Here is a 56,982-nt window from a genome sequence, read left to right as displayed (position 1 = left end):
GCAGGAGGAAAGGAAATACTTTCTGAATCCTGAATGATTGACTTGACAGAACAACACATTTTCTTTAAATTTCTTTGTAAAATTGTTCTAGAGATAATGAAGCTATCCACTTCAAGACAAACAAACAAAAAAAATCCCGCAATTAAATAATAAGGGTAAAGTTTTGGACTTATTTTCCCTCTGTACTTGGTATTTAAAGCAGTACAAAATGAGAGGGATGTAAGTAAACTGCATCAATCACATTAAGAATGTATACTTTCTATAGTGAAAATAGCTTAGTACAGTCATTAGAAAGGGGGTTTATGCTGGAGAAGGTCTGTAACAACACAGTACTGTCAGAATTCAAGTAGGATGAATGCCTGTATGAAATCTCTTCAATTTCCTGACTTCACTGAAAGAATGCCATGTCATCTTTTTTCATTTTCCCTTCCCAAAATTCTATTTCTAAAAAGGTAATTACGTCTTGTACTAAACATAAATGTAGATGAGATAATCCAGCATTTTGCTAATAAGTGAAGCGACACTACATTGCATTATTTTAAAACTAAAAGCTTCAATTTCTTTTTTTCTATTAGTCTCGTATACATGCACACATTCTACTTCTTGTTGATCCCTCAGCCCAGCCAAAATCAGAGGAACGTGTCGGAGGTTGTCGGGTGACTCTGCATTTAAAAGCAGCGAACCCTCCTTGTAGCGTGGTCACTGCCTGGCTTCCCTTGGCTGTGCAACAGTAGTGTTCTTTTCTGCCTGTTTGTGTTTTGAGTAGTTCTGGATAGCAACTTGTTTGGTGGCCTTAATAAAGCATGTATGATAAAGAATTGTTCTTCTGTGGTGTGATTAAAATATCAACTGTAAGGTCATGTTCTGCTTTGTTTAGTATATTTCAAAGCTAATGATTATGAAAACTGCAGACTGTGGCTAATGTGATAAAAGCCGCATGAGTTATCTGCATCCTTTTTGGTCTTTCAGAGTCATTGCAAAGCAGCTGTCGCTACGAGATGGGAAAAGAGAAAATTTCTTATTGATACAAGCTAATGAGTTAAATATGTGTCTGGCTTTTGGGTTAAATAAGATTTCACCTCCTGTGTTGTAAAGGATTTTTTGTTTAGTTGAGTGTTTAAATATTATGCTAATTCTTGAGAAATATTTTTTCAGACCTTGAGACTATTCTTTTGGGAAGAATCAATAATGTCAAGTAATATTCTGTCTAGAAGAAGAAAGTTAAACAATGTGGTTGTATTCAGTTTTAAGCAAATAGCCAGCCTATTAATTGGAAGACATCTTTCCACTTATTTATGTACATCAGCCCCGCAGTCTTTCACCATTACTGTTACATCTAAACAAATAATTGCTCAATAACGTAAACTATTTCTAATCTGCTATGTATGTCTGACAATTCTAAACCCATGATGACTTGATGGGGCTAATGGACAATTGGCTGCTTCTAGAAAGATCAATTCTGTCAGAATTGAAACTGAAACTGTACCATGTGTGCAGAGGGATTTCTTAAATATACAAAACCAAACACTTTTTAGCTAGGAATGATCTCTCCAAACCTTGGAAAAACTTCAGTTCCTGTGCTCTTCTGTTTTCATCTATCTTTATCATCCATGTTTCTGTATGCACAGTGGGTTTGGGGGACTTCCTCATCGGAGAAGAGAGAACTATCATTTCCTTTCTAACTTTTTTGAACAACATATTTAAGGCTTTGTTTTGCTTTTGGAATTCTGACTGAATTCCGAGAATTTTGCTCAGACACTACAGGAAAGCAAACACTTTAATTACCTTTGTAATAAGATAATATGCCCAAACACTTTCTAACTAGTTGCTTTTTGCATCTGGTGCTTTTTGAGCAGCGATGCCATTCCAGCCCTTGATTCTCCTGTAGAAGTTTGGAGTAAGCTGGAGAACTTGGACATCTACTTTTCAACATGATTCTTTTAAGTGACCTTGGCATGTCAAGGTAATGTTAGGAGCATGAGTACTTTGCTAAAGACAGCCTGTCTGAACTCCTCACAATCACTTAGCCACTGGAGATTGCCTCCTTCCTTGACAGTATAGAAAAAATTTATTTTTCAGTAACTGTTTCTATGTCTGAGGTAATGTTCACTGCCCCAGTTTTCCCCATACATCTCAGTTACGTAAGTTGTAGTTAGAAAGAAAATAGGTTTAGAGATTTAAGACATCTTTTTTAATTGGTACACTAAAACTGCCCTTTTCAAATGCTTTTCTTTCCACATTTAAATTAAAGCAGTTCTGGGAGCATTTAATGATTGTGTACTTCACATAGCAATTCGAGTTCACTGAAGCAACTCATGTTTTCTTTCTCGGATATTTTTTTTCAAAAGAAAGCATTTGCTCTAGTTTCTAAACTATTTAAAGCTATTCATCAAAACCTGAGACAACACGAACAGCTTACTGTTCAAGTCTTCAACTTGAGATGCTGTTGATGTAAAGGAAAGATGCCTAGGTCCCTACCCAAATTGCTCTAAGTATATGTAAAGCCTGTAGGTGAACGATAACCTTTTCATCTGCAAAGAGAAATGTAAGAAGTGGGAGGAAGAAGCGAGGGAAGCCAGGTTATTTTTACTGTAAATATGTTGGTTTATTGACTTGTTAATTTCAGATTTATTCAAAAAAGCAGGAGAACGAAATGGTAATGTCTGCCAAAACCAAAGTAATTAGTGGGAGTTGAAAGATGTCTAATGATTCTTACAAGTACTAAAGAGGAATAAACTAGTCTCTTATTAAACTGGATATGGACTTTTAAAACACTGTAGTAATTCTATATTGTCTTTAAAAGCATGTGCACTTACATATGGTGAATAAAAACCTCTTTATTAAAGTAACATTGTTTTTTCACAGTAATGTTACAGGCAGCAGGTGTTTTTGTTATTAAAAAAAGTAACAAACCAAAGCTGACTCCACACTTCTAAAATAAAGGTTCAGTAGTATTTGACAAAACTGATGTTTGAGTTGAAGATGACAGAAGAGACTTTTAGTTTAATGCTTCATGTGCCTGCTACACCTCCATGGTCTAGCGTGAAAAATAAGATCTTGTTTCACGACTGTGTGCCCTATGGACCATCTTTTTTTCCTTGTTCTGTGACTCTGGCTGTGATTAGTCCAGTCACAGAACTCATGAACACATCTGTTCTCCCAGTTCTCTCTACCCAAAGAAGCTATTAGTGGGAAGTCTGCAAATTGAGGATCTGGGAAGAAGGCAGCAGTGTCTGAGACTCTCTTAAGAGAAGTAAGGCAAGGTGTTGAAAAGAACGACCATCTAGCGCTTGTGATGTAAACATAGGAGATGCAGAGCTGAACCCTTTTGCTTCAACACTGTTTTGGTCTTTGGTTGCTATGATCTCAATTTCATCCTGCAGTAATGGTGACGTAAGTATCACAGGATAGGGATTATGTGTGTCCGTAACTGATAGTAGTGAAAGTCTGGAAGGGATGTTTTGCCTTTGCCTTGGGTCATTCCTCTGCATCAGAATTGGGCCTTACCTCCTCATCTGCTTGCCTGTTTTATCAGTCTCCCTCAGTGCCCAGGTGTAACTGTAGAGATCTCCCTCCGCGTGCTCTAGCATTTCCTCTGCTATGCCCGTGGTGCTCTGTGCTCCTGCAGTGTGTCCATACAAATCTTTGTTCCTTCTAATCTCCAAGCTCCTTACTTCTGCTATCTGAAAATGCCATTGCAAGGAAGCAGAACTGTGAGAAGTACTGGCTGTGGCTTTCTTCTTAGAGTAAGTAGGAGTAGTTTTATTACTACCAGTTCAAACAGAAAATAAGAGTTGTCTGTGAAATATCCCACCCCCATGTGAACTTGTCCAGAAGTGTTTTTTTTAAAAAAGATTTTTTTTTAAGCCAGAAAGAAGAGAATGGCTGATGAATAACTTCTTCCCACATCTCTGCCTGCTCCTTATCTGACAAACTCAAATGTGTAAAGAGCATCTCTAAATACCTATTGGGAATTCAGCAAGACATGAGGTAACATTCTTAATAGAAGGATGATGCCTGATAGGACTAAGCAGCCTGAAACAACGTTTGTGGTGCTTTGTTAGCAGTAAATGTTCTCCTCCTTCTTCCTGGGGACAGGTTCTGAAGTCTCGCGTGCCATGCATGCCTGAATGCAGCTTCTCAATTCACTGTCACCTGTGTGGTGTAGCACTGGAGGCTACAGCCATGCTTGTTCTCAGTTTCCTGTAGGAGAGTGCCTTTAGTTAGACCTCCCCAGCATCTCTGTGCTACCGTGCCATGAAAATGGCACGGTAGCACACAGACCCATGGGGACTTTAGAGCTTTTGGAGTCTCCACTTGCACAGAAGCTACTTGGCGTCATGTGTAGCTGGCAGTTTCCATCTGCTCTCCCTACCGTGTGTGTGTTGAAGTACTAAAGAAAGTAGGATATTAGATCTACGAGGAGATACCGAGAAAAACAAATATCAGAAAAACAAGCAAGCAGAAATGTCTAATTATGGGGAATATGGAGCAGCAGAGCATACAGAGAAGATATCCATGAAAGTGAGTAAGAAACAAATTGACTGTAAGTAGATTTATTTTGAGCGGAAGATATGCATGAAGCGAAAAATGCCATTGGTAATTTTTCATATATGAATGTGAGGGAGGAGAATGTACGTACAATATCAAAACACAGTACACTTGTGAATTTGACATAACTGATACCAGGTTTTCATATACGAAGTGACAGCAAAATACCCTTTAGCTTCAAGAGGACAAGCTTCCACTCAGTCACAATGAAAATAAATTCTTGAAGTGATGGAAGCGCATTGCTCAACGAGAACACTAGCATATCTTGTATTTGGAAGGAGAGGAAAGCAACATGAATTCAAATCTGCACATAAGAATAGTTACAAGAAGCTGGGTCTAATATGGTATCATCTTTACCTGTAGTGAAAGCCCTATGGAGGCAGATGTATGATAATATGTGTTCCCACTATTTGTCATTTCAGGATTGGTAGAGGCTAACTGAATTGATATTCACCATCTTTTCCTAATCCTTATCTATGTAACTATCCTATCTTTGAGTTATTACTTAATTCCTTAAGAATTGTAGGGCTTTAGAAGAATCCCCAGAAATACTGCTGAGGCACCAAAAGAGCAAGGACAAAATTAAATTTTTGCTTTCAAAGGCTCTAGGGTTGTCCTGGGAGCTCAGAGAAGGTAACACCAATAGATAGGATAGTTTTAAAAGAAGAAGAAAAAAAGCTTGCTTGTTTTTAGATCCTTTGGTAGTAGACAAGTCATTTAATCTATATTTAACCTCCAGTATGAAATGAAAACAGACTCTTCCTACCCATAAAATAAAATCCAGTAACGGGTGCGAGGCATCTGGGTATTAGTTCGTTGACAGGTAAATGTCTATTTGAATGTGATTAATACTTTTAACAACCTTAACGTATTGTATATAAGCCACGTAACCAACTAGGTGGTCATATAATTCATCAGGCATGGCGGTCTTTGCTATCCTGGAGCAGCTTGGTATAGATTTTTAGAGTTACTAGATCATTCATATTACTTACTCTAAGGATAAATGGTAACATTTATCATAGACTTCCCATTTTTATTTTGTAAATCTTTCAATATGATTGAATAACACTTTGAAAGCTAACAATTGCAAATCCTAGGTATAGTTTGAATTGTAGAGGTATTTTGCACTGCCCTGATCAAAGTAACAAATATCATCAGTAGGCTTACACAACACGTAAATGTGATGTATGTTCAAGGAGGCTGTTAGAATACAGCATTCCTTTAGAAAATATTTGAGATGATAATGTATCATTTACTCATAGAAAAATTCAGTGTTGAGTTGAATTTCAGTCAAGGCTGTGAAAATACTTGATATCTGTTTGAAACAAGAAATTGTGCCATCACTGAAGTCTTGCAAGGTTGTGCATAGACAGGAAACAGCGTATTAACATGAAATTTCCATCTTTTTTTCACGCTTAAATGGAGTAGATCTGAAGTCAGTTTGTTCAAAAAACAGCAATTTGGAACTACTTTACAGAGCTCACTTGAGGCAACGTGCTCTTGCTAGTTCACTTTAAATATGGATTGTGGAGACAACTGAAGATTTTTTCATATTTAAATTACCATTAGTTTTATTTTCTTACATTTTACCTGGTTTACTAGAGAAATAAAATTTTTCTCACTGTCTTCTGGCTTATACAAAATATAGTTAATTAAGACATGCTATACTTTCTCCCCAGAGTCAAAGTATAATGTTCAGCTGGCCGACTTGCATGAATAATCCATCACTGTGAATCATTAATTTAGAAGACAAGCTATGGTAATTGATGTCTTTATGCAAGCTATGGAAAAGCTTAGGGAAATCACTTATTTTTCTTGTTGGTACATTTTTTAATTTGTTTTAGAATATTTCTAGGCTTAAGTAGTGTTGGGCTGTAGCCTCTGAAACAAGTTCACCTGAGATTAACTGTTTCTGTGGGAATGTGATCTTTTTCTTGTTTTTGAGTAAAGATCTGAATATTTTTATTCTAAAAAATTATTAAAATCGTAAGACTTAACCTTGGGATAATCTTGTGTGCATATACTGGATGAACCACTGTTTAAGTTTTGAAAGTTTCTAGTAAAAAGGCCTAGCACAGTGATATTAGCAGTAGCTGTTATGTGGTAAAAATGCCTTTCAAAAATCATGACATTATTATATCTGGTAATGCAAACAGGGATTGCAAGCACTGGTACATACTATGTAAGTTGGTATTTAGACCTTCCTGTATTCTGGTATGTTGGAAGTGATTACCTGATGAGTTGATAGCATGTTTCCGCATCAAACTAAGCATATCAAAGGGTGATGATATGTATATTTTATTGGAAGACTTGAAGATGATTTAGCACTCAATTCATAAAGTTTGCTTATATGTTAAATTATACTGTAACCATCACGTATGTATGGCAAGAAAAGTTACCAATTTTGTTTTCTTTTCACTCATAATTGAAATACTAGGGTTTGCTAGTCTACAGCAATACATACCAATTTACAATTATTTTATCTGTCTTCAAAACAAGAAAGAAGCAGCTAGGCCAGTATTTAAATGGGAGCCGACAGCTTGGTGGTATTTCGGTATCAGTTCAGAAGCGGAATGTCAATAACCTGTAACAGGCATGAGGTTGCTGAGGTAAAAACACCAAGTGGCAATGGTTTTTGTGTTATTACAGATCAAGGTAGTTTCAGCATTTTTTCCTTTTATTGCTAGTCTCTCATATTTGAAACTAAAATGTCTATTCTATCTCTAAATTCCTCCTGTATCAGCAACCAAAGATGTTTGTCTTCAGTTTGAGTCTTTCAACTTTGTACATTGTATTGCAGTTGCAGAAAGGTTATGTACTCCTCAAATAGACTTTACATTTTTCTTTACATGAAAAGAATATTATGAACTTACAAAAGGTTTTTAGTGTGTGCATGCAGATTTCCTATATGCAAAATATGATAGAATTGAGGTCTTTCAATTTACTTTAATGGGTCTTAGACTATAAGTACATAGTACTGTGATGTTTTCTGTTCTATACAGGAAACTTCTTAAATACTTTTCGTGTGTTCAGTAACTGAAATGCAAAGTGGACCATTTCTACATATAGTCTTCAAGGTGTAATGATTCTGGTTTTTTGTGTTCTTTTTTTTACCCTGGAATATTTACCTCCCATTTTGGCACGAAAATAGAGGCTTGTTGTCTCATGTGCTTGGCTCCACCTGTTTGTTCTCAGCTGAGCCCTGGTGTGCTGCACTCTCAGAAGTCCACCCCTGAATTTTGACATTATATATAAGAACAAAAAGAGAACATGTTCCCAATAAACTGGCATTTGAGCTAAATTCAAGTAGGCTTTGCCATTTTGGTTCAATGTCATAAAATATAGAGAAGTATCATATTGCTGATAGCTTCAGTTATTGAAAAATGGTAATCACAATTTTTAAAGTGAGATAAATCATGTTTATTAATGCTTCCTGTGGACATACAGTGACTTGGCCCTGGGACATTAAATGCATAATTGGGTTGTGTAATTAACTTTTTTCCCCCTATGGATTGAGTAGCTAAACATGCAAAATTTTCTGAGTAGCTCCAAAATATTTTGGTAATATTAGTTCCAAGCCAAGGGGAAAAATTTGTAATTTTTCAGGCCTTTTAAATAAAAGCAAAGATGCATAGTGAGCAGAACTTGGTTCTTAATGGGCTTCATGTGCCAGCCATAAAACTCACAAAACAGTGACTACTTCTGTGTTTCCATACCTAATGCAGAACAGAGATTTGAACCTTACTTGCCTGCTTTGCCAAATAATTCCAAAATTATTGAACCAAAAGAGATCTTGAGCTGGACCTTTCTTGGTTTTCCCTTAACAGTTGCTTCATTTTGCGTAGAACATATATCGCGAGCAGGTTTATATAGTCTTTTTCTCTTGCTTTCCCTCTCATGCATCTTCCATATGAGATCACTATTCCTTAGGTAGATAAAGTCCTTTTCAGCACTGTTTTTCAGCATTTAAGAGGTACGTGGTTTTATGGTTCTTAAAATGGCGTCATAGAATGTATATGGGTGGGGATGTACGTGCGTATGTATACATCTATGGGCCTTGTATATGTATCTTTTTCAGAACATGGAGGATGGAGAAAATGTATGCTGTATACGAGGAACTTTGAAGCTCACTCCTCTAGTTCTACTTTCCCAAGTCACAGTCAACTGTGTCTTGATTCCTGGTGTGCTTGTCTAACCTTCTTAAAGGGATCCAGTGGATATGGGTAGATCTAGAGACCTCCCCAGGCAACCTGTTCCAGAGCTTCATTGTCTTTGCCAGCAAAATGCTATTGTTGCAGAAATGCTAATGCAAAATGCTAAGTCCAGCCTGACGTTTTGCTACTACAATTTGAGACGACTCTTCTCCCATCCACTATGTGCACACAATTGGAATAGTATTTTAATTCTTTTTTTTTCTTCTCCCTCCATGATTGATATCAAAGCTAGAGACTGGAATAAAACATCCTGAAACTGGCAAAATTTGAGCTTTTAAATACCACATTACTTTCATACTTGGCTACCTCAGCTGGCATCATTGTTAGTCCAATTAAAAAATAAGCACCTGCCTTAAAGAATTCATAGCTGGACTGGTGTCACAGTCAAGCTTAGGAGAAAATTACTTAGGCATAGAAAATACTTCTGGTTTTTGAAAGGCACTGCTTGAGAATATAAGCTTTTATTTCACAGTAACCAGCTTGACCTCTTTAACAATTCATTAGCAATATCATAAACCAAATACGCTATCTGAGACATCCGCAGTTTGATCAGAACATTACAGGGAAAAATTTCTAGTATGCATTCCTGGATAAAGTAATCTCAGCGATTGTTAGAGGGAGTGGCGAGTTGTCGATGTCAAATAGCAGATGAATATGTTTGCAGTTCCCTCCCTGAAACAACTCAGCAAAAAGACAGTGGTGAGACCTATGAAGATCTGAACAGCTTGAGGACTTTGAGGTAGTTAGTGCTCTAATTTTGTAATGTCATGGTCTGACTCTATATAAACAGGTTAAACTAGTAGAACCTTTAAAACCAAGTACAAGGAAATGTTTGTTTAATAAGGCCACAGTAAAGATTTTTTCCTAATGCAGACTCACTGAATGGGAGCGTAAGCAGTGTTTGAGGTTAGAGATCAGCTATGGCCATTCAGGCTTGTAATTACAGCTGTGGTAAGTGTGTTTTCAAGTCTTGCTGTACTGAGAGTTTTCTTAATCCATTATTTTACTAGGCCTTTCATTGCCCCTCCTAGTACATCATAACAATTCCTGAAACCCCGTGAATCATGGGAAAACAAATGTTAGGCTATTAATGTCTGGCTGTATAGAGACATAAATGTAAGTCTTACCTAGGCAAGTGCGTGGTCATGTTTGACATCATTATTATTGTATTTAGTAGCCGCAGTAAGCATGCAAATATTACAACTCTATATGCAGTGAAGACTGGGTTGTTTATAGTCTAGCTTTTTAATTTAGCATTGGGGAAGAAAATGTGTGGTGAACTTTTATTCCTTTATTATTAATAGGCTCGGCTACTGCAGACTTTGGGAGCTAGAAAAGACATGTGTCCTGTTTAAGGTTTGATGTTTGCTGCAATTGGCTTCCGTATATTTTTATGAAAACGAGCACGAAGCTGATATCTCAGCTGATTACTGTTTGCTCTTTAAGCTGTGCAGAAATCCGTGCCATTGAATGTCAAACAAGATTGGACACTTGATGTAGCTGAGCTGCTTTCACCTGTATACAGGCAGTTTACTGCTTAAAACAACAGATCTTTGAGCATTGTTCTTCACTTGGAGAGCCTTTGTCTTCTGCCTTGGATGACTTTGAACAAAGAAGAAATAAACTTAAAAAGAACTTTAGGTGGATAATTTCATACTGTAAGTAATGTTACTCCTTTAAATTCTATCACCATGCCTGCTTTTCTCCCTCTAAGAGGTGGGCTAGCCATAATTTTAAACAGTATCTCACGTATCACAGTGATAAACTTTATCTGATGATGAGACAAAGGTGGCTGAGGTATACAATCTAGGTTCCACAAGGGGTACAGTTGATCTTCGTGCACTTCTTCAAGAATTAACAGATGAGCTTTTGCCCATTTACACATTGGGGTGTATTTGGATCCAATAGAATAACTGTTCTGTGGTGAATAACTAAAAAAATGTGCATGCTTTGGGCAACAGTTCGCGTACAGCTGCACCGACTCCAGGAGGTCTGTATGAGTCAATGGATTCTGGTTGATGGTTGGCTAATGAGTTTGCTGCTGAGATATATTGATTGAAAATTAAAATATCTTTTTTGCTGTAGCTGTGTTAATGGAACTGGTTGGCATAAACTGAGTCTAAATTCCCTGCTTTGAGGTACAGCTGTCCACCTTGCCTATTTAACAACTTAATTTAGACGTAACAATCGTAAACTGTGGAAAGCTTGAAAATTGGGATCTTATATACAGGCACAAGAATTCAGGTTAGCCTATTTAGTTTTCAAAGCCACGCTAATTAAAAAGATTAACCTAATTTTTAATAAGAATGTGTATATTACCCACCAATGTAAAATGTTAGACGCGCATGAATCATAGCATATAATACAAAAAATGGGAGTAGTATTATAGTCTCTCTAACAAAAGGTAGAATTAATATTAACTTGCCATAGGAAATCCTAGAGGAAACACCTGAGACTTGCTGGAAAACAGGTAGTATGTTTTTGGGAGGGGGAGACAATGAGGTTTCAACCCTCATTTTTCATTCTGGGTGTTGGGAATGACTTGATTAGTTTCTGTAAGGTGTTAGAGTTTTCAAATTATAAAAACCCATTTAAAATCTTAAAAAAAACCACAAACCAAAACAAAAAAAAACCCAAAACCAACCAACCAAAAAAACCGCAAACATGCTCTGTAGAACATACCATGAACATGTTTATAGAGCCACAGGGAGATGGTGCAGGTGTGAGACAGTGAACGACAGAAGTGGACTGTTTCTTCAGCGCTTCATGATTGCTCTTGTTCGTGTGAATTGCTTTAGCATTTAGAATCAGATCTAACATGATACAAACTTCTCTGTGTGGGAGAATAAGCAAGATTAAGACAAATTCAGCTCCCTGCATGTGGTGTTTAAATGGCTCATCATCGAGAGGATACTTGGAACAGCATCAGTTCTCATAAACACAAACCAATGAGGCTTGAATAGTGATCTGCAGAAGTGCGCTTAAAGGCCAGATTCCACCTTCCAGGCGCAGCTTGAATACTGGACTCTAAACTGAGCTGTTTTGTCCCTGGTGAGCCAAGAGGGATATATCACCAGCTATAGGTCTCCAAGGCCAGGATAAGCAAAACTATTAGAACAAAAATGTGAATATTTTCTTCTTTCCCCACCTCACCCCCCTCCAAGTAAAACGAGCCTTGTTTTTTGCCTCTTGACTGAAGAAGCTGTATTTCTTTGGTTGTTGCATATCTTCTGTTGTGGATAAGATACCTGCACAGCAGGGATTGCTTTTTTTTCCTCTCTGTCTTTCTCTTTCCGTTTCCAATGTTCCCATTTATCCCTTGAAACTGCTGCTGTTCCAAATATTCTCTCTGAACAATTTCACTAACACATGCAGGACGCTGAATTTGCTTCTTGTCTTCGTACCCTGCCAGCTCACCCAGATTGAACAGTATGAGGCTACTACTGTTTCCTTTTTTTCTTTTTTTTTTTTTTTTATTTTTCTTAAGCTGGTAAGTTTATGGATGCTTATGAAGAACAAGAGGGGGAAGGACTTCAATGATGATATGGAGAAAAAAATGAGGATTTTAGTCACAATTCTGTCCACTATGCCACGCTAGCTGGTTTTTCTTCCTGTACAGATACTATGTGAGTTGATCAGTTGCCTGTATTGATGTCTGTAATTGGGCAGATGCCCTGGTTGCTTTCCTTTTTTTTTTTTTTTTTTTTTTTTTTTTTTTGTTGGTTGGTTGGTTTTGTGTGGGTGGTTTTTTTTTGCGTTGTTGTTATTTTTAGATATTTGCAGAGCTGCTCTCAAGTGGAAGCAATATCAAATTGGACTTCTGGATAAGAGAGACAAATGAAAAGATTCAAAAATTTGTGAAAACTACTAGCAGAGCAGATAGCAATGATGCTGAAGCCTAAGAGACAAGGAGTGGAATTGGCCTTAAGGCACAAGGAAGGAGTTTAATTTTCTTCTCCACATGGTCTTCTTCCTTTGGGAAGATCAGTGATCAGCATCCTTCACATCAAAAAGAAATCCTTATCATATGCCTTGTTTGGAGTTTTCAACTGTGTGAAATACAGAGTGAACAATCCTGCTGCTAGCTGAATTTTGCATCCAGATTATTCCATAGTTTTTAGGAAAAAGTCTTTATTTTGTAACAGATGTCATGCTGTTATCTCAGAGAAATATTTGAAGTGGTGAAGCTTAGATAGTGCTAAATTTTCCTCTCAGTGTTACTGATTTTGATGAAATGTACTTGTTGCTGGCTCAGAAGTAAACACCCTCTGAGTGACTCTTCTTTCTTGTCCTTTTGTCTCTGAAGTTTTTGTGCAAGACCAGCTTTACAGGCTGTTTTCATTTCGATTTTTGTATCAACTGTGGCTCTGTTGGTCAGGCTCAGCACACTTGCCAAAACAGCTCTTTCAACTCGTTTTAAAAACAGTCTTTCATAGGTCCTGCCCAGCTTCGGCTGCTGTGCCAGGACAGCTCAATTAACTGGATGGTAATGGCCCGGCCACCTCTGCCAGCATGGTCCCCTGGCTGGCTCCAGAGCCGCTGCCAGCACGGAAGGTGCCAGGGCTGCCGGGGTGGCTGGGGGAGCTCTGCTGGCATGCTGCTGCGCTCCAGAGATAGCGTGGGCCAGCGTTTAATACCGGTCTGTTGCTGGCTGTCAGGACTGCGGCTGTCATGACAGTCTGTCTGATATATGCGGTTGCTTCTAAGAGTAATTGTAGCTGGCTGGAAGCTCACCAGTGGCTGCGGCTGCTGCGGACTTGCATCTTCCGTACAGAAGCGGACTATGAAGCTGAGAAGCGTTTGAGAAACAATGTCTGTGCATTATAAATAACAATCCTCGTCATGATGAATTGCCATTTGTAATTAATCAGGGTATAACATCTACTTTTAATGCTAGGGTTAATTGTTTTGGTTTTTTTTTTTTTCCTGGAGCAATCTGTATATCTTATTACTGTACTATAAGAAACTAATTCTGATCTGAGTAGTGTTATCATAAGTGAATAATAACTCTCCTGGCAATAGTGACATTACCTACATGTAAATGGAGCCCAATGTTGATTGCAGGTCTGAAGCCAATATTGTTTTGTAGGAAAGCAAGCTGTTTTGGATGTCACACTTGCATTCAGTTTATGAAGTGATAGACTCATTTTCTGAAATCCTGATACATTTCAATTAACTTTCTTCATCTTCTTGACAGTTACATCCATAGCCTGATCTTTTTTTTTCTGAAGTCCTTGTGAAGGAAGCTGAACAATGTATCAAAGAAGTTACTTCTGCTTTGAACTTTTGAAACACTGTTTCCCAGCTAATATATACCTTGTCTATTTAGTTATTTTGGGGTGATTTGAAGACTATCATTCCTCATTGCATTTTGTTAAAATATTTAAAAATTTTCCTGAGTTGGTTGGTAGGCTTTTGAAATGCATTCAGCAAGTCTCCTCCAAAGAGACACAATTTTAAGGTACTTCTGTTGCAGTATTCCTTATTAATCACTGAATAGTGAAGGGCTCCTGTTCTGTTTTTGTTTATCCCTAATTAGTTGTGCCCTTCAGTCCTTCAACTTTTGAAGGTTTAAAATTGGCTGTGAGAGCTTGAATAATGCCAGGCAAAGTAATGTGACATATCTCAAGTGACTTTATGCATAAATACGGAGTTGCAAGAAAAAGTGTATGGCACTTGAAACATTGTATTCCAAACTCACTTGCTGTAAATGCTTTCACAAAATGTATTATTAATATTTTTTGGTTCTGCTGAAACTGTAATATCGTAATGCATTACAGCAATGTCTGTGACATAAGTGACAGCTTTCATCACTTATAAAACTACACTCCAGTACATGCAGTAACGTCGCCTTTAGACTTAAACTGCAATGATTGCATCTGGCAGTTGCATATGGTGAAACTTAGCTACTGCCCTTTTAATTAAATTATAGTTGGGAGCTTGCTTCTGGGAGCTTGCTGATCAACTGAATTTCACAGTAAAATAGCAGAAATGTGACTTATTGTAAGTAAGGGAATTTGCAATACATGCAAGAACAGGCAAGAAGTTGTTCTTGTATCTAAAATAACTAATTGCAGTGTGCCATCTCTGCTGCTTCTGATAGAAAACAACTACTACAGAATCAGATCACACCCTTCCTCTCCCTTCCTTTCCCAAACGACCTTAAGGAAATCGGAGGAAGGAAAAATAATGCTACTGTCTCTTTTGGGGTATCTTCCCTAGATGGTTGCACTGCAAGTGGAGTACTACATTGGCCTTTGCATTCTGTATTGGGTTTGCATGGCAGGGTTTTGGTAGCAGGGGGGGGCTACAGGGGTGGCTCCGGTGAGAAGCTGCTAGAACTTTCCCCTGTGTCCAATAGAGCCAATGCCAGCCGGCTCCAAGACGGACCTGCTGCTGGCTAAGGCCAAGCCCATCAGCGACAGTGGTTGCGCTCCGTGATAACGTATTTAAGGAGGGGGGAAAAAAACCTGTGCAACTGCAGCTGAAGAGAGGAGTGAGGATATGAGAGAAACAACCCTGCAGACTCCAAGGTCAGTGAAGAAGGAGGGGCAGGAGGTGCTCCAGGTGCCAGAGCAGAGATTCCCCTGCAGCCCGTGGTGAAGACCATGGTGAGGTGGCTGTCCTGCTGTAGCCCACGGAGGTCCACGGCGGAACAGATATCCACCTGCAGTCCGTGGAGGACCCCATGCTGGAGCAGGTGGATGCCCGAAGGAGGCTGTGATCCCGTGGGAAGCCTGCACTGGAGCAGGCTCCTTGTAGGACCTGTGGCCCGGTGGAGAGAGGAGCCCACGCTAGAGGAGGTTTGCTGGCAGGACTTGTGACCCTGCGGGGGACCCACACTGGAGCAATCTGTTCCTGAAGGACTGCTCCCCGTGGAAGGGACCCATGCTGGAGTAGTTCGCGAAGAACTGCAGCCCGTGGGAAGGACTCAAGTTGGAGAAGTTTGTGGAGGACTGTCTCCCGTGGGAGGGACCCCATGCTGCAGCAGGGGAAGAGTGTGAGGAGTCCTCCCCCTGAGAAAGAAGGAGCAGCAGAGACAACGTGTGATGAATTGACCGCAACTCCCATTCCCCATCCCCCTGTGCCACTCGGGGGGAGAAGGTAGAGAAATCGGGAGTGAAGTTAAGCCTGGGAAGAAGGGAGAGGTAGGAGGAAGGTGTTTTAAGATTTGGTTTTATTTCTCACTACCCTACTCTGATTTGATTGGTAATAAATTAAACTAATTTCCCCAAGTCTAGTCTGTTTTGCCTGTGCCAGTAATTGGTGAATGATGTCTCGCTGCCCTTATCTCAACCCACAAACCTTTCATTATATTTTCTCTCCCCTGTCCAGCTGAGGAGGGGGAGTGACGGAGCGGCTTTGGTGGGCACCTGACGTCTAGCCAGGGTCAACCCACCACACATTCAAAAGAAAAAAAATTCCAAAAGTAGAACTTGTCAAAATTGGTTCTTGAGAGCCTCTGACTAAGACCAACTTCACCTCCTGTGTCTAGGCATTGTCCCTCCTTCCATAGAAAAATCAGTCCTAAGAGGAGGTTCCCACTGCTGGGCTCTCGGGTCTAAGCTAAGGCAACTTTGAGGCACCCTTATGGACCTTTCTGCTTGTGTCTTGCTCTGTTCTTGTGGGAAATCCAGCCATTTCACTTTTGAATAGAAGAAGATGCCCCAAATTTTAAACTTACTGCAAAATGTAAAACAAAGAAGTTGTTGAGATCCAGTCACTCTTTTGATGGCATATTAAGTTTTAATTTGTTAGTCAAATAGTATACACAGAAAGCTGTCTAATATCAAAACAAGCATAACTGATGCTTCTGAAGTGAAACACACTGATCTTTTCAGCCAGTTCTACTCCTGTCAATAGTGAATCGAGTTCAGCATCTTCACCACAAGACCAACGTGCATGGGAGTGACCTCATTCAGAGGTGTACAGGACTGACAACCCTCACTGAAACATAAATATAATATATGTAAAAAAAAAAAATCAATCTGTGCCTGATTAAGCTGCTTCTATGGGACTTGACAGGTAGACCCTGCCCTTTTCATCTATTGAAAGCAGATCCAATGTCATATTTCAATCTCTAGCCTTGAAGCTCCCCCCAGTCAGGGTTTGTTGACTTTCTGAGAAGGGCTGCATGCATACTCCCAATTCTGAGCCTTTAGAATTCCCAAATTCTCTAATACTTCAAATTTTCTCCTTCACAGAGCTTGTTTGTTTTGTGTTTTCTTACTTAAACCTTTTACTTTGTGGGGCACATAGTCGCTGTCACAAATAAAAGCACTCTGCCAAACAATTTCTAAAATTTTTTTTCTTCTAGACAGAAGAAATAAATAGAGAAATTGTGTATGGATCCTCACAGTTGCAGGCCTTATAGCAGTAGTTTTTGAAATAAGACCACCTTTTCTTAATTGTCTAGACATGGATTTAGATGTTTGCTTTAGGCTATTCAAATTTAAGTATTTTGGACATGGCTTCTCAGCATCTCTCTTTATTTTTTAATTGGAGCTGAGGGATTATGCTTGAGGAAGCTCAATTAAGACAACTTTGGCTTGCATAATTGCCTCAGCAGGTTAGTGACTCAGTGCCAAGCTCCATGAAAGTTTAAAAACGTTTGGGGTATAATGGTAGAAATTGTCAATATGAAAGTTTCCAGTGTACTATTTTCCTTTCAGGTTTTCTAGAAACTGCTGGTATTATGGGATCACTTAAAAAATAGAAATAAAGAATCCTGAGGGGCATGCCTTGCTGTTTGTTGGAGAGCAAGGATTTAGTATGGTCCTAACACTTCTTATAGAATGACTCCTCTTTCTCTTAGTCACTATATACTAGAGGTTTAAATACCCCAGTATTTGATATATTGTTATTGTGCTGCTTTCTGATGAAATTAACCTCAAGGTTTCCTGCTCCAGAAGGCAGTGACTCCATAATTGACAGATGGTGATAAAATCCAGTAACTTTATTACTAATGTTTGTGCAGATTGAAATATGGATGTCGTTGCACATCTCTGAAATAAACAGATTCAAACAAGCTTAATGATTCTAGACGTGTCTGTAGAATCTCTGTTTGACAAGGTCATATGCTCACCTGAGCTAAGGATAAACATTTTTTAGGGATAAACATTTTTTGCAACACAGAAAATGTAAGTACATACCCTAATATGAAGGAGTTGACTTGCTGGCTAAATGTAACACGCCATAGCTAGCATTTATGTGCCTGCCTGGTACCAAGAGACAAGTATAATTTCACATGATTGTTACCCCTTCCAATAACCAAACTACTTCTAATAACCAAAGTACTTTGTCGATACCTTCATGACCTGCTTGCATTGTCCGTGATAGCCGTAACTTAAAACATTTTACGGACATCTAGTTATTCTCCCATTTCCTTGGGTATGTTGGGCTATAAGCAATAATACCTCATGAACTGCATATCTGTTGCTCTGAGAATTGGTACTTTTGTTTACCTCCCATCATCTTCAGGCAGGCTCTCCTGTATCTCAACTCCACATATAAGCATGCCCTACATGGATTCTGTAAGTAGACCTTTACAGCAGTTGGTAGGATGTAGACTTCCCGTTTAGATGCTTGATTACAACGGTTAGCCTTTGCACCGCTGTCCCCTGTATACCTGCCTGCTTTCACTCGTTATGTAAAAGAAATTATTTTTCAGGTTGAGTCAACTCAGGTTATAGCCTTGTTTCACAGTACACTGTCTGTCGGTCCCCGTGCTGGAGGGAGAGAGCAGCTGAATGAAGGGGAGGAAGGGGACAATGAATAAAGTAAGCAACCGATGGGAGGAAGTGCCACGTTATTTCCGTGGGATTTTCTAGAGGTAAAACCACAACGTTCCAGGTGTGAGAACAGCAATGCTAGCTGGAGATGCAATTTTTTGCCCAATCTTTAAATAAATAAAAGTTTGAAAGGTTGGATTCCTGGACAAAGCAGAAGGGATTGAAGAAACGATTCTTACATTGTTCTGCAGTACAAACTGAACGAGTGGATTTGTAAGAATCTTGAGATTTGCGGTAGCAGCCACGTTCCCTGTTGCTGCAGGGCGGCATGCCCGAGGCAAGCCTGAACCAGTCCAGGAGCTCTTCCTTACAGCTATGTACCTCCTTTGCACATCCTTCAGGGTAGCCATGACAACCACTGCCTGGTCCTGGTGAACAGCTAATGATCTTGTTAACTGTTCAGTGCATCTCCTCCACTCAACTGGTGTTCACTGGTTTCTTTTTGGAGGGAGAGTTGTGTTGATTTTCTAAATTGTTATTACTAGTTATGCAGTCCCTCCCTCTTTGATACTGTATTGTTTGATAAGATTGCCAACAAGAAATCATCCGGAGTAAAGGTGCCTGTGGCAATGGTCATGTTTACTAACTGACAAAGCAGTAGTGGCTGAATTTCTCCGAACTTGTATACTTTCATAATTAATCTGTCACAAACATGGTACAGTTTTGGTTGGGTTTGAGGGGAAGGAGGAAGCACCCAGCTCCTACCTAGATACATAGATAGTGGTTTTTTCCCTCTGACCAGCAGGGCTTGTTCCCTTAGTAAATTCATCTCTTGCTTTATAAAATTGTTCTGCCAGACTTCTGTCTGTTCCTGCAGATACTCTTCTTTACAGGAGAGAATGTAATCAATCCTGTTACCACACTTGCTTTTCTTTTATACGCTGATCAGAAGGACTCAGCAGTTTTTCTCGTTTGTGCTTCCCACACCTTTGGTGTTTAGCTTGCATGTAGCCAAGAGTAATCTTTAAGGCAACTAATCTTAGTCTCTGTGTGCTGAGGAACTAAAGCAATATATCACAGTTTTATTTTGTAGGTTTTTAAAGCTGTAAATGAGTTTCTTTGTAAAACCCACAGTCTGTAAAGGTGTAAAAGACAAGGAAATTATAATCCCTTTTTTCAACCTGTCTGGCATGCAGAAGGTACTAGAATTCAACCCTTAATTGAATTTTTGGCACCTTCTTACATTGCATCCAATTCTTACTGTTTCAAAATTCATGGTACTTCATGTCTGTGAACTCAGTTTGAGTTTGTTGATATGATATCTCTCAAAATATCTTGGCTTACAGAGGATGCTTGCCCCTTTTGCGTTTTTCTGAAAGCATATGTAATGAACTGAATAGTTCGGAGTTTGTGGGTGTGAGGGGGCGATGTTGTTCTACTTCCTCTTAGTCATTCCAGCCTTATGCTTGGGGAAAGGCAAGAGCTGTAGTTAATCAGTGCTGTATTCTAGCCTATGAATCTCTTTCTTCAAACATTTTTAAAACTGGTGTTGCTTCTGCCCATGTACAGGGGTACATCTGTGCTGGCCACAGGGCACATGAACAGGAATGCTGCCTATGACCTGTTGTGGAAATGTGGTAGGCTGAATTTTGGGACTGATGAAATCTTTACAGAAGGTGTCGGAAATTTTGAATGAAAAAGTTAGGAATTGAACTAGGTGTGACCTCAATGCAAGTAACCACTGAACGACATATATCTGGAATCCCTCTTTTATTATTTTAAGTAATTCGTGAGGGAAGTGACAAAAAATAAGAAAAATCAGAAACAGAGGAGTGCCTTCATTTAAGATGGCTCCAAGAAACTTAAACCCTGTATAGTGTCCAAAAGCAAAAGAAGCCCCCAGACAAAAAAGGCATGTCTCTGTACCCAGAGCAGAAACACCAGAAGAATCATGTACGAATGTCAAACTGAGTGGAGTTGGTGGTCAAGTAAAGAAGTATACGTATGTTAGGGAAGCCCGTTTACATTGAAGTTGTGATAAAAGTCGCCAAATAACACCGCACAGGTACAACTGTGCAATCATGTCTTATCTGGAGGTACAGGTGTTTCACAGGTTTTTGAAGCGATACTGCATTGTTTTATGTTCTGTTGCTGCTTTTTTTCCTGAGAACAGTTGCAAGCAAGAACAAAACTAATACTCTGACAAACCTCTGTAGCTAGCGGTGATTTGTGATACACAATTGTTTTTCAAGAAGAGGCTAGTGCAAGGAGAGTATTTGTCTATTTGCACTGATTCTTTGATTGCCTGGTAGGAGAGAGTGGTGTTCATCCATCAATTAAGATAAAATAAAACAAAACTTAGATTCTGTCTGAGACTGGCCCTCAAATGAGACATTCGTATCTTTGGTCTTAACATCTGTGTGATTGAGGAGCAAAAGTGATTTTAACTGCTTTTTTTCATTCATATAGGTAGCCAATAAATGCAAAATGCGTGCAGTAACGTTTGAAACTGATGGTTCTTGATTTTTAAACACTGTTCAATGTGGACTTTGACTCCTTTTCAGCTGATGCAGTATTACTTAACTAGATTTCATTGATGCAGAACAGCAATGACAGGCTGTACTGCTGATGACTCTGAGGAAGAGTCTAAAAAGACTGACTAGAAAGTTTGATGATACTCGTGGGAATTGTTTAACTTCCTCGACATACATTACATAATGTTCAACTTCATTTCCTTCACTTAAAGTATGTTTGTGAGTAGGGTACAGTCAATTTAAAAAATGCTCTCCGTACTGCTGCGGAAACAAAACAGAGTGCCCTCAACTCTTACTGAAGAGAGATGCTGAGAACATGCTGCATCATAATAAGTGCTCTGCTGTTCGTTGGATCAAGACCTGCTGCATGAAGAGGCATGACGAAGCATAAAACCAAAAGTAATATAGCCTAAAGTAAGGCAGGATCAGAGAAGCAGTAACTGTTATGACTAGAATGATAATTAAGAGCTGGATTCACAGTTGTCAATAGAACAGTGTAGGCTTGTACCAGAAGTGCAAGAAGAATTGAACTGAAGAATTTACCGCAGACACCTCAGAGTAGACCGATAAGATTAGACCACTGTCATATTGGCTGGCAAGGCTTGATCAGATGTCGTCTTTTACAGCCTTCTTCCCACTGACCATCTCCCACAGATCTTCAGTTTGCTTCAAAACATCTTCCCTTATGTTGTAGTCTTATTCATACACTGTGAGAAATTATATTTTCACAAATATCTTAAGCAAGCACTGCCAGCAAAAGAGCCGGTTGCATCCTCTGCCTATACCTGGGTGCTCATTCCCACCTCCCTGGCTCTCTTCCCTGGACGTGTGTATGGGGAACTTCACTGTGAACTCTCTTAGAAAACCTCTCTAGACTAAAAGTGATATGGAAGAGGAAGAGGGGGGGGAAATCTAAATTGTTTGGCTTTAGTTCATTCCTACTGGGAAACCTAATTCTGCACAGCTTAACCTCTTGCATTGCCATCAACGGGATGTAAGCATGTATTCAAAAACTAAGTTTAAGTTTGGTACTTTGTCTTGCAGGAGCATTTCAGTATAAATCTTATTTGTCTCCATCTATGTACTTTATTTTCTGTCCAACTAAATAATTAAAAATATTATAACTTGATTATTTCACATGAGGAGCTTTTCAGGAGTGGTCAGGAAGAAAGATGACTTTGATTTGTATATAATTTTTTTTAGCATTGTCTGATATCAGGTATTTTATTAGCATTCAAATAGTGTAGCATGTTAAGCATTTCATTCGGATGTATAAATTTCCCCTCTACCTCCCCCCTGCAATTATTTAAGCCTGTCTGGCAATAGCACATATGACAAAGATCAGTGATGGAGTGCTGAATAGCTGCCTCTGCGACTAAAAGACTGGTGAAATTTCCTTTTTTAAAATTGAAGATTATCGTATGTCTATTGTAACCTTGTCAGGTCTCAAAGTGAGCGCAAACAGTTCTTGATACGGGGCGGGGAAAAGCTTAGCTGTCTGTATAATCGCATCTGCATTGAGCAACACAACTTGTTTGCTTAGATTAGGATATGAGACTCTCCAAATTTGCAGGCCAGTTTAAAAGCCACGATGATGCTTTGGGTTCATCCTCAACAAAAGAAAGATGAGCTTCTGCTTATCTATTTTTTTGAGTACCATTTTTGACACTGCTATAGACCTCCTGCGTGACCTAAGCTTATAAGCCTTTCTTGCCCTGTACAGCTTTTAGGATGGGAGACTAATAACTGGGCTCAGTCTATCAGTGATGTGCTGAATGAAGTCTTATATTATGTAGCATTAGGAGAGATGCGTGCTCTTGTTTTTTTTAAACAAAGAAATCTAGAATGCCCAGAATCACAAAGAAAACAGAAATCCAGTTATTTTCTATAAGAGAAACCTTAATATCCTTAAGTCTATAATTAATAAATGGACAGGCTAAACAAAAAAAATTAGCTGCTATTAAGGAAAGCAGTTACTGGGGAAGTTTGTGGTATGTTGGTAATGTTTTGGACAATAAGAAGATTGTCTCAGTCTTTATGAAATAAATAGCGATGGTCATGGCTCAGACTGAAGTGTGTTCCGTTGGGAGGCAGTGAAGTGCTGGGTGGTTTTGTAAGTGTACTGAAATATGTAGTCGTCAAGTAATAAGCACAATATGAAGCTGGTGCTTTAGGATTATATGACTGTGCCCTTCTTAAATAGAATAAGAGCCTTCAGTGGAGAATTTTGCTATCTTGCTAAGAAACAGAGAAAGATTGATCAGGTAGTCCAGAGAGATGAAGTGATGCCAGCATAGAGGAGGGCTTATTAGAAACTGAGAAAAGGGGCATATTTCGTACATGTATGGAAGCAATCATGAGAAAAGAGATGTGGGGCAGGGGAGAAACAAGGCTCTAGCTACTGTGTCACACTAAGAGCTCATCCTTTTCCCCTGAAGCATGTATGATTGCTGCACCGGTTCATCTATTTAATGTTCTCAGTGAAAAAATAAACAAAAGGCTGATCCGCGACTAGGGGTCAAGAAGAATCTTAACTAGTGACTGCATCGGTTGCTGCCAAGGCACGTATGTGTACCCTATTGCTTTTTATATTTTCTCAGCTATAAAATGTGAGTAATAATGCTTAAATTATGTATCATTCAGTGTTGTGCGAGTTAATTAGATAATGCTACATAGGCTTTTGAAGATGAAATGTGTAATATAAATGTTGTATAAAGCTTACTAAGGGTCTCTGTGTCAGGTATATAGAAACCCATGGTAACTGCAGACACAGGATTGCTGGGAAGCATAAGGCAGAGGCACTTGGGCTGGCTGCATGCAAATTGACTTCAGTCGAGCAACAGAATAGCACATTCACAGAAATTTGTCCCATGCTGACAAGCCCTGCAGACTGGCACAACAACATGCAAACACTTCTGGACTGAAGCTTTTAGTCTTGTACTGTCTAACCTACTGCTTCAGGAATCTTTGCTTCATTATGTGTTAGAGATACCGTAGGTGGCAAAGAGAAGGAACTGAAATGCAAGCTCTGTTGGCTTGATATTTCTGACCCAAGACACTTGGCAGTAGTGGGTCATATGCCAAGGTAGCATGAAGTTTAAAGGGAAAATGGAAGGATGGAGACATACGTACACTGCTCCAGGAGCTGGAATTTTAATATCTGTAGTTGTGTGATGGGCTAAACTGGGATAGAGTGAGAACTGCTGCTTACTGAAGCAGTTTAGCAAAGCTTGGAGGATGGATTAGTCAAAAGCACTAGTGCTAACCCTTTTTTCTATTTAGTTTACTTTCTTGTTTCCTCTGTTGAATCTTTCTCACTGGTGTATACAATAACTTTGTCCTCTAAAGATCTCTGAACAGGTGGTGTCTCTTAGCTAGCATAACTACCTAACTTCACCATTATTTACTAACAAAAGGGATTTCATTTGGTAACTAAGGCATGATTTATTTTTCTTTCAAAGAATTTTTGGCTGCTGGCCATGTGTTTTGTAACTGAGCAACATCATGGTACATTTCGTTTGTCACCGGTGTCAGCAAGCTCTCTCGCAGTGCTTGAAATAGTTTTAACCAGTTTGGGGCTTAGAGTGACTTAGATGAATAAGTTGCATCTTACTGGAAGGTCAAACGAAAGAAACGTGGATTTGTAGGTCTCCTTGGTGAAAAAGTACAGAAATACATAGTAGTTCCAGATCAGCATTGCTTAACAATGACAACAGCAGAATTAAAAAGTAGAAGTAGGAAATGCGTTACTATGTCTTTGAGGTGTTTTTCTGTAGAAGCTGTGTTTTGTTAATCTATTGCCACATAATGAAGTAGGTTATTTTTTTGAAAATAGATCATTGCTTCAGTTTGAACAGTATATGTATTAGTTTCTCCTCCAAATAACTGAATTGTGCGTTGAACTCCGTAACTAGGTTTTTTTTCCACACAGATTTAAGACTAAAAGTTTACTATTATTTTTTCTCTCAAGTTGAATCTTTAATTACTTAAACAAGGTTAACTTTTTTCCTCTAAAATTTTCTTGCAGATCTTAGAATCTCAAGACATGTATTTCCTTGGACTGTTGTCGTTGCTTGTTTTGCAAAGCAAAGCCTTCAAGACAAATTTTCCTGATGAAACCATTGCTGAGCTTTCTGTGAATGTTTACAATCAGCTGCGAGCTACAAGAGAAGATGAGAATATTCTTTTCTCTCCTCTGAGCATTGCAATAGCCATGGGAATGGTAGAGCTTGGAGCCCATGGAACCACTTTGAAAGAAATTCGACATTCCTTGGGTTTTGACAGCTTAAAAAATGGTAAGGCCTTTTAGTCATGTTTTACTATGGGGCTTTTTATCTTAAAGAAACAGATGGCAGTGCCTGAACAATGATGGAAGGGGCTGGGTCATGTCCATGGGTTATTAATCAGTAGGCTTCTTGGCATCATGTTTGATGGCCTGAGCATGCTGAAGCATGCTTCAGTGGATTCTGCATAAGCTGAGAGATGCTAACGTACAATCCTGGCTTGAGCACCTGAATCTTAAGCAATTGCAGTTAACTGTTGATCTTGGTTTCCATCTGCAAAATAAGCCTCTAGAATTACAAGATGATTTTTTAGGAACATCCTTTTTAGGGATTATAATGAAACCTGAAAAGGAAAGCAGTAGTTTTAGCAATATTGCTTATAAGGAAGTAGGAAAATCTTAGTAATTTAACTGGAAATGTCTCTTACTTTGACACAACTTGTTCGGTTCTTGTAGGTAGAACCTGTAGATTCTTTACCCTACTTCTATGTTGCTGGTGTTCTGTCTGCATTGCATGTCGCATACAGATATACAAGCTAATTTAGAAAATAGAAGCATCTTGGCTGTTTCAGCATGATACGCCATGTGTTCCCATCAGCCTTTCTGAGAAACAGGATTCATTTCTTTAGAAGAGAACAATACTACCACACCATACCATTTCTAGTATGGGAAGAGCCAAGTCACGCGTCTAGATGTAGTGCTGTGCTGTGGAGTGCAAGCACACTCTATTAGCGCAAGTAACTGTAAGATGACTGCAAATGCAGAGGATGAGCGAATGGCAAAAAATGACTTTGAAAAAGCAATTTCTATGAATTTTGATATCAAAGTAATTGGTTTGAAACCTGAATGAAATTTCTTATTCATACAACGTACTTTAAGTCTTCGGTGAAAGGATCTCGGGGAGGAATTGCTGACTACAGTGTTCAAGATGTGTTCAACAGTACCACTGCACAGATGATGCCCCTCTGTGGAAACTACAGCACATATTTAGTTCTACAGTTTGTCTCTAAAACATTGATAAATTATCCCTTAGCTATAATTGAAGAAGTTATGCAGTTGATTTCAGCTAGGCCATTCACTGTTCTTGCATATGAGTGGTATTCGGTGAAAGTACTCCAATGGTTTCTGCTTGGAATATATCATTGCATTCAATCTTCAAGTTGTTTGTTTTTTTTTTTTTTTAAATTAGAAATTTCAGCTTCAGGTAGACGACGCAACAGTACAAGCTTCCTATCTTAAAGCAGACTACTTTAATCCTACTCAGGATTCCTTATGACACAAGCAAATGATTCTGTACTACCCCATGCAGGATCCTGGGAAATTCTAGACCTGTTTTTTTTCAGAGAGAAGTCTATGGGGAAGTCCTTAGCTTCAAAACTTGAAGTTCATTTTTCCTTAAATAACTGTTTTTTAGGATGTAACGAAAAATCTGTTAAGGATTTATGGTGGCAAGACATAAAAGTGTGACTTATAAAAATAAATTTTTTTAATTACTCTCTTGGTGTTGAAAGGATTACCATTGATAGCTTTGTCTGTGATGGGATCCAAATATCTCATTAATTACGCTAATTATAAGTAGTAGAAAAAATAAGCTGTAAATAGTATGTTCTGCATTGTAGATTGTTCTTTCAGATCTGAAGGTGTGTGTAGGTTTAGAAACAAGTTTATTAAGAAAAAAGACTTTTTTTTTCTTTTTTTTTCATAAAATGTCTTTGTGAATTTCCAGCAGAAAAAATATGGAATAACTTTCCTTTGTGAAACACTGAATCTGTTTTTCTTTCATCAGGTGAAGAGTTTACCTTCTTGAAGGACCTTTCTGATATGGCAACTACTGAAGAAAGTCATTATGTTCTGAATATTGCTAACTCTCTCTATGTGCAGAATGGATTTCATATCAGTGACAAATTTCTGCAGTTGGTGAAAAAATACTTTAAAGCTGAAGTAGAGAATATAGATTTCAGCCAAAGTGCAGCTGTAGCTACCCACATCAATAAGTGGGTGGAGAATCATACAAATAGTAAGTCCACGTGATTCTTTTATATACTTCCTGCAGTAAGTGTTTGTGTTTCCAAAGTTATCCAGTGTTGTTGAATTGTTGCCTTGGCTTTTATCTGTTCTGTTTGAGACTAAAGTATCTCCTCCCATGAAAAGAATTCAAGTATCAGGTCTTCATGAAATTGTTTTTTTTTTCCTGTGCAGGGATAATCTGTCTTAAGTAATATTAGCCATTGCTAATCATATAGTAGTATCTGTCTGAATATTTTTTCCCCTGTCTTACTATCTTAAAGTATCTGTAACATTTATTGAAGGAGAATATTTTAGTGGTAGGCATTTTAATAGTATTTTAATACTGATTTCAGTATTAAATTACAAAAAAAATAGATAAGTACTATTGCTAACTGCAGAAAAGTTGCCTACAAAGGGGTTATTGGCCTATGCTTTGAATGTGTGGAGAATCACTAGTTCTCTGAGGAACTCATAGTTACAAGGTACTGAGAAATAGAATACTAAGGAATACAAAAGATAATTTTGAACCACAAAATCAGAACCTGTAATTTGATCTTTTCCAATGTGAGGAAACTAGATAGCATATTGAGAGAGTAGTTGCTTTTAGGAAGACTGTCAACAGAGTTTTACAACAAAAATTTGCAGCAGGGGAGTAAGCACAAAATTACCGATGTAAATATGCATATTCAGATCTGCATGATGTAGTGCTTGCTTCGCTTGTGGAATCCCAAAGATGTGACACTTTCTGACTACATGCAGAGTCTCAAGGTATGGAAGTGAAGTTAGTCCTCCGTTGTAGGGATCAAAGCATAATCTCGTTCTAGTTCATGTGGCACGCTGTGGAGGTTGATATTTTAAGAGTAGTTCAACAGGGATCTGGCTCTAACATCCATCGTACCATTGTAAATTTGAAGGTATCGGAATCCCCTGTAAGGAATTAACACATCTCCCTGTAGTCTGAGCATTTAAGAATCCATAATGCTTTATGGAAATGTATGGCACCAAAGTGGAAAAATACTTCATATAATGCTTTTATTCCATTTTGGAAATGATCTGTTTCTTCCAAGGGAAAATGGCAGCTATTATATTCATAATAAATTCTGCCCTTTATCTCAAGCAACAGAAATAGAGGGAACGTAAGTGATGCACCAGATTGCAGAGTGTTTTCAGAGAAATGCAGTGTCTGTCTGAAGAAAAAGTAAAATTCTCTTTTAGAAAGAACAAGTTCTCCTGCTTAATACCCACCACATGTGCTGACCGAGCTCGTAACCATTGCCCTGGAAAGAGCTGTGCAGAGCTGACAAAGGCAGCTGTGGGTCTCTTAGCATTAGGTTGCGATAGTAACAGTCCCTCAGCCTAGTCCCTGACCACTAGATCTCACTCTCTCCTGCCTGCCAGCTCTGACAAGAGGAGGCTCATTTTCTCATTAGGAAAGGGGTACAAGACAGGCAGGTTTCCAATTCCAGCATGTTAAGCATGATGGGAGGCTCAGAGCAGAAAACATAATTGTCAAAGGTTTCTCTGGACAGAAAAACTCTTAACGTACATTAGGGTATTAACAAGATGTGGCTGAAAAATATAAGGGGATATAATGTACCAAATAGAAATGGAAAAATTGGAAGTGTATTCATTCTTCATTTTTACTTTTTTTCCCAACCACAGAGAGCGAGTATGGCAGTATGGTCACATCTCATTTCTAAGAATGTTCTAGATAAAATGAAATACAAACAGCAACCCAGAAAAAATACTGCCCTTTGATACACAAATTTCACACCAGTTAGTCAGTGTCATATGCTCCAGAAAGCAAAATTAATCTGTATTTTAAACCATGGATTAAGAAGTAATAATCAGACTGAGGAATGTGTTTATTTTAACACCTTGCATTGCAATGTCAGTTAAAAATAGAAGTGAGCAAGAAAGCTTTCTGAAGTAGGCTGTAATTTTTCAAGAATAGTAACAAATCTGGTCAGTGCACCAAATTTAACAAACTCAAAATTATTTTGCCGAGAAGCAAGCCATTTAAGATGAGCTAAAGCAGGTAACAGACTGTTTTCTGATGTAAATGACTTATTGAGGAGTAGGAGCAAAGCAGCTGCCATGCTCAGCTGACATACCTCCCATGAATAGAGCAGATGCTAGATGGTTTTTTCTCTTTTGCTTTTCAAGAGCTAATGTCAGTGGAGCAAATGCTAGGAATTTACGGGTTTTTTTATGATTAGTCCTTACTTCGAAGTCTGTTGGATATTACTTGATTAGAAACGGAATGCTTCCTTCAAAATTGGCCCAGGTGAAGTTCCAATGGGTATACTTACACACTTTAAATTAAGCACCCATTTAAGTGCTTCTTTGGATTGGAGCCAAAGTTTGTAGAAGTTCTGACCTTAAGAGGATAGTGCTGAACGGTATTATAGCACCAGTGTAAACATTCCTCATGTGACCCCTTTTCCACTTGGTTTCACTGTGCGGTATATTTAAGTAGTGGTCAAGAAACAGTTGACTATCGTGTACTCAATGGAAGGGTTTAGGCACCTACACTGTGATTTAGGTTTACAAAACACTGGCAGTTTAATTTGAGATTTAATGGAACAGCTGAATTGGAATTTACATGTTAGCACAGCTTTTTATTTTCTTGCATTTTTCAAGCTGTCTTAAGTTTTGATTTAATGCTCAATTTGACATGCAACTGACAGTTGGTTTTCTTCTTAGATATGATCAAAGATTTTGTGTCTTCAAGAGATTTTGGTGCTCTAACTCATTTGGCTCTCATCAACGCAATCTACTTTAAAGGCAATTGGAAATCACAGTTCAGACCTGAAAATACAAGAACTTTCTCTTTCACTAAAGATGATGAAAGTGAAGTGCAGATTCCAATGATGTACCAGCAGGGAGAGTTTTACTATGGTAAGTTCGAGCTTTAGCAATTTAAAGCTAATAAGTCTTCCCTTAATAGGTTTGTGGTGGTAATACTCATTTGTATTGTTGTCTGTTCTTTCACCTAGAATTTTAAATGTGGTGTTTGCCCAATGAAGGGACTCTGATTGTGATGTCTTTTCATAATGTGTGTGTTTGTGTATTATAGCAAGGTAGCAACGCTTATAATGACCTCTTTCCTGATTACTTTTTTAGGTACGTTTGGTGCCACATGATGGATTTCAGAATGTTTATCCATTATATCTAACTTCTTTACAATTATTGAGTTAGTCCTGCTTCTCACTAAAATATTTTTTTTGTGCTGTCCTAAATATTAAAATGAATAATGTTTGCACATGACTGTTGTAATATCCTTAGAAAGGTAAAACAGGGATTCTTTGAACAGCAGAACTAATGATCGTTTCTATCTTGAGTTTGAACTCCAAGTAGGTTCTATGGTGTCTAGCATTGGCAGTATTTCACTCAGCCTCATCACTGAAAAATTGTCTCTCCTGAATAAAAAAACCTCTGCCCTTTTCCATGAAAGTCTTGGCAGCCTTAACAACTTCTAGATTTCTCTCTGTCTAACCAATGGAAGTTAGGTAATAGGTTCAGAAGTATGATTATCCACAAGCTGTGTGATTGCATAAGCTTGTTTTCTTTAAGAAAGCAGATGTAAGCCTCAAATCCTATGATGAAGAAACTAATACAAGTTTTATACAGAGTAGAATACAGAGGGTCAAAAAAAAACCCAAAAACCCCACCAAAAAAAACCCCCAAAAAAACCCCAAAAGAAAATACTTCTAATAGCTTTTTTGTTGTTGTTTTTCTTCTGTAGGAGAGTTCAGCGATGGCTCCAATGAAGCAGGTGGTATCTATCAAGTTCTGGAAATACCATATGAGGGAGATGAGATTAGTATGATGATCGTTCTTTCCAGACAGGAAGTTCCACTGGTCACATTGGAACCACTGGTCAAAGCCTCGTTGATTAATGAATGGGCTAATTCTGTAAAGAAGCAAAAAGTGGAAGTGTATTTACCAAGGTGAGAATATGCTCCCATGTCAATAGAAGGGGAAAGGCTGCATTCAAATTGATTGGAGTAGCAGAGTAGGTAAAACTTGAACATCTTGATCAAGTCTGCAGTTATGCAGCATCCACGTGAAGGTTGCTTTTACCAGAAAGCCCAGGGGCGTGCAGTGCGGAATGATGGTTGTTTGCGCAACAGGTGAGCACTGCATTTGCATCCCTTTCATATGTAAGCTTCAGAAAGGAGAATTTCATCATCAGGAATATATCCACTCTGAATGATGTTCAGAGTATTGCAGAACTCATTATGGGTAAGTTCCACTTAGACAGGAGCCATAGAAATATTGCAAGTCTGAATTAACAAAAGCTAAAACGTTTCATTTAGGTCCTAATTAGATTTCTATGCGCTGCTAATTAAAAAAATTCTAATGGTGTGTAGATACAAATGGTTGAGTGTTGAGAGGTAATTCCAGTCAATTTGTGTCTTTTGTCTTTTTTCTTAGTTGTGATAAGCACTGGTTTCTTTTTCTGTAGAGGAGCAGTAGAATAACAAGATGTTACTACCAGAAGGGATGAAACTTCTGTCAGTTCATTTGTAGACATAAGTTCTGTGTGCTCAGTGGCATATTTGCTCACAGATACCGCTTAGTTATCTTTCCTAGAATTCTATTTCATCTACTTTCAAGTATTTTTCGTGCTTGCCCTACACTTGACTTAGTAATGCAGTTGTTTACTACTAAATATCACTAATAATGTCCTTCAGTGATTCATAATGATTTCATTGAAGTGTTTATATAACAATATGGCACAAGTTTGATGTGGATCACTTCTACTTATTCTACTTTTGTGGCACAGTGCAGCGGGTGCATGGCAGCAGAAAAAATAAACTATAGTGAATCCTTTTAATCATTAAAATAGTTATTTGTTTTCATGTGACTTGGAGATTTGAGTTTATTGTATTTCACATATAAAGAGCAGGGCAAGAATCCCTGCAGTTTTATCAGCTTCCTTTCCAAGCAAAGACCACTTTCAAGAAGCTAACTGCAGCTGAGCACAATAAAACAAGGCTAGCCAGGATAAATTAGGTTGAGATGGACTGGTGCTGTCAGCATGCCCTGATTCCAACTTGAGATGGAATTCCACTTCTCTTTAAAGCTGTTACGCTTGGAGTCAGAGTGGTGAGGGAACAGCAGCATTTTGGGGCTATTTTTCTCTGCCCCATAGTAAAAGTTCCTTTCTTTTTTAAGTAGCATTTCCTTTAAAGAAGCAGGGAGACCAGCAAAGAGCTGCATTGCAGGTTTTATACAAACTGAACCTACTGTACACTATTCCTGTGATTTTTGTTTGTTTTTCTCTTGGAGCTTCAGGTCCCAGGAGCTTTAGTATTAACAGTCCACTAAGATGCAGGGGAGGGGCATTTCTCCTAGGCTTTTTCTCCTGCTGGCTTGGGCAAACCGTACCTAGATGGTAAAGAAAAGTAAAATATGAGGATTCGTCCATCCCTTAAGCTTTCCTTTTATAAGGAGCGTTTCACAGCCTATGCATCAGGTGCTGAAGTTGGACATCTTCTCTCAAAGAATTTCTTGAGTGCAAGATCCACAACAGAAGTCTGTCTCCATTGATTATATAGGGAATCTGTGAAAACTAGCTTCGAAATTTAAGCAGCTTAGGTATCTAAAGTTAAATACATGAATGTCATTGAAAACATATTAATTATGTTTATGACTTGAATTAAGTTTATGGAGGTAGTTTTGGGGTTTGTTTGCTTTTAACCAAAAGCAGAGACTCCAGGATTTTCTGTAGCCGGGTTCTCAGACATGAGTTTGAAGTGTAGGTTTTCTGTGGTCATATAACGTCCTTATTTATTCCATACTCAGGTTAGTCGTCATGCCTGTTGATCTTATCTAAGAACCTCAGAGAACTTGGTAAACATTTGTGAATTAAGGCTATAGAAAGGCAAAAGAGGTACAACCAGGTGCTGATTTGCCATCAGTATTTTCAGATTATAAAAGGTAACTGTCATGAGCTCGAACTTCCATATAGTAATATGTTTTCTTACAAAAATTCCAAGATTAATTACATGCTGCCAAGGTGTTGGATTGCCGTTAGGGATTCAGAGGTGGTCTGCAGGATTTTATCAGTGCTCTAAATAAACACTTTATAAATATTTCATGCTCTGACTCAGAAAGGCATGTTATGAAATGTGGCCTGCAGGCTCTGTCCACTGAGAAATTGAAAGCAGCAGTAGAATAAAATTAAATTTTTATATCCTGAAAGATGCTACCCAATATAAAGTGAACATTTTTAAAACTTATACATTTGTAATAGGACCTGAATGACTAGCCAAAGCAGAGTTAATCACAACTTTCCAATTTCTGTCTGCATTATCTGTGTGCAAATGAAATTGTGTATTATTCCTCTTAATAGCAAAGGAGAAATTTGTACAGAATTGTTAAATTATACTTTCTCATTTTCATTTTCAAATCATTGTTTCCAGCTTAACCCAGACTAAAGTGATCAACATTTTAATCCACTTTTTGCATAGGAGTGAAACAGACCATGAATCTAATTTACAAAGCTGTCTCTCTAACATAAATTATTTCAAGAGCATAGGAGGAACTAGTACCTAATAACAGTGCTACAGTCTGCAGATCTACTCTTAAGGATTGTTCCAGTATGCCAGGCTCTCTATAATGACCTTCTTGCTTTTTTGTACATTTAAAGTACCTTAAAAATGCCTTAGGTGGTGTTGAAATAAGTTTCTTTAGCTGAAGGTTGTTTTCACTCAAAAAGAACAAAACCAAAAAACAACCCCAAACCAAAAAAAACAGTCTGTTTTTTTTAACACACTCTCTTGAGTCCTCTTTTCACGAGGAATAGTCCCGTGCTGATTGTTCTTGAGATACAGTCACGGAAGAGGCATAAAACCGTCCCACTGAAATACACACTTAGCCAACTTCTGCAGCCCATATTTAGCCCTGGATAGAAGGACCTTGCCAGAGAAAGAACCATAACCTGCCTTGCTTCACCTGGTCAGAGCAGCTGTATGGGTTCTTTTGTTTGTTTGTTTTTGCTGTTAGTGGGGTTTTGTTGCTTGCTTGTTTGTTTTCAGGCTATTAAATCATGCAGGCTAGTTCTAGCACCTCAGGACAACCTAGCTGAAATTCCAGCCGAAATGCTGGAATTGATATCAGCTGGCAGTTTTGTATTGTAGGCTGTTTGCTAGGTTAAAATAGTGATTCAGATCCTGAGGGCGTGTCCTCCAAGCAAGAATATTGTTGATCTCAAGCAATGGAGCCATTTCTTTGTTTGCTTTTTGTTCTGCAGAATGTAATGTATTAGAACCAATCTGAAAACCGGGAATTTCTAGCTTTTGCTTGTTCAGAACTCTTAGTAATTTGTGAAATTATAGCCTTTTGGATGAATCATACTAGGCTCTAGTTCACTTCTGATGTATAACTAGAAAGTGTACCCCAATCCTTGATTCTGTGGATCCTGAGCGTCTAAGGACTTCATGAAAAATTCAGCATTTCAGAAGGGTTGGACAGCATCATACAAGATGAAGCCATCTGTTTTTCTATCTTGAAAGTCTGTAAAATAGAAGAAAGATGGCCTGATATGGTATGTTAAAGTTAATGCTCTATCCAAAACCTAAAGGTTCAGATACATAACTAAGGAGACTGTCGATGACATAAATGCATCGTTTTAGTCTAATGCTTGTGTAAGTTTTAAATTTCATGAAAAATCATCATTCTCTACCAAACTCTCCAGAGAACTGTTTGTTAGTTTCTCAATCTAATTCTGCTTTCTAAGTGTCTCATTCTGTTCTTCATTTCATGTGGGAGAGAGATCCAAAGACGGTGGAAACCAAGGGAAGTATTTTTATTCAGCTATTTGGACTGCTTTTGACATGTAGGAAGTAGAGGGACTTTACAAATGAACATTGTAAAAATAAATCTAGAGCTAAATCACATCTTCACTTCTCCTTGACTTTGGCTAACAGCTGATAGGCAGAACCTCTATCCCTTATTGATACCGTTCTGCTCAGTGCTTTCTAAGGTGATCTGTAGAAGCAAATATCCATGAACATGTGTGTTGGTGAACATTCTAGAACTGCTTAAGTAGAGAAGCTCTTCTCTTGACTCAACAGACCAGTCTTTCTGTTCCTGTTCTGGTCCTATGGTGAAAATGCCTCATCTTTTCTTCAGTGTCTGAGCTTTCTCAGACTTCTATTTATGGTTTTTAATGCTCCCAGTTGCAACTATTCCGTGACTTCTGATACTGAAGTATAGAAACTGATTTTTCATAGTATTTTTAGCGTCAGAAGTACCTAAAAGATTGTGGAAAAAAGTATGACCATCTGGTTCATTATATGCAACAAACACTGCAAATAACCACGTGTCAGGGCTAGGATCATGTAGCTCGGCATTTCTGAAGTCTGGAGGTAGAGCAGATGCCCAGCTTGGGAAATGAGATTGAACGTCTCTTCCGCATTCCAGGTTGTCGGCTTTGATTTTGAATGCCTACATCACTGCCTATAAGGAACGCAAAGAAATCCAAATATGACTGGAGGATAACTCATACTGAATGTTTACATTGGTTTGCCTAGCCTGAAATTATATTTCAAAGTATAAAGCAGTCCTGTTATTTTGCAAAAGCGGCTAGTTCTGATGTCAGCTAAAATATATGAAATATCATTAATAGTAGCTTATCTGTAACTCTCGCCGCTCTTCAGAGCATGTGAGAAAGGAGGGGAGATGCCATTTTGAACAGCGGTCCAGAGTGGGTTTTTACCATGTGACAAAACTAAAAGGGGAGAAGGGAAAGTAATTAGTTTTATTTTCATAAAGGGATAGTTTGGTATTTATACAGCTGATGTGATATTTTTGTTCTACTTTATTTGTCATAAAAAGCAGGAACTCACTCTTATAGATACTGTAGAGACCTTCACTCATCCACCTGCTCAGCATTTGCCTTTCCAGAGGTTTCAGTCAGGGGTATAGCCTCTATCCAGTAATTAAGTGACTGCTACTATTGTTCATGTAGGTATTCTTTAGCAATATAACCAATCAACTTGTTTGCATTTCCTTTTTTCAGATGCATATTCAGCTGGGGCTTTATGGGGGTGGTTTTGTGGGGGTTTTTGTTTGGGTTTTTTTGTTGTTGTTTTGGGGTTTTTTGTTTGGTTTGATCAGGGGTATAGCCTCTATCCAGTAATTAAGTGACTGCTACTATTGTTCATGTAGGTATTCTTTAGCAATATAACCAATCAACTTGTTTGCATTTCCTTTTTTCAGATGCATATTCAGCTGGGGCTTTATGGGGGTGGTTTTGTGGGGGTTTTTGTTTGGGTTTTTTTGTTGTTGTTTTGGGTTTTTTTGTTTGGTTTGATTTGGGGGTTTTTTTGGTTTTTTTTTTTTTTTCAAAAACATCTCCCAAACCTCTTCCTTGATTAGTATGCAAAAGCATCTTTTGTCATGCTTTCTTTCTGGGTCACAGTTCATCGCTTAGCAGGTAAGTGTGTTTTCTGTCTAGTGGTCCAGAGACTTAAACCCACCTGATTTCCATTTATATCTTATAGTGATTCTCTGCAGTTGGAAAAAATGATTTTTTGCAGTTATTTTTCTTATTTGTGACCTCAAATTTTGCTTTTCATGCAGACTTTTCTTGCTAATATCCTATCCTGTTACTCTTTACTAGTTTGACGTTACTGCTTAATAGTAAAAAAAACTACTAAATTATCTTGAAAGCTTGATACATTTAATACTAATTATGGTGAAATAAAAGCCAAAAAAAGGAAAAGTACACCACTCTGACATCTTTATAAAATGCATTTTAATGCTAATTTGCCTTTTCTGCATGTTTGTAAGGTAGGTACAGTTGGATGTGTTTTTTTCAAAATGTTATAGTTTAGTTTTAACATAGAAGGAAATATTTATTCAATGTGCACAGACAGAACCTCTGTACTGTTTAACTCTAGTTAACTCTGGCATCAGGAATCAAGTCTTAAGTCATCTTTCTTAGGGTTTTTACTGAAGTCTCTAAAATAGATCTGGACTTACCTTACAAGTGTGTAGTGAGAGTAAACTAGTGTTGGAGTCTGTGAGCCAGTGGGAAATTTGAATGAATGAGCAACTTGCAGATTTGTCTCTCAGCTTAAAGCTAAAATTGTGCAGAAGGTCTTGTGAGCTCCCTGCCTGTAGTTTTTGACCAGTGTGAGTGTCCACAGCTTTCTAAGAGGAAAGTGAGTCATGATTCCTCTTGAAGAAAAAACAGGACACATTTCCCCTTCCTACAATCCTATTGGCAGTTTTTAGGTCATCTCGTCTGTGTACCTACATCTCATTCATCAAAATAATGACATCTTTTTTTTTTTTTAAATGCTGCCACACTGACTGATGTAGAATATGCCAGAACACCGTAAGCTTCCTCCAGTACATAAATCTTTGTTGGTCTCTTCTGATTCTTTTGAGAACTGCCAAAACAATAAAATCACAAAAATCAGTTTTTGAGGTTTTATTCCAGGCATATCCTGGAGTTCATCTGGACTTGCGGTGCCACCGGTGATTTATCGATCCTGGACTATCTCCAGATCTTATTTTAACTTGCATAAAATTCTACTCTGTGTAATGACTAACATCTATTCTATCATAGATTTTTGGCTTCTTATGGCATTTCTAAGCTCATTATGAATGTACATTGTGTATTGGATTTTTCTCATTTTGTGTAAATGTTGTAAGTGAGGAAGATCCACTTGACTCTTATCCAGGTGTCTTTTGATATCCAGATTATTCTTTTTCAAGCTGCCAAGACTTAAAACCTACGTGCCAAGGTATCATACATCTCAGCTCTTCATCAGCTGTTCTCTGCTCAGAGTTCTGGCCTATACTTTCTTCTGAAAAGAACATGTTCCTCCATGTAGTCGAGGAAGTTTAGTCCTGAAAAAGAATTATTACAAGAAATTGCACAGAAGCACATTTTATTTTATTTTTGGTTCTAGCACAGGTAAGACCCTTCACTACGGACTGCAATGTAATTGCAGAGTTATTTCTGACTGAATGGCTTGCTGGAGAAACTGTAACAACACCTGATAGACTATATATTTTGTGTTGTACAGTTACAACCAGTCACTGTCAGCATAACTTGAATCACTAATAATTTGTTTGGTCATTTTACAGAGAACCCATAACTCACCCATAACAAATATTTATAATTTGTCTCTTGTGTTTGTAGACTTCTGGTATTTTCTGGTTGCGGCTGCCATTCTTATTATTATTATGACATATTTCTCTGTTTCTCCAGCTTTCCAGTCTGTTTCTGGTCATACATTAAGGACTTGAGTCTTTTTTGTCTTATTGACACCAGGCATAACTTTTATAATGTTTGAAAAGAAGTCTTTGTAAATGGAAAAAGCTTTTGCTCAAAATCTTGCCCTCAGGATTAATCTCAATTTGTCCTTCCAGCATAGCAACATAGCCTAGAACATGGCTTTGCAAGTGAACCCTGAAATCCTGCCAGGTTGTACTCACATGTGCATTTGCGCTAACAACATTTTCCCTGTTCTTTTCTCACAGTCAAAACCCAATTAAAATTTTGCCACCAGAGTAATTAGAAGTTGAGGCAGAAATGCATTATATTCGTGTTCATAACTGCTGGTTTTTGCTTTTACTGTCTAAATAAAAATGGAGTATCTTTCTTACTTTCCTATTCCTTCTTTGCCAACAGCTATCAAGCTTGTGCTGTCCTTTGTCTTATTTGATATTCTGTTCTAGTATGTGTAAAATTAAATTCAGTTTTTATAGTAAACCTTTTGTATAAAAAGTAAGCATTTACATTAGTCACTACATCATTTTGCACTGAGGTTTTATGGTCAGGGACTGTACATTCCAGCAGCATCTTTTTGCTTGCTTCTGCATTTAAAAAAAAAAAATCTACCTGTGAAAGTAAACTAATTTATTTGTAAGCATTTTTGTAGAAGGTGTCACTATGCTATACTACCAGTGCCAAATCACCTACTTTACCTCTCCTGCTTTATTTACCTTGGTGTTTCAATTGTCATTACCTAGAAATTTTAACTTTCTAATAACAGTAAGTATTGCTTACATTCTGGGCTTTTTGTAATTTTCTATTATGTTCTCCAGGTTCACAGTAGAACAGGAAATTGATCTGAAAGATGTCTGGAGAGGTCTCGGAGTTACGGAGCTGTTCAGCAGCAGCGCTGACCTCACCGCAATGTCTGGTAAGAGGTCCTTGCGTTGTTTCTTGAGGTATATGAGGAAGTACTAAAATCACCTAAAGATAACCAACAAGCTCTTCAAAGTGGTTTTATGGAAAAAAAAAAAAAAAAACAACCCACTAGCAATTTTTTGATCCTTTGGGATTTTTGCATCATGTAAGAATGTGCTCACTGTAGGAGCAGTTGGGGCAGGGAAGAAATCCATTAGTGTATGTGTGTAGGGTGGGGGATTTTGACCTGGGGAAGTTCGCTCCGAGTATTTCAGAATGCGATGTCATTAGAAATGTAGAGAAAGTGTAATACTATGCAAGAGGCAGATCCACATTAGAGCAATATATGGCTTCAGTGCCTTGATGGCAAATGAGATTCACACAACAAGGGGGTTGTCATCTTTTATCTCCAGAGGCTATTTGTTCACAGCATTAAGAGCGTTAAACTGTTGTACAATTAGTCATCTCCCCAGATACCTGCTGTATAGAAGCAGCACAGGAAAGAAAGAGTTCTGAGATAAAAGCTGCTTGCCTATTTCAACACATTGTCAACACTTCATTTTCAGAAGTTGAAATATCCAATACATTTAGAAATTCACATGGAAATGACATATTTATGCTTTTATTACCTCCTAAAAGGTATTGAACTGGCACAAAAGGTAGCTGAGTCATCTTTGCCTGAGAAGTTGTTTCATTTTTGTGTAGCAAAAGTAGCCATGCAAGCAGTGTATTTAGCATGGTCTGTCTAGACCTGAATTTTTGCAAACCCAGTTGTTCTCTATCTAGAAGCACGCACTAGTGTGAGATTGCTGTCATTGTTCTTGTAATTCATGCTTATATACTGTTCCCTGTATGTGTTTCTGCTCTATGGATTACTGCCTAATTAGCCAGATAGATCCTTAGCTGATGGGAAATACCTGTTCTTAATTGTCTGTCTCTGGAAACAATCACACCTGTGTGGCTTGTTCAAAATAGTGGTAATGGATGTGAACCTTCCTCTAAAATTTACAGCAGAAATATTTGTGATTTTCATATCCTTTTCACTTCTGCTAAGTTTGAAATATTCTTTATAGTATATCATGTAGCTTATTCCACTGTTTTGCTGCTTTCACTCTTCCAGTGAAATTGTGGGAAGAGCTGGAGTTAGCTAATGTGAAAAGAATTTGAATAAATGAAAAATCCTTCTTAAAAAAATATAATTTTTCTGAAGAAAAACACCTTCAATTTGTCTGCCACCCCAAACAAAAGTAAGCTTTCCAGTAATTTCTGGTCTGTACACAGAAAAGTATTTACTTGAGGAGAAGTACTAAAGAGAATAGAAAATACATAGGGGAGATTGAACCACAAAGGCAGTGCTTGGCTCTTACTTCATTTCATGTAAAATTCACCTATATATCAGGGACTAATTCTGTAGTTGAAAGGTTAGCAGTAAGATTGGAACTTGTTTGTGTTTTAATCCATGTGACTAATGACTTGTTAAAAGTTTTATATTTTTGACAATTGTACTGTACAAAATCAAAATACCATGTTTTGCATGACTGACAACTCCTCTGCCATTTAAAGATTAACTTGTTTATTAAGTAATGTAGAGCAGCGTGCAGAGAGAATTCATGAGTTTTACTATAACATTCTTGCTTTTCACCTAAGAGGGCGTGTGCCACCACGTGATGAAAAGGTCACTTATAAATTAAGAAAATGTTTTTGCAGTAATGTTTTTAATGAAAAACCTGCTGTTGATGCTATGGAGGTGAAATTTTAAGTAATTAAAATACAAAATATGTTTCCTATTTCTAATTTTCACAATGTAAAATGAAGAGGGAGGAGGAAGGGGAAGAAAAAAATCATGAAGAAAAATGTTGAAAGCTTGCTTTTGCAAATACCTGAATAGTATGTCAGGTAACAGGGAAGTTGAAGCCAGAAGTTTACATGCATCTCAGTGTCAGCCCTCTAGAAAATTTGGCACTTCACGAAACCTTAAATGCAAATATTCGAACAAAATGTTTGTCTGGACACTTTTAATTTAGGAAGATACAAATCATAAATCTAAGGAGATTTTTGAGAAATTCTGTTGCGTTTAAAAATACTCTCCTCCCCCTCTCCTGTTGCTCTTGCCTTTGGATTATTGTCAAGGAAAGCCTTCTGCAATTTCAATAACGGCCCTAATCCTGTAATCAGATCCAGGCACAGATTGTTGAGTTCAGTGAAATTCTATGTGGGTTTGGTGGATGTAAACCAAATTGCAGGATTACAGACTTACTTTTCAATATTTAGAATTTTTTGCTTTTTGCACTCAATCTGAAAAATGGAAATAGACGAGTCAGCTTTACCTTCTGGGATGTCTAGATTGTGAGCAACCAAAGAGAAAGTATTAATCCGGATGCACATTTTAAATGTTACTCTCTCACAATTGACACAGGTGAGTAGGAGGACATTCCTATTTGGCTGTCTAGTTGCATGTATTCTGACTCTCACTTTCAGCAAAAGACTTTGACAGGTTTTACTTGCATCTCTCATTCCATCAGGTATTCAAAATAATCTTGAAACAACTTCTGGTATTTGGGATTTTATAATTTACACAGCACGTAAACTTGCCACTTGAGTATTTTGACACCACTTAGGACTTACCCTTGAACTAATTTCAATATTAAAATTCTCCTTCCCTTTCAAATGATTATAATATTTCTTACTATTGTATAATGCCTTAAGTGGCAACTGCTTTTAACCTCAGGGTGACCTGCTTTTCAGGAAGCAGTGAAGTAATCTTAATGACTTACTTTCACAATATAAAGTAGTTAGAAGAGCACCAGTCCAGTAAATAGTTCTTCGAAGTCTTGACTGAGGTAGGTATAACTTTTCTGGGTCAACCTAAGCTAGAAAAGCCAATAAACCTGCATGCTTTTTTAAAATGAGACTTGCAGAGCAACCAGTTGGCAGCTATGAGTAGGAGTTTGCAAGCATATGGAGTGTAATGACAAATGAAATGTGATGCTAACGGAGTCATGTACGTTAGAAGTAAGCCTCAGATTACTCCCACACATTAATGGGTATGTAGGCTAGGGTCCTGCAGAAAGCTTAAACCTAAACCAAATCTCCATGGGACTCTTCTGAGACGCTAACAATCAAATCATGTTGGTTCTTGTGAAAAATCCAGATTCAAAGAAACTGCTAGAGAAAAATGACATGATAGTAGGTACTCAGGTAAGCCCCACCTTATCCACAGTGAAAGCCATAAAGGAAAGATGTATGGTAATGACAAGATGTGTATGATATTGAAGTATTGCAGTCAGTGATTTGACAATCATAGAATAGAACAAAGAGAAGAATGCTTGAACACTAGGTTACAACATTATGCTTCAATATGAAAATAGATTCATTCACTTCAGGGAGAGATGAATGAGAGGGATGTGATAGTAGCAATATAAAGAGAAGAGTCTAGAGAAAGTAAATTGAGATGTGGAATTGCTCTTTTCACCATCCAAGGACAATGATATCCAACGAAGTGAAAGGCAACAAGTTGAAACCAAATAGAAAGTACTTCTCTTATGGAAAACTTAACCACAGAGATCTTTGCTAGGTATTCCTTGAGGTCATGAGATTGGTAGGATTAAAAAAAAATTGCTTCAGAGCAATCAAAACTGTCTATACTACATTGAATAAAGGCATTCTATATATTCTGTGGATTAGAAGCTTGGTTTGGGATGTAAGGCACATCCTGAAAAAGAGGATCTTTTTCTTTTATAAGTTGTGCTGTAGCTTTCATCTGTAAGGCTGGTTATATCTTGTTCTGAAGCAACAATAATACTATAGCTGGAGCAGTGTGCTAGACTAATTGGACATACTGGTCTCATCTGCAGTGGCACTTGTATTCCTGTCAATTTAACAAAATATTGTTGGGTTTTTTTAATACTCAGATCCTGAATAGATTTACAAGTAGGCCTACTATTCTACCTGATGGTAAACGTTAGCAATGTTTATGCTATCTGTATGAGGGTCTATAAGCTCACCAGATGGAGACCAATCTTCTGAGGTGCTAAGTGTTCTGACCAGAAATATACCTCAGTGTACTGTAAGCACCACCACGCTATGCAAAATAAAGCATTCAGGATGAAAATATAGAGTATTACTGTAAATATTACAGGTCACAGGAGCAGGGTTAAGTGTTGTAATAAAAAAAAAAAAGGTATTCAAAATACATGATTAGGATAAGTGGGTATTTCTTTGTTATTAAACATAAAAATTTATTTGGCTTTAAGATAAGGAACCCCAAACCAGCATTTTTCTATAAAGGCTGCAAAGTTATTGATTTCTTTTGGTATGTGCCATATACCTCAAAAGCTCAATAGAGCTTTGAAATGGTCTCAGGCAAGGATAGCAAAATACAGCTGCCTGGAAGGTAGAATTTGCAGAACTGACCAATAAACTTACCAAGAATCCTGTTAACTGACATGTTTACAAAGGCAGCACACACATAACGTGAGACATGCACAATAGGAATTACTGATGTGCATGGATCTGTGACCCTTTTTGCCTTAGGTATCTGTCCATTATCAACTATGTAAATGTTCTTGCACATCCAGTGTTTGTTCCAAAACATTTTTTGAGAACTTGAGTCTTAATGGATCCATAATGGAATGGAAGCTTTAGGGGATGACTATTTAACACGGTTGTAGTATTTAGTTAGCTTGTGATTTATTTTTTACAGGTAATGCTTGAGGCTTAAAGGTGATGTTAGTGTTGGAATGCAACCACATTGTGTTTTCAGGTGGCCTTTCTGTTAACAGCTAAGGAGACAAAAGCTATGAGAGTTGTGCTTAGTGTTCAAGATAAGTAGATGCTGGATGGTCCCGTGTTTTAAAGTAACATAGTGGAAACTTTATCCTAGCTTTCAAGATAGCATCCCTGAAGGCTTGGAACTGAAGCCTAGAACTAATACAACAGTTAGCAATCTAGTATATGTTTTACTACACACAATCCCAAAGGGAATGATTTGGGGCTTTTGTTGGTGAGATTTAAGTTAAGCAGCTGAACTAGGAGGTTTGCTTCAGTTCTGAGTGTATGCAGCAGTAATGAGATCTGCTGGGGAGAGACGTTTGAAACTGCCGTCTCTTGTGGTTTTGGCTTGCATTAGTATTAGAACTAGTGGCTGGCATTGTGAGATCCAAAATAAATGGGTAGTAATTAGATGAACAGTCTCAAGCTTTCCCTCCTTAGTCAGCTAGAGTTTTGGTGTTGAACACTTTGTGAAGGATCAGAAATGCAAAGTGGTATAACTGTCTCACTGGGGTGGTTAGATTTTCATGGTTGTGTATCTCCCTGTTGAGAAAGCTTTTATTCCTTTCTTAACTGCCGGTTGTGCTCTGTCATTACTGTGGATTTTATGCAGGTACAATAAATGTATATCTAATCCTTATTATGTCTTTCTGATGAAACTTAGTCAAACAGATTAAATGGTGTTACGTGTCTTGCTTCCTGCAGGATGCTGAATATTCCAATAGGTCTGATCATTTAGCCACTGAAGAAAGGTAATGAAACATCCACTGACTTAAGCAGGAGTAGGCTTGGACCGAAATTAAAATGCTGACAAAGAAGGATGGAAAACAAACAAGACAAAAAAAATAGTTCTGTGGTGGTTTTTGCAATAAATATTTGTCTTCAGCTTCTTTTAAATATAATGACAAGAAGAAAGAAAATACCTAATTTTCCTGGAGGAAGTCTGTATTGCACCTAATGCAGAAATAAAATTCTTTATGTATAAGTATTTGCCATGTAATGTCATTATCCTTTTTCCTAATGATTGTGTTTAAAATCTCGTGTTCAAGGACTGTCTTTTACTGTCTGGTATACTGGTGCTCTAGCCAGTGCTGAGCTATTTTAATAGCCATAGTGAAGGAGAGCACTGCAAATTTAAGCGAGGTAAATGGTGCTATATTAAAGATATTGGTGGAAGGTATTTTAATGCAACTCCTATGCACAAAGCTCTTATCCTTCCCTACTTGGTATAGAAGGTGGGTAATAGTGTTGGGGGTTTTGGGAGTGTTTGTTTTGGGGTTTTTTGGGTTTGTTTGGTTTTTTTTAAATACTTCAATCTTACTGTTGAGCCACTTGAAGTATGTTTCCTTTTCCTCTCCAGATAACAAAGAACTTTACCTTGCAAAGGCATTTCACAAGGCATTTCTAGAAGTTAATGAGGAAGGATCAGAAGCTGCTGCTGCCTCAGGTACCTGCCTGAAAAGCAGAACTAAAAACTAAATCAAATGTCTGCTTATTCTGTGTTAATTAATTTTTTAAAACTGACTTGCTGTACAGCCAGGAAAGCTAAATAGCATGTAGCATGAAGACAGCATGGCAAGTATACTGCTTTTCAGAAGAAAATTCTGGAAATGAAAAGTGTTAGCATTTTTTTAACATGGTGTGTTTCACAAAGAATTTTGAGCATCCTGTGGAAAACCTTGGTGTGTTTCACAAAGAATTTTGAGCATCTTGTGGAAAACTTCTTCCTTATTTTGCTTCTGATTGTCACGAGGGTACAGACTGCAACTTGTATTTTCTTTATGGAACTTAAGCATTTGTGATTTTTGATCTGTTAATTGAGTTAGTCAGAGGCATTTGATCCAGAATAGTTAGAAGGAGTTGAGAGTTGTTGCAATTGCATTTTAATAAGATTGTATACAGAGATGCAAGATGGGAAGTGCTAAAGCAAAAACATAGCTGGCCCTTATTAATGCTAGGAGGCCAGGTGGTTGGTTTACTTGGTTGTCACATGCTTTTCCTGAAAATAAGTTACATTAGTTGCCAATATGTATCATTAGGTGATTTCTACTTGCCTCTATTTGTACCAGTCCTTGAGGTAAGGAAGAATGACTTCCTGGTCATGAATATCAGTAACTGGGTTGAATGGTAACGTTAATATGGACAGAGATTACTGGCACACATGAGTCTTTATTAACAGTGCAGTGAAAATGTAAAAGTAGATGAAATACTGGGAAATAATAATAATGTCCTGGAGAAATCCAAATAAAAATAAGAAAGAGCCAAATTCCAACTGATTCCCAGTTAATTTTACTTTCAACCTCCGCATTATTTAAAGACTCAAGCTAAAAGTTGCGAGATCAGCCCATTTAGTTGTTGCATATTCCATAGTTATTAAAGGTTACCTTTTACTGTCAACTGCAGGCGTGGAGCTGTTTAAAACAGGTCAGCAGTGCTGTCTAACGTAATGCATTTTCTTTCTACAAGTGAGCGGGAGTCACAACTCCTCTTAAGGTTCTGGATCTGAAAATTTATAAGCTGCTCCCTCAGCCTGGGAAATTGTGCCACTCTCCATTGTTAATCATTCTTAAAGCATAAATAGGCATGCAATTACTCTGTAGGTCTCTCTCATTTTCAGTTAGATTTTTTCATGCTATTTCTTGGCGACGCTTAGTGCTGAGAGTGTGGGACTTCAGTGTCTACTCATGAGCTTCACAAGTATCTCATGAAGGAGACTGTGCAGTGATATTTAACAAGTTGCCTATGTTCTTTTTCCTTTAGGAATGATTGCCATTAGCAGAATGGCAGTGCTGTATCCTCAAGTTATAGTTGATCATCCCTTTTTCTTTTTGGTCAGAAACAGAAGAACAGGTGAGAATATTGCAGACTCTTCCACATTTTTCGTAGTACATCATCAAGTGTACAACAGAAAATTGCATATTTTCATCGATGAACTGGCCTTGTGTTATGAATTTTCCTTGATTTGTCTTAAAATACCTAATATTGAAAGACTGACCTTTTCTATGTACCCTTAATGTTTCTCCGAGTAAGACACCAAAATCTGACATAATCCTGAAAAATATTCATAATTACATGACTAAAAACCCTGGGGAAGAAAAATTCACCATTTTTCTTCAGAGAACACAGCGTTACTGCCCTGAATATCCATAATCATTGTATTCCATAAGTGCTTGGCTGTAGTAAGACCAGTGAGAGATGTTCCCGGTATCAAATTATTTGCATAATGGACAGATATTACAGCTATGAATAATTCTGTTGTGCTCTTGAAGTGTTCTGTGGCAGGCAAAGGATGAGAACAGCACTCACTAGCAAAATGGGCAATGATTAAGTAATTCCTTAGGTTCATATTTGTAATTTGTCTTAATGGTGTGGATGTGACTAGGTGACAAAACAGACTGTCATATTGGTCTGTGTGTTGTGTTATCTTACGTGTTCTACAAGCAAACTCTGGTAGGTTCAGTTTGACAGGTTTTTTCAGTATTTGAGATTCCCATCATAGGTATCAATGTTTATTAAACCATTTAGATTGCAGTAATACTTATAGTCTAGCTAGGTAGGGTCACTTGTGTGCAAGGCATGATACCAACTCTTAGGGGTTTTTTTTGACCAAAACTAGATTGAGTATTCTTGCTGTTGTTGACACATAATTAAGCAAAAATGGGTCTGGAGGAGGGTATCTGCCCTTTTCCTTACTTCTGTTGTTGACACATAATTAAGCAAAAATGTGTCTGGAGGAGGGTATCTGCCCTTTTCCCTACTAGATATACAAAAATCTCCCCAAAAAGAAAAGTTTAAATCAGAACAGAGTAGAGCAGTTCTTAATGTTGCATGGGCCTTGATGTTGCATGTAGAAAGAGTAATTTCCAACAACTATAGTTAAAGCCTGAAAGCTCATTACTAATCTAGAAATCTAAGCTTAGAAACCTTTTGAAAAAAATCTGTGATGGTTACTCTTATTCAAGAATACCCTAAGTGCTCATGATTGATTACTGTGTTTAAACAGGTTAGATAGAAATGTATAAAATGCGAAAGATGTAAATGGTGCTTAAATAGCGTAGGGGAGCAGTATTCATATAGAGAATTCCTTGTTGTGGGTTGCATGCTCTAATGTGGAGTAAATCTGTGAACTCAAAGTATCTATCTATTAATAATTGGTAACTGATTGGTGTGGTGACTTCTGGGGCTCACTTACAATTCTGTGAGGAACGTTGTCCAGCAGCTCAGGCATATGAGGGTCAGAAGCGATCATGAAGGTTACTCTGATTAGGTGTTCATGCTTCAGTTAAGGTTAGCTGCCACCTTTGGAGCCCCCCAGCCTAGAAACCAGTACTGTGTCATAATCACTTGACATCAGTGGCGGTACTTCATGGGCCTTCATCAGAACCACTGAAATGAAAGTGAACCTTTGTGTTGATTTCTGGTGGGTTTTCAATCAAGCCTTCAGAATAAGTAGAGGGCACTGAAATGCAGAGGATTTCACTGTTCTTCCCTGTACTGTATTGGTTCTGAATACAAAGAGGTCCTCTTCTCTAGGGCTGTTGATCCATTGCCTTTCATGGCTATAAAGTTCTCTGAGACATACGTTCCTACAAAAATTGTGCACCACATGCTCTAGAATTTATCATCAGTATTTGTCATCTTACAACCTCAACTTTTCCTTTCAGTTCTGACATCTTTCCTTCCCTTCTTCTCTTCCCACTTTTTCCACAGGTACTGTGTTATTCATGGGAAGGGTAATGCACCCTGAAGCAATGAATACAAGTGGCCATGACTTTGAAGAGCTTTAACTGCCACCAGCTACCAAAAAGAGGAGATAAGCACATAAAGTTTGAAGTTAATATATTTAAGGTTTGCTGTGTTTTCCCCCAAGATATCGTTTAAAATGCTTTCAGATCTAACTGTGTGCAAGTCAGTTTCCAGAGGAAAGCTTACAGTATTAAAGTAATGGTTCTGTTTCTGTCATTGTGATTGCTGTATCCTTAAAATAAAATTGTGTACGTGTCAACAACTATTTCTTGTTCTAGTGAATTGTAAAGCAAAAACCTGCAAATCCGTTATTCATAATTTTTTTACAGTCCAAAGACTGACTTGATCAATGAGACAGGAGCGGAATGTGTGCAGCTCTGAATAATGCAGATGGCAAACCTTGATGACAATTCATAGAGTTGAAGAACTACATCTGGAAAATGTGATCTCTTCCTGTTCCTGTAAAAGTAGTAAACAGACTGCGATATGCTGTCTCATCAAAGTTAATGGAACAAATTAAGCCTAGTGGATTTTAACCTGTTAAGATAACTGTGGTAGACTGTGTGTGAACTTTCCCACATGTGATTCTAAAATGTTGCTTTTATGAATGCTCCTGCATGTGACTCTGCAATTCACCTTCCATAACTGTTGATGCCAATAAAATCTGATCGCATGAATATTTGAGACTAGTCAGTGTAGAATAGCTATGTATGTGACTGAAGTAAAATAGTTGAATAGTAATGTCATTTGTGTGGACATATTTTTCTCCCCCAAAGTAGTTGTTCTACTTTAACCTAAGCTTTGCAGTATCTCACGTCAGTGATCTAGAATGATCTTTCTCAAAGTAAAAAAAAAGAACAAAAACAAAACAAAACAAACCCCCAAAAACCCCAAAACAAACAAACAAAAAAACCCACCTTAATTTTAAGTGTCTAAAAATGTTCTATTCATAAATAAATGTCTAAAGGAACAACATAATCCTTTTTATTCTCTCACTTTTTATTGAGAATAAACTGATGGAGAGGAGAATGATACATACCACAAGTAAATATTAGCAGGGGAATTAGTTGCTGTTTCCATTTGCAAGAGGAGAAGAAGTACCAGTTGTCACCAGAGAGGCATATAATTTTTTCCTCCCTCATTGTGCAAAACATAAAAAAGAACAGAAGTTATTGAAAAGGTAAGAGAAAATAGGAGAAAAGAAAGGAGGAGCTCCTTTGAAACAGATCGTAAATACAAACTTTTGGATAATAAGTGGGTTTGTTCACAGTCAATAGGAGTTTTGTCTTTTGAATTCTGTGGGAACAAATACGTATTGGCTGAACTTTAGTTTTAGTTATAGGCTTCTCTGGCATACATTCACTTCAAAACAGCATAGATATTGCTCACAAAGTTATTCATGCAAGGAGAACTTCCAAAATTTGACACATTGTTCACTTTTTTTAATACTGCTGGTGCAAATCATGCAGGTCAAACTGCGAAGTGATGGATGTTCTCCGTGGAGGCTGGTTATGCTCCCTCGGAGAAAGAGCATTTGAACACATGTCTAGCCCTTATTTCTTGAATTGTTTAGTTCTGTTGCACAGAAGAAAAATGGAATTCCTTAGTGCATTGCTGTTGCTTATTACCCTTCGTGTATTAAAGTCTGGACTTGGTGAGACAGTTTTTGTATTTAAATTTAGTCAAAAATTGTAATTTTAGTTCTGTATAGCTAAAAATGTTATGCTTGGGAGAGGAAAAAAAGGTAGTGCTTCTAAGAAGCAGCAGGGGCTAATTTTAGCAAGACATGGAACTAGCCTCACTGCAGGTAAAACCAGCTCCTTTGACATGGAGTTACACAAGGGCTGGTTCTTCATGTTTAAATGATTCTATGAACATCACCTAATGTCTGTAAAAGTGACTCATATGCTAAGGATCTCTTGTGGTTTTAACCTTCTAGGAGCCTGATTTTTAAACTGTTACATTTTTTCAGGCTAACTTTTGAGATGTTCACTCGGAGTTGGAAAGACATGAGGAAGCAGATGACAACCCTCAGTCATGTTTATTTTCAGTCCATCGAAAGTTATTCCTGACCAATTTTGTGTTTTCTTTGCATTAGTTCCTTGCACCACAGATGCTTCTTACCAAGGGAAGGACTGAAGATAGATTTGAACTAAAGCTATGGAATTATGGAAGGACAGCTGCCAGTCAGAAGTATTTATAGAGGATATCAGGCAAGTGCACAGACTTCCCTAGCAGTTGGACTGAGCATAGGTATAAGTGGAATGATGCAGAATCGCATATTTCAAATCTGATTCTGAGAATTGCCTAAATAGACATATAGGAAAACCAGCAGAAACAGAAATGCAGAACTAGTTATTTCACTTGATAGTCTCCTAGTCCTTACAGATGCAAAATAGCCATTTCATGTTTCTTGAAAATTGAGAATTATCTGGTTTTCAACAACATGAATTGATTTATTACCAAATTATGCAAAGATGTTAGTTGTAGACCACAATGAGAACAGCTCAAACAATACTGGTTTTCAGTAGTGATAATATCTTAAATATTGTTACCAATTTATTGAGGTATATAAATACCTTTGTGGTTTTTAATCTAGATTTTGTATAATGTTCCTTTCAAAGATGCTACTGCTTTTTTGAGACAAAACTAGCAAAATAAAATAATTTGTTTGGGGTTTTTTTTTTGGTGAGGGGCATTTATCAATAGTGGCTCGTATGTGAGTTTAGGTGTGTGGTCTTAAAAAAAAATTTAAAAATTGTATTTTGTGTTGGAGGCGATATCAGAAAATAAATTGCTGAAACTTCTGTAGTTGTGCTGTGTAAGTGGCCCATGATGTGACATTGTCTACTGAGATCCTTCTGTGATGCAGATGGATTTTAAGCCTGAGATGCAGTTGCCTAATGCTATCATCTTCTCTTTCTTGCATACATCTTCTGGAGTCCAGGTGGAAATGCTTTTCAGAGCTGCAGTTGGATTCCCTACGAATCCCTTTAGCAGTGGTGCTACCACTGGAGACTGACTTATTTAACTAATAAGATCCCACTTGCACATGACCTTGAGCACCAAACAGTTTTTCTAGATTAGTATTACATTCAAACAAAGATTTGTCATGTTGTATGAATTGGAATGTTTTTGTTGCTAATTTTCACTATCCTTCCACAAGCCTTGATGGTGGCAAAGTAAACTGTTGTATCAGTTTCTGTGAATCAAGTACATTATATTCCTCAAACAAATAGGATCTTATTGTTATACCGGAAACAAAAAAAATTTAGTCAACTCTTTTGTGGCTAATTTTTATTTTTCAATGATGGACAAAAGAAGAAACCACAAGATGTCACTCTATCCTAAGAAGCTGAGAAGTACTTTCCCATTGACAGTGATCCTATGGGAGTGTTGGAAAGCTGAATATCCTGAATGGGACTCAAGTATATGTAGGTCTTGGTAAAGTCAATGAGAGTTGCTTGAGTTTGTGAGCATAATTAGACCCAGGTGCCTGAGATTAATAATCAAGGGTAGGGGGAACAAACCCCCCAAAAGACTGCTTTGTGTTGCAAACTTTTCTCTGATTCTTGATAACAGATTGCTGGATTAAGTTCATTGCTCATAGGGGAATTTTTGTCCAGTTCATAGCCTGCATGATTGCATTGTGTACTTGGTGTGGGGTGAAATAAAAGAAAAAGTTTATTTTTTCGACCCATCTCCATGAACAGCAGTAGGGCTGTACTTCACAGTGGGTTACTTCACAGTGTCAGTGCTGCAATAGGAGACGTTTTCTTGACTGCAAGAGAGAAATAATTAGGGTTGAAGTCATTGATATGCTGACCCTATTACTCTGTTGTTTCTCTTTTGCTTACCTCTTTTATTTCCCCCCTCACTTGCTGCCTTACATATAATCACTAGAATTTCTGCGTGAGCAGATTCCCAGTGTGTTCTCCCCTTGCACAGTGAGGTTACACGACTGTCAGGTGTTCTACTCTCTTCCTGGGGAGGAGGCAATATTTTTCCGATGAGGATTTTCTAAAAAAGATGACAAGGCATACTCTAAAAGTGGTGTTTAAAGGCTAATTCTTGATTTGTTTCTGTCCCTTTTAAAGGGCAATCTTTGCTTTTGTCCCTACAGTGCAAAATGGAAATACATGGATTAAAAAGAGATGGATGATTTACCCCTAAAACCCAGTGCCAGGGAGGAGGAAAACAGTACCTTAGTAACTCAGATAATACCAGCAAGAAGTGAGCTCACTTCCCCTGTGAGCTACTTTGCATCTACTGACACAGTTGATGAGAAATTGTAGATTAATTTAGCTTGTAAAACTGTCTGCAGTCCCCAGGGATTTTGCATCAAGCTGCAGTAATTATAGGGGTCCAGACAGAATGAAGACTCTGCCTGTTTACTTGGGGACCTTTGTTAATTGATTCAGTAGCTTGTCTTTGGATTCCGGCTGGCATTGGTTAAGGGCTATAAAACAAAGTCACACATGAGAAATCATTCGCAATACACAAACAGAGTTGGTACTGTAAAATTCATGAACAACACTACATAGCTGTTACCTCCAACAACCAGGGCTTCTCGAGTGACATTCTCTTTATATGGTGTACTGCTCTTACAACAGCATCCACATGAATGTTTTTCATTTCACAGCAGTAATTAGAAGCCTGAGTCATGGGCCAGTTTCTCTAGGCATTCTGCAAACTGAATAAAAAGATAGACAAAAGTCATGTAATAAAATGCAGTTTAAATTGCAGTTTATAGACAATAGCACAGTGCAATAGTCAAGACTGTAAGGCTAATGAAGGATATCAGACTTACTCACAGTCACTCTGGCAGGCAGGTAAACAGAGAACAGTGGTGAAAATAAATGATTCATCCAACAATAGGTGAGTCTCAGCTCCACTCGCTATTTTAGAAATTGTTCAGACTTTTTCAAAACGCCTTACAAATGCAGCCTCCAAACTCCATTAATGGCTGTGCCTGGAAGTCAGGCAGCTAATCATTCTCAGATAGGTGCAACTCCGAACCAAGCACATCAAAGCTCAAAATGTTGGCAGCTGTTCCTAAAAAGCATGATATGCAGAAGTCTTCATGGCACTCCCCACTTTTGACTGTGATCAAATAGTCTGAAAGTTTTTTTCTTAATGATGTGTTTGCAACACTGTATTCTGGAAACTAATTTGGCAGATAGTGGTAGTAAAGTTCTAGGTCTGCTAGGACCTGGCTGATGAAAAGGATTGAAATTGTTCCTGCAGCTGGGGAATTTAGCCCGTTGCCTGAGTTTTTATTTTTTCAGCCACGCTGAATCACAATAGGAATGATGTTTCAGGTATGGCCCATGCTTTACTGATAACAAGTTGTTTTACTATCTAGCTGTCATAAACACACATCTTCTCTTCCCTATGGACAAGTCATCTTGTGGACAAAGTGAGGGAAGAATTCCTACAGAAAAATGATTCTATATTTGTGTAGACATGCTTTTAAGTAAGGAAGAAAAAAAACAGAGAGAGGAAATCTGGCTTGTGTCCAAATCATGTCTTTTGTGCTCTCATTAAGGGATTGAAATTGGCCATGAAAAAAATCTTTTTTTTTTTTCTTCAAGAACAATTTGTTTAGTTGGGCTTCAGCCATTCCTTCAAGTATTCTAATGCTACCAGAAGAGTTGACTCAATCATAGTTTAACATTTTTACTCTATTTACGTGTATTTGTTAAGAGTCATGTTTTAGAACCAAGCAACTTGCACTGCTGGAAAGCGGTAACTGTATGATAGCATTGCCTGAACAGAATGAAAGAAATATGTCAAAACATGCTAAGAAATAAAAGACATCAAGAAGTCCCATCTTGCCCTGAGACCTGTAAGGATCATGGTCTGGACAATGCCAAATCTCACCAGTAACCAACAGTCTGATACAAAAAGCCTAGTTATTTGAGGCTTTTGTCATTGTCAATATAGTTTGTAAATGGCGTATTTCTAAAGGTAACAGCCAGAAAGCTGGCATAGTTTGACACAAAAATTAATAAAATTTCGCAAGTTTATTAAAAGAGAAATACTGGTCTCAAAATTCATCGGTTCTCCTGGGAAACGTTCTCTTTGGGTCAGGCTGCAGCTTGGAATTACCAGCACGTAATGGCAGTCTTTACTGCCAACTCTGAACCAATGATACATCTTCATCAGATGATCTGTTATTAAAACCCTCAGTGAAACCCACAGAGAGGTAAAAGAGGCCAATTCTAATGTTGCTGCTGCCTGTTTTATATCTGTGTCACCATTGATTTTTCCTCTACAGAATTTTCTCCGTGTTCTAAACAAAAAGAGAATCGGAGACAACGTGCTACAGTTTATAAGTTCACTTCAGATTTTTTGAACAGAAATTATTTGTGAATTGTCACAGTATTTCAGTGCTAGTCGTACTGCTACAGTTTCGTAGGGTGCAAGCTGAACAGGCTAACCTTGAATACTTTTAATTCATTTATTTTCCAGTGTCGTTCCAAGTTTAATGTGTATACATCTATGGAACAAAGTGAGGAGGTGATCTCTTGGTTACTGACCTTTTGAATCATGACACGTGGGACAGAGAGCTTGGAACCATGAATAAAATAGCTTGCCTTGTATCAAGCACTTAACAAAAGCCGAGGACGTTACTATTTCTTCCTCTTCACTATGATGATTACAACAAGGTAGGCGTAAGCCATCCTAAGAGAGAAAGTGCAGTTACCTCTGGGCAGAGCTTAGGGAATGTCTAGTTCCATAACATTAAATGTTTAAATCAAGCAAACAATTGCATAGTGTCCAAAACACCCATAGCAAAGAGCATCATCAGAAAAAGCTAAATTTAATCAGAGTCATCTGGAGCCTGTTCTAAATCCCTTTGTAGTCCATAAAAAAAAAAGATTGCCATTAGTTTCAGTCAGTTTTGGACCACGTGCAGATTTCTCTCAGGCTATGCCCTGAAGCATGAGTACAAAGAACCGGGTGGGAACTGACATACCTATGACTTTGTGTAATTAGTAAGAACTCAATTTTTGCCCAATTTGCAAAAATGACTTCAGACCACTTACCTGAAAATACGAAACGGACTTCTAATCACAGTGTTTCTACAAAAAAAAAAAAAAAAAGACTATAAGCATGCAAGATGTCCCTCACAGCATCCTTCTGGGCAAGTTGTCCAACTGTGGGATGAGTGGGTTCATGGTGTGCTGGGTGAAGAACTGGCTGAAGGGCAGGGCTCAAAAGGTCATAGTGAATGGGGCTACACCTGGCTGGCGACAAGTCACCAGCAGTGTTCCTCAGGCTTCAATTCTAGGGCCAGTCCTGTCCAATATATTTATCAACGATCTGGATGCAGGAGTTGAATGCACCATTAGCAAGTTTGCTGATGATACCAAACTGGGAGGTGCTGTTGACTCTCTTGAGAGACAAGAGGCCTTGCAGACAGATCTAGATAGGTTGGAGCATTGGGCTATGATTAATGGGATGAAATTTAACAAGTCAAAATGCCGGATTCTGCACCCAGGACGGAGTAATGGTGGGCACAAGTATAAACTGGGAGAGGAGTGGCTGGAGAGCAGCCCTGCAGAAAGGGATCTGGGGGTGCTGGTCGGCAGCAGGCTCAACAGGAGTCAGCAGTGTGCCCTGGCAGCCAGGAGGGCAACCCGCGTCCTGGGGTGCATCCAACACAGCATAACCAGCTGGTCAGGAGAGGTGATTATCCCGCTGTATTCAGCGTTGGTGCAGCCTCACCTTAAGTACTGTGTGCAGTTCTGGGCCCCACAATTTTAGAAGGATGTGAAGGTCCTTGAATGCATCTAGAGGAGGGCAACAAAGCTGGTGAAAGGGCTGGAAAGAATGTCCTATGAGGAGCGGCTGAGGACTTTGGGCTTGTCTAGTTTGGAGCAAAGGAGGCTGAGGGGTGACCTCATTGCTCTCTACAGCTTCTTGAGGAGGGGAAATGGAGAGGGAGGTGCTGATCTCTTCTCCCTGGTATCCAGTG

The 56,982-nt window shown here is 38.1% G+C and overlaps 1 protein-coding gene across 1 annotated transcript; it reads left to right on the top strand.

Annotated features, from left to right (window-relative positions):
* The first annotated feature begins 25,056 nt into the window (after nucleotides 1–25,056).
* Nucleotides 25,057–49,739, top strand: SERPINI1 (serpin peptidase inhibitor, clade I (neuroserpin), member 1). The gene is made up of 8 exons (XM_009582749.1): nucleotides 25,057–25,325; nucleotides 27,099–27,329; nucleotides 30,026–30,220; nucleotides 31,068–31,272; nucleotides 39,398–39,495; nucleotides 45,613–45,699; nucleotides 47,013–47,102; nucleotides 48,963–49,739. Exons 1-8 carry the CDS (start codon nucleotides 25,076–25,078, stop codon nucleotides 49,037–49,039), a joined length of 1,233 nt encoding a protein of 410 aa, XP_009581044.1. The 5' UTR covers nucleotides 25,057–25,075; the 3' UTR covers nucleotides 49,040–49,739.
* The last annotated feature ends 7,243 nt before the right edge of the window (nucleotides 49,740–56,982 follow it).

This window comes from Fulmarus glacialis, unplaced genomic scaffold (genome assembly GCF_000690835.1).
Source record: "Fulmarus glacialis isolate BGI_N327 unplaced genomic scaffold, ASM69083v1 scaffold6298, whole genome shotgun sequence".
Lineage (NCBI taxonomy): Eukaryota > Metazoa > Chordata > Aves > Procellariiformes > Procellariidae > Fulmarus > Fulmarus glacialis.
The sequence above is the reverse complement of the archived record's forward strand: the minus strand, read 5'-3'. Positions and strand labels throughout refer to the sequence as shown.

Excerpts from the sequence above, each read along its gene's own strand:
- SERPINI1 (XM_009582749.1), top strand. The coding sequence starts at position 25,076 with ATGTATTTCCTTGGACTGTTGTCGTTGCTTGTTTTGCAAAGCAAAGCC. Across the intron at positions 31,273-39,397 it reads GTGGAAGTGTATTTACCAAG|GTTCACAGTAGAACAGGAAA; the intron begins GTGAGAATATGC and ends TATGTTCTCCAG. Across the intron at positions 39,496-45,612 it reads TGACCTCACCGCAATGTCTG|ATAACAAAGAACTTTACCTT; the intron begins GTAAGAGGTCCT and ends TTTCCTCTCCAG.